Source organism: Pelecanus crispus, chromosome 1 (genome assembly GCF_030463565.1).
Source record: "Pelecanus crispus isolate bPelCri1 chromosome 1, bPelCri1.pri, whole genome shotgun sequence".
Taxonomy (NCBI): Eukaryota; Metazoa; Chordata; class Aves; order Pelecaniformes; family Pelecanidae; genus Pelecanus; species Pelecanus crispus.
This window is the reverse complement of record NC_134643.1, coordinates 223,248,335-223,307,791: the sequence shown is the minus strand read 5'-3', so window position 1 is coordinate 223,307,791 and position 59,457 is coordinate 223,248,335. Positions and strand designations below refer to the sequence as shown.

The 59,457-nt window shown below is 39.6% G+C and overlaps 1 protein-coding gene across 3 annotated transcripts; it reads right to left on the bottom strand.

The window, feature by feature from the left end:
* Positions 1-9,446: 9,446 nt before the first annotated feature.
* Positions 9,447-53,256, bottom strand: RSF1 (remodeling and spacing factor 1). 3 transcript variants are annotated; one of them, XM_009479761.2, is made up of 16 exons: positions 53,233-53,256; positions 45,876-45,967; positions 41,373-41,465; positions 40,482-40,687; positions 38,286-38,443; positions 33,074-34,812; positions 30,357-30,554; positions 28,659-28,763; positions 26,943-27,022; positions 22,013-22,067; positions 20,652-20,761; positions 17,557-17,624; positions 16,206-16,413; positions 14,342-14,565; positions 12,023-12,214; positions 9,447-10,388 (listed from the first exon to the last, which is right to left on the bottom strand). In XM_009479761.2, the coding sequence occupies exons 2-16, from the start codon at positions 45,930-45,932 to the stop codon at positions 9,814-9,816; spliced, it is 4,068 nt and encodes a 1,355-aa protein (XP_009478036.2). In that variant the 5' UTR covers positions 45,933-45,967; positions 53,233-53,256; the 3' UTR covers positions 9,447-9,813. The 3 variants fall into 3 exon arrangements, with proteins under 3 accessions (XP_009478036.2, XP_075583986.1, XP_075583985.1); XM_075727871.1 differs by lacking the exon at positions 45,876-45,967 and having other exon boundaries at positions 53,233-53,246; XM_075727870.1 differs by lacking the exons at positions 45,876-45,967; positions 53,233-53,256 and adding an exon at positions 43,433-43,494.
* Positions 53,257-59,457: the final 6,201 nt, after the last annotated feature.

The window sequence follows — 59,457 nt, the reverse complement described above, 5'->3', positions numbered from 1 at the left end:
ACTTCTTCCCCTGGATTTACACCGTTTCTGCAGGAAGTTTCTCTTACGACACATGCTACTGCAGTGAGAAATGGGGATTACACCAGTACAGCGTGAGTAAATAAATAGTAACATTCAGTCTGCACCAGCGACGTATGTCTCTGTCGGGGGTAGCTCCTGATAAATCCATCAGCAAGGCAGCACCACTGCAAACATTTCCCTGACTTTTCAGGTTGGCAAATGCTCCTGCCATAGCAAACAACTCACCACGAGCCCATGCAGCTGTTACCTTGTTGTTACGGTTTTCAATCTTCCCTTTCATCAATTTGAATTTACTTCTAAGGAGCCATTTGCTACCCAGGTTCTCACAAACACGAACCAATTATTAACAAAATTAGGTCTCCATCTTTCCCTTCTCTGGACTTTCCTAGTTACAGTCTTGGATAGCAAAGAGCCAAAGCAGCACATTCTGGAAGAAGAAAACGTGAAGAAACCAGGGGGAACAAGACCTTAACGTGGCCCTTCTAGGCTGAGCTTTCTAAAATGCTTTGGAAAGCTCCTCAGCTATGCCTACCCATTTTGGATTCTAATTATGCAAATAATTATTATTCATACAAATAACCACCTTGACCAAAATCAGAGCAGCTTCCACAATGAAGTGATATTTAAACATGGCTGGAATAGCTTGAAAAAAGTGACAGAGGCAATAGGAGATGAAGAAAAGGCAGTTTCTCGGCCATCTTCCAAGTCCACCATGCCAAGACAAGTGCTCATCTGGAAACAATAATCTACGATTCATCCGTGAATACCGATCAGACTGCAGCAGCTGGTGGGAAGAGATGCAAATATAAGTTCACCACACTTAGTGGTTATAAATCAATATTCCTGCTCATGTCCATCCCCTGTTGTCGAACGTGGCTGTCCATATCAGCCATGGAGACCCCTCACCGCCTCTGTAGTTAACTGGAAATCACACAACTCCTTTAGATTGTTTTGAATTAAAATTTCTGAATGATTGAAGTTGAATTAGGCCGATGCAGTAGAGCAATACAGCATTCATTTCTCCTCCTGCACACAACCACGAGTCTGTCTTGTGTCACATGCTGCTCTTCCAAAAGAAGACGGGGAAGAAGGCTGGTTTAAGCCCAGGCTGGGAGGTTGGTTTTGAGGCTTTAGGGAGGAGGAGAAATTTGCATCTTCCTCGTTTACAAGATCCAGATACTTCATACCCCAGTACTGAGTCTAGAATCTAACAGAACTTCAGAGTGGGTAGACACACATTTCCTGTAAGTTCACAAATGAAACAGAATGGCACGATTTGAAAGCTCTTTTCCTCAGCTGTAAGAGCTTTAAGAAGTGAGTTACAGTCCACCCCCGCACCGACGCCTGAACATTGGATGTCCAAGAGTGATTTAGTCAACTAGGGCTGTGCTTAGAGGCAACGGAGAGAAGTGGGTACCTTCACCAGGTGATTAAGTCACCTTAGGACAGTCACCTTAGGACTCGCCACCCCAGGGAGCCTGTTTCTCTGCACTGACTACAGGGCACTGCCTGCTGTAAGGTGACCCGTTCCGACTTAAAACACCGAGAGTCTATCAAAAATACAAATGTAAAAATTTGGCATTTCACACAGAGCAGCAGGATGGATTTCACAGCAATTTCTCATCACTATGGGAACATGCAGTAGCTTGACTATATAACCACAGATGCGTTCAAAGGAGAAAAAAAAAAGATTGACAGGCTTCAGTGATTCACATGGAGAGAAATCACCCTTTTCTTCGAGTCACTTCTCTCTCCCTGAGTTTTTCCTGTTAAAGTCCTAAAAGATCAATGATACCTGTTGCCACAGCCACATCTACATCTGCAGTGCTTCTCTGCAGATTTCCATCTAGCGGTTTTACGGGTCTCAGCCTAAATAAATGAACCTAGCTCCTCTCATTAGCACGATGTGGAAACCCCACAGATGTATGCTGGAACAGCCTAGCTGGGTATGGTGCCAGGTGCAGATACACCCCTTGCAAACAAATACTGGTAACAACCAGGCGGATTTTCTCCCTAGCTGTAAGAATTCACCACTAATTCAGCAATTATACAACTCCAACAGCAAACAAAATGGGCACTGTAGCATAAGGCAAGCACCAAACCCTGTTGAAGCTGCTGGGTTTTGTCATGTGACTGCAACATCACTATGAAATTAGTTATAAAAATTATGTAGAAGATGGAACACAGGCAGAAGATCATCACAACTGCAAAAATAAATCCACCAGGTCTTCCCCACTGTCAGCCAGAGCTGGTGAAAGAAAGAAAAACTCTGTCAATTGAGCTGCCGTAACAAAATCAACATAAAACACGAGTTCTCCATTCCTGTGGCAGGCAGTGTCACCGTCACAGGCTGGAACGATACGTAGCAGCCGTTATTCTCCTTATTTTAAAAGTAAAAAAGAAATCCCTCCTGTATGTGCACATGTGGTGACCATTAAAAAGCACTTGTTTCTTCCAATACACATTATACTTTGTACATTGTTATTTCAACTTTTTATTATGACAATTTACATGTCATATTTATATGAAAGAAATGACAGTAGATATTATAACAAAAACATTATGAAAGAAAAGTTACACAATTAGGCCTATAAGCTATAAAATGGCTTCAGGCCCAGCTTATACACAAAGAGTTCTGACCAGACTGTAGTGAGAGACAACGCTGAACAATTCATTAACAAAAATATTGGCACCAGCCTTAACATTATTTTTTTTTTTACTTCATTTACAAGGAATACAGTATTTAAACAGTTGTGTACTGCAAATCTAAAAACATTAGCTGTTAATAAACTGCAGTTAACCCTTTGAGCACTGAGGCCACCATGACTTCCATTTTGAAAAGTTCTAATGCATCATGTTTTGCACGCACATGATATTACTGGTGTGGGGGGGGAAAGACAGTGAAAGCACCACCCAATTTATGTGCAACAAGAATAACACTTCCAGTTTTTTTCAATGTATCTCCCCCCCTCCCACACACACACAGAGTGTGTGTCCCCTCAGCCCTTTCCCTTTGATACTGTAGCAAGTCATGATTGAAGAGAGATTGAAAAACCAAGGTTCAGGACTCAAGAAACGCAAGGGTTAAACTCTACTAAAGAGCTCAGCTTGTGGAACTTCACCATGTTAACTTTTTAGAGAAAGAAAACAACAACGAGGCCAACTGTGAATGAGACCATTTTTAAGGAACTCAAGGTTTCTTTGCAAACATATGAACAGCACACAGGAGTAAGACAAAACTATTTTGTGTAAGTGTATCTTAAATTTTGAGAGACCTATCTGGCAGGTTTTTGATCCAATTCTCACAGAATATTGGAGGATAACCATTCTGCTAGCAAGTAACCTGTTCTGTTACCTGGGAGAGAATGAATATACCCAATGTTTGTCGAATACACAGCATCTGTGCCTACGTGAGAACCGCCGTGCATACCGAGAACGGTGACGTTATGCTTTTGAATCGGTCACATACCATCTCCTGGCTGCTGTAGGAGGGCTGTGAAACACAGGTAGGAACTACCAACCGCATTGGCATTAACAACAAATCATTTTAATGCAGGTTAGGGGGAGGAGTACCATTTTAATGAACATAGTATAGGAAGAAGATACTGTACAAGATTTTAGAGTCCATATAATGAAAACTAAACAAGGCTTATAGCTTTATGATTTGATTTCCTTGTCTACCGTAACTTGAGTAGCAGATTAGTATCTATTAAGGACTTTTAACTGCTCTAACTAACAAATGGTGCACTGGTAACTAGGTCTATCGTATGTTTTAGTAGAAGGACTTTATCCCCATAGAATCATTTTAAGTCAAGTTCTGACAGACTAATCTAAGTTTAGTTGTGTGGGATACAGTAAAAGGAACAAACAACAAAGCAAACTGTGCGGGCTTCGACCGATGTCCCCAGAGGCAAACACTGTCATAATACTCTATGGACTGATCCTAATTTTCTCCACATCCACATTGCGCTGATGGAACATTACCGATTCCCTTAAGGAAGGAGACCTCAAGTAGATTTTCCTGTTACTTTGAAGGTCAGGATGAGAAAAGGGTATCGGGATGACTCTCCTAAACGGAGACCTTCCATTGGAAATACAGTCTTTAAAGGGCAAGTCAGAAGTAGTTTTTAGGCCTGTTCAAGACCTGTCTTGCAAATGGCATGGGTTTGCATACACATTTTTCCATTCCACTTCCCTCCATCTATTCCCCATCTCCTGCTGTTACTTGAAAGAGCATTCAAACAGCAGGAGAAAATGACTCTGTCTGCACCTGGGGAACCAGTGAGACTGACTATACACAAAGTGCTGCAAAGTGCACAAAGTAAACCAACTGAAGGAATAGAGCGACTCTATCGTTCAGTTCTTGTTAGTAACCTTTGGGGTTATTTGTAGCAATAGTAGATATATTCACAGACACGCATGCCTTCATTAAGCGCATGTCCCCTCTAACTGCTATATTGTCCCCTCTCCTGCTCCTCAGCTCAGGTGTGGGGTGCCAGCATTTACAAAATGATAGTCAAAAACCCAAGTTGTAGGACTTCCTTTTAATTGCAATTAAATCTGGAGTCTTTACACCACATACTCAATTATAAAAACTTCTTACCCACTTTAGAGCGTTCTATTCTGTCCCCCAGAAGCTGTACACAATCTTTTAAGTGTCATACTAAGCAATATACATCTTTTTGCAATATACAAAATAAGTTAAATTACTCTGAAGCCTTGGGACAATCAATTCCCAAGCACACATTTTTGCTGTTTGGAACTATCTCAGTTAGTTACACCTAATCTAAAATAAGAGCTTGGTAAGTGATGCGCGTTTTCAGAAGTGACTAGTAATCTTCAATACCCCAACTGCTGCACGTCCAGCTTCAGAAATAATTTTCAGTTGATAAATATTTCTGAAGCCAGAGCTCTCCGCTAGGTCTCAGATTGGATACTCAACTGTAAAGCACCAAAAATCAGTCATACAGAATCTTTCTTACATCAGTATATACTGGAAAAAAGTAAGGATAATTCCTGTTGGATTTTTTATTTCCTGCCTTCCAACATTTTAAGTGAGATACAGTCCCTACCCCAGCTGTTGGGGACGGGGAGGAAGAAAAGACTACCAGGAAATGTGGGCTTGATCCTGCAAATCCTATGTCAGACAATATCCTAAATGCTTCTATAGAAGTTTTAAACACTTAAGGAACTGCAGAATTGTGCTCCTTCAAGTGAATTGCTGGAGCTTCCCCCACCATGTTCAATGCAAATTCATTCAGAAAGTTACTGTTTTGGTTGAAGATAGTTGATCTTTTACATATACATTTATATATTTAAGGATTTTATATACCCAGTGAATTGGAAGCATACATCAAATGTAAATACATATCTAGGGTGCGCGCTGCACATTATATCCATATTACAAGCCTGTAAATAGTAGTCGCTGCACATGTACCAAAACCAGTTTTCAAGGCCTATATATTGCCATTTTGAACTAGATGATACAAATCTCTTCGTCAGACCAGTTCTTGGGGCTGGCATTACTGCCATAATTTATTTAAATTACTGTGTACAAAGTTAATTAAAAAAATGGGTGCCATAAAAATTCCTCATTTACTTTTCATAAAAGTAGTTTGTGAAAATACGTAATTTGAAACAATTATTTGAAAGTTTAGACCAGGCCTTCCAATTGAAGAGCACTGAAAACCAAGTTATAAGCACCTGAAAACAGAGGTATAAAATGGACACCCTGACAATGAACTATTAAAATTATTAAACAGTTGCAGCATCTGGATACCAATGTAGTTCAAATGATATGTGAAGATAAATCAGAACAAGTGTACCACTACCATACAGTTTTTCTTTTGTGAACATACAGTTTTTTTCCCCTTGAGGTTCTTTGAGTAAGGTCTCTCACCAAGAGTTCAGACACAGCAATCAGAAACCAGAAGTGAAGAGAAAACAAGTCCAACTAAGTCATTAGCTCCTGCTATAGGAAGAGTAACTAAGACACTTTAATGCACAGAGATCTTGAAGGTGACATACTTCATAAATGAGCAATTTAGAAAGAAGCGTCTCTCTTCCTCTCAAGTGCTGTTAGAGCAATCTTTTCATTAAAAAAATCAGGAAGATGCAGTAATTTTGTAACATAATTCAACATGTACGAAGTCAAACTGTCAAAAAGTTGATTGTTCAGCACTGATCTTCCTACGAGATTTCAACACTAAGGGGTTTTTTGGTAGTTTGGTGATGTCATTTTCCATTTTAAAATCAAGAACATGCTCAGGTTTAGAAGACTCAATAACAAGACGACAGCAACTGCGGTGAAACAGCGTTCTTAATTCTACCACCCTTCTGGTTAGATTAATGCACCACGCTCGTTAATTACAGCGGACCTACTGTGCACTTTGTGTTGCTGATAGTCACATGAGCTGCATGCAAGAAATCAAAGAGCCATCATTTATCTTGGTGACACAAAAAAAGTCCATTCCTCCACTGGATTTATAGGTTCTTCCCCTCACCAATGCTACTTCAACTGCACACAGAAATCGATTCACTTTCTTCCCAATCCGTTACACTCTGAAGAGTTCACAATTAAAAAAGACAAAGCTTTTAGTGACCACCTGTGTGGCATAAACAAAGAGTTTGTTGAATAAATGCTTTGTATGTTCAGCCAATAGCTGCTTGTTCTTGTACTTTTACATCCATTATGTTAAAAAAACTCCCTGGCCAGTTTTCACTCTGTTTCTCATCTGGTTTGAGCTTTCTGTTAGTCCAAAGCCACACCTGAAGATCACTATTCAAACACATTTAACTTCTGATCTCACGATCAGTACAGAAGATTGTAAGGACACCAGGAGGACATTTCCACTTGGGAATCACATGTACGTACTATAACAGCACGAAGCCTGTGCGGCAGTCAGCTGGCCTCACGTCAGGAAATGTCATCTTTCCAAACAGGAGACTGTACCTTTTCCACCAAGCAGGAAGCCTTAGAAATGAGAGGAGTTTGAAAATGTTTAAAGACTTTCTAGGGCATTTTTTGCAGTTTTTACTTGCACAACATTCCCACTGGTCTAAGGGAGAGGGAGAACTCTGGATCCTGAGGGCTGAAGCGCTCTCAGGTACAAAAGGTGACTTCTTAGAAGACAGAAAAGTTGTTTTTGAAAAGTGACCTATAGAAAGTAAAACTTGGTAACAACTTGTTGTTCCGCATTTTTAAAACACGATGCTCCTGATGTAAGCTTCAGTGCTCCAATTCAGCTTCCTGGTCTTTCCTGCTTTTACATCACTCCCTAACTCAGTGCTCAGTTTTTTTCCTGGTTGGTACATTCGGTATTGTAACTCTTTTGTATTTTCCTACATTCACAATTACTTGCCCACTAAGTAACATTTGGGGTTGACTCTACAAGCAAGAACGTTTGCTACAGCACTGATCAGATACTAAAAGGCTCCATCAGGCAGCAAAGAAGATTATGGCACTGCCAAAACAAATGAGAAACCATCGGTTGCACAGTGTTGCCGCACATGAATCAGACAGTTTGCACTGCAAGTATTAAAAACGCTCAGCAATTATTAACATTGAAAAGTGGAAGCCGTAGGTTCTTGCTTGTTTTAAAACACAAGTATATTAGAAATGTAGAAGCACTACATTTATGCATCACCTAAGCAAAGAGAAACACTAGAGTAGCTTAAAATGCTACATATGCTTTTAAGAACTCATTCTAAACTTCTGTGGCTTTTCACTACCCTGTTTTAATATCTGCTCAAGAAAACTAGTTAACATCAGTAAGGTGGAAAAATATTTAATCTTTAATGGAATTAAGTTCTCAGAGAGAGAGTGATCTCTCATTTTTTTAAATCACAAGTTTGCTTAGCACAGCAGATAATGAGCGAGTTCCATCTTTTTGTGTCTCTGCTAGAACCCAAATGAGTAAGAGTCATGGAGTGGTTCTGATAGAACTCGTGGAGAGAGAGGTGGGGAAACAAAAACAAGACTTTCAAGGCCAGAAGGTAGGTAATTTTTGGATCTAGGTTTTCTAGAGAGGTATTTAGTAAAGGCCAAATGCCGGTTTTATTACAAGAAAACCGAAGTGCTTAATGACTGACTAGTAAATACAATATAATGGAAAGGAATCAGGGTGGGGCAGGAAAGGAGAACTCACTCCTTGGTGGCAGCAGCAGTTTTGGTGCATCCATTGCCGGCAATGGACATAAACACCAGTCAAAAATCCAAATCTCAGAGCAAAAGGATTAATAGATGTGACCTTTTTGGATTTCAATGTTTGGCAGATCTTTTTGAGCTGTCTGTGTGCTACAACATGTACAAATGCTACAGCCTGCATCTTAATTCAGAGTGAAGAGAAAACTGAATGCTACCCAAAACAAATTTCAGCTCTGCTCTTTATGTGCCCCATGTTAGTTTTTTTTTTCTTTTTTTGTCTTTTTTTTTTCCCTTGAATAAAAGCACATATCGCTTCATGTTCACTCAAAAGTTGATGAGATGTCTTGGAGTCAAGCGTTTTCTCTCAGAAATACTGCCTTCTTGAAATCAGTTGGTCACATGACAATTATTAAAATGTATTTTAAGAAAATTCTAATGGCCAAAGGCCAACACTACATTCAAAACCTGCTAATACATCCAGGCAGATAAGTAAAATCAAAACAAAAACACACACAACCCCCAAACAGAAAACCTCCAAAAGGAAAACTGTTCCATTTGTTTACTTCAATTTGAAGTAGATATTAAGGACATGAATGGACCAGTCACGGTTTATTGGAAAATCCCTCAATCCTCTGATGCACTGTCATTCTGTGGTCAATGCCGTTTGTACAAACATACTTCATTCGGAATACTCCAACAGATGGTGAAACTCAAGTGGCCGGGCAGCTACGGCAGGGTTCTTTCGTCTGTAAAAGTTTGCAGCACGTCAAGATGCCATCCAACTTACAGACTAACGCCACATCAATACGTCCTCCTACTAGACACTGTGCATCGAAGACCAGCTGATGAACTATGCACGAGATAGCTTTATAAATTCATGGCTAGCGTGTTTCGACTGTCAAAAACTTCATTACAGTACACTTTACTGTACAAACACGTTAAAGGATGTTTATTAGGAAAGTCTGCAAGTCATAATGGATAGTAGAGTTCTTGTTTATGGTACCTTCTTGGCCTCTAGTAATTCTGTTTGCCTCCAGTATTAAAATCAAACTGCTTCCACGAAGGTGATTACTAAAATGAGCTATGGTATGTTAACCTACAACTCACAAAATGCGACAGTACAGACATTAATTTGTTTTTTTTTTTTAACTGTCTGTTAAGTTGTAATCTAAGTTGTGAACATTTAAATATAATATATATCTCATATGAAAAAGCTAAAGCACAAGTGCTTCTGCACCCCACCCCCCCCCCCCCACCTTGAGCCAAACCCACCCCAGTTCCGGTTTGGGCCCTGACCGATTTGGAATGCTTTCTTAGGCCACCCATTTCCACAAATTTGTATGCACTCAGGAAATATAAAGTCAAAAATATACAAATCTCTTGTTGTTATAAGGTTTTTGTGAGTGAAATTACCCAGGACCATGGACTTGGAAGGAGAAGGGGGGTGTAAGAGAGAGAATTTACAGCAATTCATCTTCAAAGTTCAAAACTGGTCACTTCACAGAAAGACTGCAGGACTGGTGAAATTCTTGCTTCTAAAAAGTGATACTGTAGTGGAGAATTTTCTAGGAAAAATAAAACAGCTTTTAATAACTGGCCCGCTGGTATGAGCTACCGTGGAATAAATTAGCACAAAAATGGAAGTCTTATAACTGTTCACTGTTACAGACGTAATCAACAAGGTCAGTCACTCTCAAAAGTTCATCTTCATCTTCCTCGGGCCCTACTGCTTCCTGCCCGCTCCCCGTCCCGTTGGGCGCCAGGCTGGCGCTGGCTGTGCTGTCCTTGGGGGCCTGGGTCTTCTCGCTTGGCTTGCCAATCAAGTTCTCAATGGTTTTACCTGGGCTCTGTCCGTTGGTGGAAGGCAAGTCCACCAGGCTGTAGTCCAAAGGGCTCTCTACTTTCCCTACGTTATCAAAGTCATCTTCGTCATCGCTTTCTATCCGGTAGCAGTGCTTCTTGGCGTTGTCTTGAGGAGCTTGTGGTGCTGGCAGCTTATTTGCAGGAGCGGGGTTTTCTGCGTCATCATTAGCATTTTCGCAGTTATCTTCGTCGTCTGTTTCGATTCGATTCAGCCGTTTGCGGACAGGCCTCCCTTCGTCTTCCTCATCCTCTCCTTCTTCCTCAGAGTAGTCGTCTGTGCTTCGCCGACGTTTTCGAATCAATCGCTTTGACTCCTTTGTGGATTCCTCATCTTCAGAGTTCTTAGATGTGTAGCTTTCTGGAATAAGCAGCAGACTTAAAGCCATTAGCAAATCTGAGTGCAACCAACACAATTACACTTTTTTATTTTTCATCTTTCACACTGATGAAGCCATCTCTCTCTCTCTCTCTCTCTCGCACACCACACACATTTCTGTCTCCTTCCCCAGGTTCCCCAACCATGTCAAAACACTTGCATTCTTTTTACTTTTTAAAAAAACTGCTCAAGTAGCAAAGATCAACACACACAACTGCACTATACCCCTGCCACCCCCAAATTATACACAACTTCTTCCAAAGCATATGAACACTGCCTCAGTGTCACCTGCAGTTTGGTGCCCTTTAATGGGAGGCCTTTTTTTGGCAAACTGGAATATTGCCTACACACTGACAGCCTTTACACTGACCCTTGATGGCTTTAGGTGAGAAAAGATGGGAGACTGAAAAATCAAATGGCAAACGCCATTTGATGTCTCCTTGTGATTTCCATTAGAAATGCATGTGAATTGTCATTGTAAAGGGTATTACTTAACGTAGGTTCAAGTTGCTAGAGACTCTGTCAGAGTTCCTGTATTTTCAACATAATTACATATCCAGTAATGCTCTTACATATTTTATAACACACTGTGGGAACTCTGGGAGAGTACTGGAATGGTGCTAAATGGTACTGATTTTAATATGCAAAAAGCCAGTACCAAAAATACCTGAAGAAACGGGATTTCATGGAGAAGACACCATCAGTCAGGAACTGTTTAAAGAAAGTCACAAGTGCAGGCAGCAAAATACTCAGCCACCATATAGCAGATTCTTAGCAGAGAGCCTATACATCGTACTTCTGAGAACAGACTGTATGACGTATAAGATCAAGTTTTTGAGATACTATACAGTTGCATTACATACTTGCTTCCCTTCATCTAAGAGGACCCTCTAACATTCTGTAACCTCAGGCCAGCACTTCCAGAACTTACCTACAAATCAGAGGCGCTCGGCCTGTCAAGCACAGCTGATTTTCTGAGGAAGCCCGGCATCCATTGCAACCCGCACTGCTCAGCGTCTCTGAAAGCTGGACCTAAGGTCTCATAAGCTGGGCGCCCAGAATGCAAAGCACCCAAAGTCAGCGGTTGCTTTTGTAAAAGCTAATTTTACATCAAAATGCACACCAGTCATTCATGGTGTGACTAACATTACTGAGAGTAGGCTTCCTCTGCACTTAGAAAAGCTCCTTCAAACAGGAGATTGAATGAGTCTTAACCACCAGCACAAATACAATCAGGGCACCAGAAGTAATATGCTTTCTCTTACAGAAGAGAATCTAATTTAAAGACTCGTAGGACAAAGCTTTGTGACCTCTTAACAGAAAAGTGGTGAAACGGTTACATTAGTACCAGTTTTGGAATCCCAGCACTCCGTGCCAGACGCAGTAAATTTGGACCTGGAAGTCAGGATTAGGGACAATGACAACTTTGAGAAGTGACTGTAACAGTGCGTCATGAAGTACCAGCAGACCATTTCAGAAGGAAACAGTTTCTGAGAAACATCATGGATCTCTAGACTAAAGAAGATTCTCCGAAATCTCTGAATTACACACAGTTTTCTCTTCATGCTAATACTGACATACACGAGCTCCCGCAAACTGTGGACTGTTTATTTTACCTTCACTATCTGAAGTGGAGAGCCTGCGTTTATGAACTCTTCTTAACTCCTTCCCATATCGGACACTTTTCTGTGAGCCATCACTTTCTGAATCTTCCTTATAATTAACTTGTCTCTTCTGATTCCGCCTTGATCTTCTCCTCCTAGTTTCCAGGTAATCGTCATCACTGTAATCTGTGTAATCACCGCTCTCTGTATATAAGAAAACAGTGGCATGCATTATTCCATTAAAGCAAAACTGTGCAATTTAGATAAGCTTTAGACCAGCACCAATAAAATCATGCGCTCTTCCAGCACAGGAGAGTCTCAACCATCATGCCTCGTTACCCTGACCCATTCCAAGCTCATGCATCAGTTCCCCCATTCATCACCAGCGCAGAATTGATTTAAAAATCTTCTCACAAACGTTGTTCCTGTCTCCCTCAAACTCCACCAGAACAGGTTTCCTTCCAGTGTTTTTCTTCCCTCATCTCTACTGGTGCCAAAGGTGCCTCCTCTACAATTCCTGACAGTTGAAACCACCTTACTGAATGAGTTGTTGATGCACATTTACCACTGACACTGGAAAGTCCTTTCTGTTTTTAAAATTTAAATAAACTGTATTCTACTCAAACACTTTTAAGACTAGGTGAATGAAAAACCACTGACAAGATGAAACTCCAGGTAAGATCTGAGTTATAGAATTTAAATTAACAACAAAAATCAGTCTCCCTCGATCGTAAGTTTGCTTAAAACAGAAACTGTATAGAAGAAACTTACCATCATTCACAGTTCTTCCTGCACCGGTCTACAGCAGCTAATGTCTTTAGTTATTAAATTTATTTACATCAGCTGAAAATAGCTTTGAATCAACTTTAGCTGCTTTTTCACTGAGCTGTGCCAGAACAATTATCCCAAGATACATTTCTATACATCACATACTATTCCTAAGTTAGTGATTGACAATGAGTCACAGATCAAAGGAGCATCCTCTTTACTTCCTCAAATATTAGAGAAAGAATCAGAGCAAGTCAACAAGAACATCCACCTTCAGAAAGAAACTCCATCTCTGGAGACTGAAAACAAGGCCACTTGCAGGGTACCTTATGTCCTTAGCTCAAAATAGGGTTAAGGCAGGATCCTGAGGGACAATAATGGGTAAAACAGAGAAACACAGAGTTAGGGCTATACTCTTAAGATACGTAAGGAATGAAACTGGAATCAGCTGATTTTAATCACAGACGTGTGTCTACCAGGAAACAAATAGTTGCTCCGGTGCATTATAGAATAGATGAGCAATCTCGTTAGACTTCTGCCAGTACCTTCACTGACAACAGCTTACGATTGGTGCAGTGATGCATTCAGGACAGGGAGACAGCAACAGTTTTAAGTGCATATAGCTATCTTCATCTGTCTGTGCATGAACCCTCCTTTTGGAAACCAGTACTTCAAAGCTACTTACTCAAACACGTTCATCATCTATATTCTAGAGAGACAGATAAAACACTGGAAAGGCAGCACATACTGCAATAAGTTAATGCTCCGGTGTACTTAGTACCTTAAATTCACAGTAAAAGTAAGTAAAAATAAGTGCTTATGTATCTGACACCTTCTAGGACTGGGTCTCAAATGAAGCAGAAGCAAGGAGGACAGTCTTCAGAGAAAGTTGCTAATCATGAAAAGGTGTGAGCATTGCATAGGGACTATTCTCATGCTTCAAACTGTGCAAACAGAAAACGAACTCGTTGAAGGACAAGTAGAATAAAGTGAATGATTAGGTTCTCCTGTGACGCAAGAGTCTTCAGTTACTAAAGATCAAAAAGGGTAATCGTAGAAGAGACAGATTCAAGGCGTTATTCGCTTTCAAGCCTACCAGAGAACACAGAATGCCATACAACTGAAGGAATTTTCTTCCATACAAAGTGAAGGAAAATGTCTCTTTCAGAAGCTTTTTCAAAGGCATTTGGAGGTCTTCAAGTAGCTATGAAGACATACATTTTTGCCTCCACCCTTTCCCTTCCCTGCAATCACGTTCCAAACAGGAAGATCCAGAATAGCTGAAACTGTCCACCAAGGTGCTCTTTTGAATCGTAACATGAGCATTTGTTTAAATACTTATTTACTTAAAATGCCAAGAACCTAGTACTCAATATTAGTTTCTTGCAGAATATTCAGAGCAGAAGAAGCAGCAAAGTGCTTTACAGACAGGGAGCGAAGATGACACCTGGACTGACCAAAGCAACCAAACAAGTTAGTGTCAGTCGTGACAGGAAACTGAGACTTCCACTCTTCCTCTCTCCTGTACAGACTACTTAGTATATTTAAGACTCTTACACTCACCAGATTCTCTGCTTGAATTGTCTTCAGAATCTTCATCTTCATCATCTTCAGAATATTTTTTCTTGACTGTTTTCCTTCGTAACCGCCTGCTTTGCCTCATGGGCCTGGAGAGGTGTCGCCTGGATATGCGGGCACAGAACTCTGAATCACTGTCTTCGTTTGATGGTGGGTCATCTTCACTTTCATCCAGATTTTCCTCTGATATAACAAACTCGTCCTGAGATCTGTTTAAGGAGAGACCGCAGTTAGGTATCAGAAGCAAAGGATTGAAATAGTACTTCTATTTTACAAGCAAGTGATATATGCAAAATAAGTATTGTCTCACACAAAAAAACGCACAAATTTTACAGTAATACTGCGGAGCAAAGATCCAGAGAGAGCAAACTGCCATCGCTGACATTAGGTTTCAGTTGTATACTTGGGATATAGCTTTACGGTGCATTACACAGCAGGTGAATATAAACACTCTGCTAAACTGAGACTGCAGGTGACATTTACACAGGACAGATTCTAGAGTGTTCATGTAGTACACTGCCATGTGACACCTGCATAGCAGGAACTATGGATGAGCATTACCTGCAGAGGGGACAAAAACCACCCGCCATGGCAGAGGTGACCTCCTCTTCGAGAATCAAGCACTGTCTTACGCAATTTCTGAGAATTAGAATATCGTGTCTTAACACAAAATTGTTGCTCTCATGCAAAACATGCATCTCACAAACTTATAGGCTTGTAACACATCGTTTCAAAAGTGAACAAATGCTTTTTTAAAAGCCGTTGAGCACTGAAAGTGCACAGTCACTGCATTTGGCCGCCAGCCGAACGTAAATTCCCGTATAACATCCAGAAGGCATTCAGCAGAGGATGGAGTTGAAGTGCTCGAGCACACTTTAACAGATCAATGCACTATTAATTCTGTGAGATTTCCACAAGCTACATTCATTGGCTGGAAACTTCCAGCACATTTAGCTCAACTATCTACACTGCCACTGAAATGTCCTCAGCATGGTCACAGATGAAAAACAAAGCTCAAAATTTGCACCTATGTTGTGTGGATTATTCGTACACTTAGTAAATTGGCTCAGTGACTGGTGTAAAGCTTTAAATGTTGATGGTGAGGAGCCTAGACCTCACGCTCCGTTATGTTTCTTCATTGAGGCCTAAAGGACATCTAAAATTATTATTAGATTTTTTAACATTAGGAACTCCCCAGACTGAACCATTAGAAATCCCACAGAAAAAGAGTTTCAGTTAGCCAGAGCAATACTCATTTGGCATTTAAAGCTTCACATGACACGTATTTGTTTTCTACAGTATAAACCACTTCTTTGGCTGTTTTCAAACTCTATCCCCTGGAAAGCAGAAATCAAGAATTGATTTCAGAACCTGCGTATGCTCTAAATGGGGAAATTTTACTCTTCCCATTTCTAAATGACATCAGGCCCAATAAAAATCCCACCAAATAGGATATATTTTCAAAAGAAAACAACCAGCCTCATTTTAGCTACATCTTCGCTAAGGGTTTCTGCTAGGCAGTCACATCAGTCAGAGAACTGAGCCCGTCTAGCTCCTTCACTAACATAACCGTGTACAGAACCCCACAGTGTGGCCTCAAACATACAGGTAACATTTCCAGAACACGTTTTGCTTAAAATACAGGTTGGATGATTTCAGCGCATGGATGTGGAATGCTGTTTTTCCAGTACAACGACGCTCCCGCAGGCCAGGAGGACTTTTGCTGGCACCGTGCAGTGCTGTTCCAGCACTGGGCACGTACTCATAATGATTGTTTCAGGGGCACCGCAGAGTCACAGAAGCCTGTAGCGGTCTGTGACTTGTGGTGGAAGTTAAACTGCAGACCTACCCATCACTGATCTTGAATTCATCCTCACTCTCTTCTTCATCCAGATTACTGTCACTGTCCAAGTCATTTAGTCGCCGTCGTTTCTTGCGTCGTGCTGCAGCAGCCCTTTGTGGTCGTTTGTTTTCCTTCCTTTCTTCTTCTAGGATTGTGGAAATGTCTTTTCCACGGTGACCTGTGATATTAGACATGTCTTTGCCTCTGCCAATGCCTGGATTCAGTGACAGAAAGGGGAAAGAAAAGCAAGTTTATTTTTTGTTTAACTTTATACATCTCTTTTTTCCATGCCTCTAGCTTCAGTTTATTTTCTGTAAAGCAGAATGGTTTTTTGTCATGCAAGACTCTGTCTGGAGTCTCGTTCCTGACACACACAGCCCCAGCGGTGGTCACTTGGAAATACCAAAGTCCATGTGGAAGACAGCAGCTACGTGCCAGCATTCTGACACTCAAGCCCTACCCACACGATTACCAATGCTAGTGCCTTTTGAGTAGGGCAGGTATCAGAAAATACATTTTCTTCATAATGCTGAGTACCCTTCTTGGGAGATGAAATGTTTAAGTTGCTGTTTGGCCAGGAAGTGGGAGTTTCTGAAAAGCTGGTTTTACTGTTGAGACTTCGTTATGTTTATTATATGGGTCTTGTGTTACACACCCACAGACACCCAATTTTCAGGTTGTCTGTACGTCCACCAAGCTCCTGAAAACTGCTGTCTTTATGGAGGTGCCACAAGCCACACTGAGGGATAACATTTCATGGCGGATTTTCTCCAGGCAAGTTAAGGTGATGCAGAAGGACAAATCCATCTACACCTCTCAGATACTGTTGAAGATCTCTCTTTTCGTCCCCTATGTTGCCTTAACAGGCAACAAAGAATGTAACTGCACTTTATTCAAGGACAACTGAGAAGTTCTTATAGATCTGGATGAATCTTTTTAAGAGGAATCTGTACACCCAGCCTTTAGGGGGTCCAACTGCAGACCAATTTATAAGCCCAATTTTTACAGGGGAAAAATGTCAATAGCACTAGCTGCCATTCCAATCTGAAATCCAAAACTTAGCAAATTAATTTTAAGAGTTTTCTTGTCATGCTTATTCATTGCAAACATATATCAAAATATGTACAAGCTGAATTTAACTATCAAAACCAAGTAATTTTTGGCATCTTTTGGCAGCCTGGGATGGCCACTCCCAAGGGAAATTATTCAGTTTGATTCCAAAAACACAGCAGTAAAAACTGTAAACAACAAAGTTTAAGGGGAAGGATTATACTTGTTGCTTCTTATATCAAAATAAATTTGGTCTCAATCTTCTTATCACCATTGCAATGAAAAGTAAGTAACATCAGAAACATACCTCCTCCATCAGCCTCCTTGATATCATCTTCAATTGCCTCATCAATTGCCTCATCAAATTCATCAAACCTAAAAGTAACAGCTTTCATTTACCACTTTGAAGCAAACCCTAATTAAATTATATTATGAAAACATACCTCAGTATCTAAAACTCCTCTAAAAAACCACACTGCACAGACAATGGGCTGGATATGTACTAAAATAACAAAGATAATGGGCCAGACTTATGATAAAATAGCCATTTTTTAGAAGGTGTGTTTCTTATTTCTACTTACGAGCAGATTATTTATCATTGCCTGGTTGTCTTACTGTTGATTTATGTGAACAGAAAACCACTTTCATTTTACATGACATACCACTGAATTTAACAATATATAATTTGAAAGTTCCTTAAGATGGTATCAGTGGCATTTTTCACACAAAGCATTAGTCATTTTTTCCACACCTTTCTATTACATGACATACGCACTACCAATCTGCAAAACAGACTTTCTGAAAAACACCTATTAGAGTCAAAGTAAAATTATTCATCCTGTCTAAATTTTCCTTGAAAACTTCTTTCAGATTGCTTCTTTCTCGTCTTAAAGTGCACGGTAATTATACTTTATGGATCTGCAACATCCTAAGCTGAACAGATAAAACAATCTGTACACAGTTTTTTGTAATTATATACAAATAAGCAATAATGTAATGTTACATAACTAGGACAAACAAGAGCAAAATATTTGAGTACGTTTGTCCTGCAGCAGCTTTTATAAAACTGCATAAAGCTCTGCATGCTGAGTAACTCATTTAAAGGGAATAGCAAGTGGAAGAAAAAGGACCCAGTCCTTTTACACAGGTGACTTCAGTTTGTTTCTTCAGTTATGAATTCAAATCCCGTAAAAAAGGATCGTTACCTGTATCACCAAATAGATGCCTTGAGATATAACACGCAAAAGTACAAAATGTATTAACTATATAGGAAATACATTTTATTTAGATGCAAGCTTTTCTTCTTATTATTTTTAAAAATTAACTTTTGGGGTGGGGTGTTTTTTTTTTTTTTTAGATACAACCAACTAACAATTGGACAATACTTTCACTGAAGATTCAGTTTCTCACTCATGAAACAAAGATTTACAGTTATATTTATCCTGGTCCTCCACAGTAACCTCCAGCAGAACAAGAAAAGAATAGATCTAATATTACTCTGTATTCCAATAGTAAGCATAAAACACTTTCTCCTTTAAAAATAAGGTGATGGATTTCTGGTCTCTTTATATTCCTTAAGAATAACCGCATGTCACGTTCACAGCAAGGAAGTAACTCTGAAATTATTGCATCAATAAGATTAGTTCCACATCACTCAAATAGTATTTTCCCTCCACACTGCTGAAAAAAAAACCCCACCAAACCTCTTTAAAATGTGAGAAATCACTTAACGCTTTCAAATCACTGCTAACAAATAACCTGAGCTCAAACATGAGCTGACAGCTCCTTGTCCATTAGGTGTAATGGAACGTAATTTCTGCTGCTGCTGCTGTATTCATCATGCAGATTTCGGCTAACCCCCTCACAAGAGGACTGAACAGATGACTGGGGTGATACAAAGGGATTGCATGTCTCTAGAGAACCAGAATGCTACACAATACAGATTTGCCTGTAAGTGGAATAAGACGTTTCGCATTTATTTTGCCCCGCTGAAGGAAAGCATACACAATTCTCACTGACACTAGTACGACTTCACCGCAGACATATAAATTTGAAGTGACACACTGACACAGGTAATATTTTCACCAGCACAACACCAGTTGTATGCACGATGCAGTCTGTGAGAAAGGCTGTGTCATTTTGTATCGGAAGACTGATTTTTCCAGAGCAACATTATATGAAACATTCTTTCCAATAAAAATTATTGTCTTTGCACAACATGTGTCCTGCTGAAGTCATGCCAGATAACCTACAGGCAAGGTTTTTTTTTTTTTCTCCTGGTCAGATGCTGCCTGACCTGTCATGAACATAATAGCAAATCTATGTAACCTTGCCTGTGGCATAACGTTCCTTACAGAAATACTTAATTTCCGAAAGCAGCAATGGCATTTTTGTTACTGTGGCTTCTGCTGTTAATTTAAAAAGTTGCCGAAACTCAACAGCTAAGCAAGGTCAGACTGAGTTTCCTGAACAGGCTGGAAAACTCAGTGTATACAAACGCCATGCCTCTCCTCAACAGCAAAACCAGATTGGCTGTGAGTTTAATCATGGTTATTGTTGGAAGGCTTTGAAAGTTGTAATGTTCTAATTTTTGATGATAAAGGTCTACATAAAGCAAGCACAGGAAAGGTAGTTTGTTTTGGTTTTTTTTTTTTAATATTCCTAATAAAGGTGGAACAAAAAACCACAAGCTCTCGGGCAACCACATTCTTTTCTAATCCCAAAAGGCAGCCTATTTGCCTGGTGGACTGAAAAGGATACGGAGCACCTCAAGGTTAGAAAATAGTTTATAAAACACCTTGGTAATATACTGAGAACAAAAGATAATACTAAGATCATGCCAAATTTTGGAAACTTTAGTGACTTGTCCTACTTTCAGAATGCACAGAGTCTAAATATCTTGGAATTCTAATTTAACTCCGTTTTTATCACAATTTCTCTGAAGAGTTACAGACCATTTTTAGACGTACTGTCTCATACTTGCATTTTAAGTTTCATGCTGCTTTCAGGTAAAGAAGCCGTAAAGGGTGGGGGGGAAAGAGAAACAGGAATTTGAAGCCTTTAGACACAAGCTTAAGTCTCCCTTTCAACAGAAAGGAGAGGTATGATTACCTGCTTTAACTTACTCCAGAAACTGCAGTAACACCAAAACCACCTCCAGCATTCCTGAACGAAGTGCCATACACATTTTATTTTTTTTATGCATCATCCCTTCACTATACCACCTCATATGCTTTTACAACTATCAAGCATAACCAGTGTTCAGAGGAGAGAACAAAGACACTTTAGCTGGGCCTCTCTTTTAAAAGTAAAAGCGTGCATGAGAAGTGGTGGGTTGCTTGAGAAAGAAAACGACAGTACGGCTTTTCTTTGTTTTACAAGCTATTTAAACAAGCTGCTGACCTGTAGCTTATGCACTTTCGGGTTCTGGTAGACCTCCTTTCAAGCAGCTTTGATTTTGGCTTTTTGGAATCTTTCTTCTTTTCTTCCTGACCTTCAGGTATTTCTGGCTCCTGTTCACATAAGACAGAAGTGTCAAAAAGCTTTATCTCCCCCCTCCCTCCGCACATTATGACTGAACTCATAGGATACAGATATTCATACCATCTAGAAAGCCCAACACAACACGTTTTGGCTTCTAATATAGTGACTTGTCACAGCAGAGTTCAGGTGAACACTCACGCATATTGCCCTTACTGGCTACATAGTTTCACAAATACAGAGTTTAAGGGTTCAGGCTATCGCATCACGGTGTTTACGCTGCACCACTGAGATCACACCTCAGGACTAGTAAATGCAGCAGCTGAACAGACTGTTGCTAGCATCTCTACATACTGAGCCCAGGGACACCTTTAGATGGTGCAGTTTCAATGAAGTTCCACGCAGGTTAATTTTATGACATTGTTACCAAGTTATTAATTTTAAAAAGGAAAAAAAAAAAAATCTGCCCTCAGGCTGAATTTTTCAAATATTTGCTCCCAGCCATGACTCTTTTGCAAGTTTGTAAAATCTGTTATCATTTTTCTGTTATCCAGAGACAAGGGGAGAAAGTTGGCTTTATTACAGTCAGAATGGAAAGTCTATGTTTAAAACAAACAAAAGTTTCATTTTACACTCTCAAGCAAGGAACAGATTATATAATTTTGGACAAAAGCATTTGGCTGAGACTTCAAGAGAATCACTTTAAAATTATTTAAGAAGTGAGAAGAGGCTGTTCTCCACATGAATAAAAACATTGTTCTTCTTCTGTAAAGGGAAACCATATAAAAGCATCTATTAGTAAAACACTAAATGTTTGCAGTTTTTAACCACATGTGACTTCAATATACATTTGTCAGAGGCAAATGTCATGCTTCTAATAGATCCTACATATTCCCTCTGAATCCTAAGCCAGAAACATTTGTTTCCATCAGTTCCAAAGGAAAGCTATGACAATTAGCTCAGACCTAGATAACTACACAGCAGACACCAGAGTTAAACAAACTGAATCTCACCTTTATAAACTACAGAACGGTGGAGCACTCTAGTCAAAACGCAACTGCAATGGTTAGTTGGCTCTAATAAACATGATAAAGCTCCCTTGCTTTCTCTGCTAAAATTCAATCTCAGTCTAAAATGAAGGGTCTAGAATTATTTCTGAGCTGCACATAGACTGATTTTTCTATCCAAGATGCTACTAGCACTTCTAACACACCACTGAGAAACTTCTTCCCTGAGAAGTTTGGAAAATAAAACAGTAATACAGCACAGACACAGTATCTTACCTGAGGTGGAATGATGTTCTCAATACTGATACCGACATACACCAATCGCTCTTTTCTTTAGGAGAGAAAAAATGAAAATAAGCTTACAGAAAGACTGCAGATATCTAAAATAACGCTGTAATTATCACCGTTTTAAGCTTTTACTATCGCTAGGCAGAAGCATCCCAAGAGGATGTTCCAACTGAAAACAGTTATTTTATTTGGAATTATGTGCTAAATCTCATATGATTATATTTTCCTGCATGCATAATGTAAGAGATTTCCAAAGATTTCTGGCAAACAACCGTACTTGAAGATTGCGGGTGCCACAGGAATGATTGAATTGGGGTGTAAAAAGCAATTAAAAAACAACTGAAAAATAATAATGTTGTGATCAAGATTATGCTGTCAGATCCATAACTACCACTAACCTTGGAGGTGCTGAAAGATAAAATGGGAATTCAAAATCACACTGAACTGGAAAAATTACGTAAAGACGGGATGCAATCCAAAATGAACAAGTGCCAGATTTTAGACCCGGGCAGGAAAAATCAACTCTAGAAACACCAGGGAACAAATAACTGCCTACGTAGCAATTCTTTGCCAGAGGAGAACAGCCTGAACGAAGATCAGCAGAGTCAAGCTGCTGCGGAAACGGCTGTGATGACAGATGGACGCGTGAACAGGAGAACAGCCTACAGGACAACCGAGGGAAGCCTGCCACCGGCGTCAGCCCTGTTCACATCCAGCTGGAGTGCTTGGTGCCATCTGGGCACCACACATACTTCGAGAAAGATGTGATCCAGCTGAAGAGTTCAGAGCTAGCCAGCAGGAGTTATTGGAGGGCAGCAGACATGCCATGTTGAGAAAGGCTGAAAAAAATAGGATAGATTGGTCCAGAGGACACTAGACTGAAGACAGGAGAGAGAATAGTACTCAAATACAGGAAAGACTCTTGTAAGGAGAAGTAGGCTGTCCTCCTTGTCCACAGTACGTTACAGGATTAAATCAAAGGAAATAAAATTCAGTTTCGACTTAGCTTGCCTCAACACTAGCATCCTGTATCATCTGAATTGCCCTGGACACAACTCTGGCTCTGGCCTCTACTTGCAGCTCCTGAGGGACACAGGTCTCCCATAGGTCTTGTCGTATCTGTCAGTCCCAACTAGAGATGTCTTGGATATCCAAGCACCTTGCAAACAGCACTGGGTGCTGATCTTCGGGGTACTGAATTGAGCTTTGAAAAAAGCCGCCTGTCTACAAGAATAGCCAGGTACTGCCACAGAGCGAGGTGGGTAACCAAACTGCCATCGCCATAGGATCCCTACTAGCCTTTTTCTAGGAAAACAAGGGATAATTTAAACAAATGAAGATATCAAAGAAAGCTGGTGGCATTTATTGGGCTCTGCAATGACTCTAAAAGCAAGCCACATCTCTACAGATTTTAAAATTATTTTGAACAATAGTATTTTAGACCATACAAGCCAAAGAACAATCCTGCATGGGGACAAGGTACAAACTAGACATTTGCCAGCAGACCTCCAACTTTCATGATCTAGTGAAGCATCGCTAGAGTTGAAATGAAATCATGTAATAACCAATGCTAACCTCTTCTGGGTTTCTGAGCTAAGGAGTCTCAATCAACCAGAACCAGACTTCTGCAGTTACACTGAGCACACATCACGTTACACTTGAGTCGCAACAGGATGCATCATGTACACAAGTCACATACGCAAGTGAAGTCACCTGTACACAAACGCCTGAGATGCATATTAATTTTAAATACACTTCATACGTGCATTATTTTTTGCAAATAGAGGCACCTACGTGTAGAAATTTGATTTGCAATACTTTCATTAGCTTATAAAGAATCTAAGTAAATTTTAAAAGTCTTCTGACTAGCCTTCTGCACTATACATTTTAATCCAAACAGCCCCCTGGAGAACTCTTCACTGAAAGAATCTAGCACAGCATTTTTTCTTAAATAATATGAATAAGCGCGGTTCCCTAAAGTAATACTGACAAAGAGTAAGAATGGATTTTAGGTTGTTTTACAGCCAAAAAGACCATGAACTTTGATAACTCTGTATCATTATATCTAAATTGAAATTTCTGGCTGCGTATAAAAGTAATTAGTTTTGTCTCCTAATGTCAGTTCTCTAAACTGGTAGATCAAAAGAAATCTTTGTCCATCTGAGCACCACGAGATTGGTCGGATGAGGAAAAATTTTGTCATACACCATGCAAAATCACCATGCTCTTGAAAATTATTTAAAATAGCATCTTAAGGCAAGGAATACAACTTCTCAAATGAGAAAGGATATTTTAGTATTCAGCAAGTGTCTTCGATAGTTTCCTCCACTTCTCATTTCTTGTGATGCAAAACGTCAAGAGACAGGAGAGATGAGAAAATTCAGGTGTTTTTAAACATCACCAGTGAGGCTGTCGACCTGCTTTTCTTCTGCCTGGCTGAATGAGTACACACTGCTTAAGAAATGAGCAAATGAAACAAGCCAATCCTGCTGAGGTAAAGGTCTTAAAAAGAAATGCAAAATGAAGTATCTAATGCATTCCTTATTAGTGTGTAGTACACAGAAGCTCAACACTTTAACCAATAGATATTTGAACCAACAGATCTCCAAGGGTAGGCGCAGATAAGTACTGTCTAGTTATAAACTCTTCCTAGATGAATCCAGAAAACATCTTCTCTCATAAGCAGCTGCAAAAGTTGCTACAGGGAGTCATGAAAGTGTGCGTCAAAGGAAGTACTCCACCTGATTTGGCCTGGGAGAAGTAGAGAAGTAGTCCCCTGAGCGATTTGCTATCAAGGATGTCTGAGAGTCTCTAACGTGAACGAAAAGGGGCATCCATAAAAGCTTTAATGTCCACTCCCTCTAGCTGGTGGTAGGACATGATTACAGAAGTTAGCGTGTACATGAGAAACCTGAAATTCAGCCAGGTTGCTGCAGTAGCATCTTCAATTCGTGAACAGAAAAAAAAAAAGGTATGACTTTGATCTATGTATTTGTAAGTCAATGTGAAACCTAAAATTTTCATTAAAAGAAATCTGTGATGTAACACTTTGGGGATGCCTAACAATATAGCTGAGCACCTGAATCAATTTCAGTCAGAATCCTGAAAGCTAGAATAGTTGAAAGAGCACGACGGTATCGCTAGTTCGAAAAAGCACAGTAATTACACTGGTTCAAAGAATCTATTAAGTGTATGTGCCCATGATGAGAGAGCTGGTTTTCTTCTCCTTGCCAAAAAGACAGACATCACGTACTGCGATTTTACAGAAACATTACATTAAAGTATTTCTGTGCCCCAAACAACCAACCTGCTTTAACTTTTACACCGAGCTGTAATAAGGACTGTAATTTCTTCTAGCACGATAATTCTTCAGCCTTTTTACCTTACAATTTGCTAAAATATACCACCATTAAGTTGAAAGACTTCAATATTCAACTATTGCATCATGAAATCTTTTATAACCCAAGCTCATTTCTCTTTTAAGAGACTTTAAATTAAAAAAAAAATCAGTCTTACAATATACAATAGAAAACATTAGGTTCATTTGGTATAAGGATCATATTGCAAAATGGTTGTTAAACATCTGTTTCAGACACTGGAAAATGCTATAATATCAACTGTATGCTCTCCTGTCACCGTTAAAAGATCGTATTTTTATGCAACACCAGTGGTTTCAAGAAAGCAAGACAGACTGGAAAAAGCTTGCGTTCCACATAACGTTTGCCAGCAGAATATTTACCAAAGTAGGTCCAAAAATATTGTTCACTAGTAATGAGTCTTCCCACCATAAAGCAGAGCAGCAGACACAGTTCCTTTGTGTCCCATACTCCTGCACAGATGGAGGCTGCGTGTAAGCTGAGCTCACTCATAAAAACAGCTAATAGTTTCCTTCCAAAAGCTACAAATTCACTAGAATTGGCAAGCCGTGGATAATTTTACCACAGTGTGATCTAGATCTGCTCTGAGCAGAAGCAGCGATGTTAGGAACAGTTCGTACCTGATCTGTCACTATCATTGCCGCTGCTGCAACAGCAATAACGAACAGGAGATTTGAAGGAAGCTGGAAACATGGCTTAAGCTCCGCTCTTCCCAGCACTGAATCACTACATCCCATGTGATATCACAATACCTGCTACAACTATAAGCCTGCTCAATTACTTTCTTTAAAAGGATCTCACCTTCTGGTGAAATTTGCCTTTTAAGATACAATTAATGCAAAGTTTTGTTTAATAATGCATACAGATGTTATTAAATTTTGCAAAGTACTCAATTTATGTCCTAAAAGGTATAAATTATGCAGACTGTGTTTCATGTCCCTCATTTTCAGGTCTGAAAACTGCAGACAGGATGTTCCAAATATTAAGGATGTTGTTCATAAATGCAGTAGACCAGTCTGCATTTAGCCTTCGGTAGTGGCAGGGGTGGACACAAAATGTCATTCAAAGCTGTAATTCAGCTGACCCACTGCACTACAGCAATTGCATAATCTTGTAAATTTGGCAAAGTTTAACAGAATCTAAAGCAACAAGACTGAAAAACCACATTACTCTGGACGACCTTTGTAACAAAGTCAGGACTTTCTACACACGGCTGGCAGTATTACTAACACACGCAGCTGAACCAGTGCTGAAAACCATTTAACTACTGGTATAGGAAAGCCAAATTTGTGTTGAGGCACCTTGACCAAAGTTTAATACACGTGTATTTACTTATCTTTTCCAATTATTTTTTTTTCCCCCTTTTTGCAAGCTCTCCCAGCACTGCGCCACCAATAGTCAGCGGGAAGTCAAAACTGGTCTTACCAATTCCCAGTCTCATTGCTACTTTCCTCCCCAGTCCCCAGTTACTTTAATGCTTGCTCACTTATTACTACCCCTCTGCATAGCAGCTTGCTGTGAACGCAACCAAACAATAGTACCTGCGTTCTGCACGCTCCTTCTTTTTTAAGACAACATCCAGATCTTGTAATTGTTCTTCTAATTTCTCACAGAGTAATTTCTAAAGGAATGAAACACAGTATTAGTTTCTTTCATAACCAACTATTTTCATGTTGAGCTAACGTTCAGACACTTCATTCGCTGTTTCTGTCTTTGTCTGGAAGAAGGGCGAGTGCCTTGCTACACTGGAGACTCCTCTTTGATGAGCAAGGCTTTACAACAAAGACTGTCTTCCTAAAACGCGCGCTTCACCATGAACTGCTATGGATGTACAGCCTCCCAGGAACTGGCATTTACCGTAGGAAGCAATGTGCCTAAAGCAAATATTAAAGATGTTTACAATAAACGTACTTCTAAATTAGTACCCCATTTTTGTTGGTATTTACAACTTCGCCTCAGAGAAACCTGAGGATTTCATAGACATAAATACTATACGTACAGAAAGCTGAGTGCGTGATACCTGTTGTCCCTTATCTTAATCTTTGGAGAACACGTGAGTCTGTGGACACCACAGTAAAAAGTAGAGATACACTTCAGGATCATTTTCTTACCAGATGTTCCACCTCTTAGAACACCACTTAATACTCAAGGAGCCGTATGTAAAAATTGACTTTTTATGAACAAATTGTGTCTTACTCCATGTTAATGCCCTCATCGTACTATTTCCAAGGATGATCTTCACGCTTTCACATTTTTCATATTAAAAATTTCTAAACAGCAACAGAGCAAGGAGATGCTCTAACTGCAAGCTGCAATCCCAAATTGTGTACAGAAAGCATTCTTACATATTCAAGATCATCACTACTTAAAAATACTCCTCAGAAGACAAGTAAAAACCAGTGCTCAATACAGCCATATCACGTCATGTCCAGTGTGGCTAGCTTTTTGTGGGGCAACAGCCCTTTTGGCAAAGAATTTTTCTAAAAGCAAGGAAGGGGTTTGGGATCAGGCAGATTATTCTGAAAATGTGCATAAATGGTTCCCCATTAATTTAACAAGAAAGCACTACACAGTCTCTGGCTAATCCGCCCAAGCACCATCCCCGCAAATCTTACTATTTTAGATGTAAATTAAATGAAACCAGACACATGCGCTATGGCTTTGGGTTTTTTTTTTTTTCTGGCAGAAGCAGCTTCTAACCTTCAAAAAAGTGTTCATACTTGTCTATTACTTGACAAAGACAGCGCTGGCTTTCCCAGCAGAGGCAAACTATGCCATGAGACTCATTAGAAACAGCAGCTTTCTCTAACCCACTTCTGAGCAAATGTCTCTGAAGAAGGAACAGCACTTCAGAAACAGCTGCTTGCTTTGGCCACTGATCCATCCCTTGCTGCCTGCTGCTTCCCCCTCCAGGACGATAATGTGATGTTTCTTTTGGGAAAAATTAAGACGACATATTTTCAATACTATGTCAGTCTGGAGGTAATGTAACCAAAGATGGAGAAGACCAGTGCGGTTGGAGATCCCCATATACATGTCAGTCTTTCATCACTAGCAGAAAAAAGAAAGTGAAAAGAAACCACCTCACAAAACTCAGTTTTACTAACAGGCAAGAGGGAAGATCAGCATCCCTACAATCCATCACAGTCTATTTTTTAAGAGAAAAACCATAAAAGAACTTGTTAAAGTCTCAACAAATCTCCACAGCTGCAAGCCAAGCTGAAAAGGAGACCAGTGAAGTCAAAGAGGAACCATACATGCTGGCAAGGTGGGCAGAACCACTCCCCGTCTGGGATGATCATCAAAGGAGGGCGAAGGCAGGCTGTGTGGTATCCGCTGTCACAAGAGTCACACAACAAAATCTGTGGAAACAAAACAAATCATGAGTATTTTTTTGGCATTCACAACATGTAACAAGCTCCAGAATTATTTCACCAGCCAACACAGAAGCGCTTTATAAATACTTTGGATTGTGCCAAAACAAAAAAAAAAATCCAGTATCACTTGTCACTAGATGTTTCCAGGGCCAGGAGTGGTGTTTATGGGGAAGCTTATGTATCACTGTTTTCTATTTTAACACCAAATTTCCTATGTGTTCTCAGGCACTTAGTACTACTGGACTACGTAGATCGTGTGCCCACAGCGTGGAATCTGGTAATGCTTTCCAGATCCCGGCTTAAGTGGAAAACTGCATCTGGACAAGATGTGGTGTGAACTCTTTTCCCTGTACACTCACATCCACATGAAGGAAACCTGGCCATTTCCTCAATCAGGATGATTTTATGTCCAGGACAGTAGAGACAAAGCCTTGCACACTCTTAGAGGTGTACAGAACTAGGCAACTGTTAGAGTTCATACTTAGCTGGGTAAAGCTCGATATCCCCTTCCATTAAAACTGAGGAAAAAAGCTGGCATAAGCTGTGTGAGTATCTATTGGAATATTTATCTCCAATATCCTTAATTTTGAACTTTGTCTCAACTACGCTAGGTATCTGTCACACATGTGAAGTACACTTATTCTGTGGATTCATAGCAGGACTGCACGTTATGATTTCCCAGATAAACACAAGAATTCATGATGATATCTACTGCTGATGAACCAGAACCATAAACATTTGAAATAGTGAAAGCTCGCTGTGCTCTTCCTGTACAGGATTTTGCTACATCCAGTCCTCAGGGTGATGCACAGCTATATCCAACAGGGATGACTACATAGCTGTTACCGTGTCACAAGACACCGGAGTGCACACATTGTGCTGCTCCATTTTTTTCTCTAATGTTGCGTCCTCTGTATTCATTGATATTGCAGGCACAAGGTCAAAGCCTCACCCAAATTCTCAATGGGCTAAATTGTGTTATATGACACAACAGGACAAGAGGAAATGGCCTCAAGTTGCATCACGGCAGGCTTAGATTGGATATTAGGAAAAATTTCTTCACGGAAAGGGTAGTCAAGCATTGGAACAGGCTGCCCAGAGAGGTGGTGGAGTCACCATCCCTGGAAGTGTTCAAAGAACGGGTAGACGTGGTACTTGGGGCATGGTTTAGTAGGCATGGTGGTGTTGGGTTGATGGTTGGACTGATGATCTTAGAGATCCCTTCCAACCTTAATGATTCCTAGTTTTTACTTTCATTAAAAAATAATCCAGCCATCAAGGCAGCAAACATGAAATTATGACCTTAACTGGTTTAGTGGTGGACTTGGTAGTGTTAGGTTGGTTGGACTGGATGATCTTAAAGGTCTTTTCCAACCTAAATGATTCTATGATTCTATACCTCATAAAAGAAGACATTTCAGAGGTGGTAAACAGAAGTCGTAACTTCCTTCCCTCCTTATTAAAGGTAAACTACTCTTACACACAGCCAACTCAAAGGATGATGTGCCTTCAGATACCACCAAAGCCAGTCCACCAAACCTGACACAAAGCCAACGGAAGCTTTCCCCAACAGCCTACCAGCTCAGGGTGATTGGGAAGGCCACACTTCTTGCACGGCTCATCGTCATCAGCAGGTGCAGCTTCTTCTTCCTCCTCTTCTTCCTCTTCCTCCTCCTCATCAGAGTTTTTTTCACTCTCCGAGTCCTCACTTTCTTCATTACTTGAGTATTTCCACCTGCCACGTGTTCGCGTACCCGTCCACCGAACTTTGCTTCTCTATGTGACATACCATTTCAAAGAGAGAACACAAAGGAAGCTTACAGAGTTTCTTCCCAGATCTTAAAAAATACTTGTCTCTACAGTGAAGTGATTAATTTCAATCGGAACAGTTGCAGTACATTTACCACAGAGCATTTCAATGAATAGATTGTCTTTCAAAGAGCTTTAAAATGCAACAGGATAATAAAGGGAGAAAAATTCATATCTACCTGCAGAAAGAAATTTTCAAATAAGATTTAAAAGTAGGAAGACAAATTTGTCACTCACCCCCTTTTTCTATTTTGACAAGGTCAACTTGCTTGTCAACATGGTAAATTCCACATTTAAACTTTCTGACTTTTTGATGATAGCTTTCCTCAATCCAAATAGAATCTTTTCTTCCCCCTGCCCCCCCCCCATGTACAGTTTGTGTCTTTTATTTCACTTTAGGAAACATGTTTGCACTCTAACAAGTGTATTAACTGAAGTGTTTCTGGTGTTTTCCTCTAAGATGGGCATATATTTCTGAAATAAAATCACTGCACCTTTTACATACCATAACTTATATCAAGGTCTTTCACATTTACACTTTTCCATTATTTTTTGTAACTGAAAACTGGTTCAGTTCATGCTTCTTTTTTGCTAATCAAAGGGGCATCTACCCCTTTCTACCATATCTACCTTAGTAAAGCAACCACACGTCTTGCCATGCATTTACTTGGACGTCCCACCTTTTTATTTTAAACAGTGGAAAATGACATATCTTATTCTCTAGATGTGTTAAGCTTTGCTACTAGTTATTTGTTTAAAACATATTTTGGATGAAAACCAGAATTCAATTAAAATTCCCAGTATCATTTTGTATTAGTTAAAACTACTTTCTGCAACTCAGATATTTTATATTGAAAGCAACATACCAAACAGAAAAAAACTTTTCTTTCCGTTAAATGACTAGTTTCTCATAGACGTCATTCTCTCACAACTGTTTCCCCCCACCAGACATTGAAAAAAGAAAGTAACTTTTCTGCCTTTTCCAACTCAAAACATTTTTCAGTTTTGGCTAAACTACTCATTGACCTGAATGAGCTGAATAAATTAAAATGTACAAAATATTCTATTCCTCCTGCAGGACAGACTTGTACCAAAGCAGTATTTGTCATATTAGTAAAATTTTGTTTCAGGTTCTTAACATTAATTTCCAGCTCTCTACTGATTTTACTGTTCACTAAACTTCAGTAGCAAATGTACCTTAAATCCATGATAGTATTAGCTTAAGTTTAGGCTCCATCATATGTCATCACCATTTCAAGCCTATTTTTTAAAGACCCTTCTTTAAAACAAATATAAAATATCCTGTTAATGATTTGGGTATTTTTCATCTTCATAAAATGACAGAAGCTTACTAGTTTCAAACTTCTTCGTCTACCATATTTACTTTAAAATCCCTCTAGAAAAGTATTTTTAGATCTATCTTTCAAAAAAGGAGATCAAGTTAAAACTCCTATAGCAACAGTACTTCAAAATGAGAACTACCTGTAGGACTTACAATCAGTATGATTTTATTTTTTAAATTAAAATTTTTAAATTAATTTTTCAAGTGAAAATTGTTTTTGTTATGTTTATATGACAGAATTTTTTCAGTATAAGTGTTAACCATTCATTGTAAAATCAACTGTTCATTTTATGAAGGTTATTCAATATAGCAGTATATGAAAGAAAACTTCCTAAATAAGTGAACGTCTTCGTAGAACTACGAAAATCAGTAAGGAAATGTGCAGCAGTGGAAAATTTGATGGGATTTCAAGTTGATATAAAAAGAGTACACTTAAAAATACAGACTCTTTATTCCTTGTTTCTCTTTTGTACTCCATACCCAGAAAAAATGGAAGATAAATTAAAGGCGTTTATAACTACACAGACTTAGAAGCACACTATACGTACGTACGCTTAACTTTTTGTGTTACATTTGCCTGACGTACTTTTAATATCTCTGCTGCATAAGCAAAAGTTTATCATGAAAAAAGATACCTCCACCCAAAGTAAAAAGTATATCCCATGTATGAGAAAAGCTAAATTATATCATGAACTCACCACAACAATAACTTTAGCTTCACCTAGAAACAGAAGTCATAATATTTTTATTCTTCACCATTTGTTGGTTCCTTTTTGGCTTACGATCATCCTGACCAACCAGACACCAAGTATCCATCTAGTAAATCCACAGGAGCTAGAAGTCTCCATTCAGCCACTCAGCCAGACTGACTCAGGTCTGATCATTTCATTTCTTAGAAGAATTCACTCTGGTTGACTTGGTCTACTTAGTTTAGGTTAAATGACAGATTCTATAAACCGGTAAGTCAACACTCTCTTAGGGGGTGTTTTTAGATTTGTTGAGTCCACTAACTGGATTGCAAAGCCAGTTCCTTGCAAAAGCTGACCAAAGGAACAAAATCCTCAATATTCCTATGTAAGCGTATATTCTCCTTATAGATAAGACTGTGGGTATTCTTTATTCCCGGGTAATAAAACTGTATTACCTTGTTAACCTTAGAATTTGACTCCTTCTCTTGTTTTTTTGCATCATCTTTTCGTTCCGGTTTTTGTGCTGCTGCAGGTTTCTCCTCTTCCTCTTCAGGTCGTTTTTTGTCAGGTTTCTGATCCCGCGTCTCCACGACTTTTGGAGTAGGCTTGGATATTCTTGGAGATCGCCTTAAAGTGCGGCCAATGCTGACCTCTTCTGGCGGCGTTTCCGTCTTTCTCTTCCGACTGGAGATCCTGATTGTTAATTTAATTCCTTCTTTCTGTCTTTCAGAAGTTATTTCTTTATTATCTGTTGCACAGCTTTCTTCTTCAGAAACTAGCTTATACTTAAATTTGCTTTTAGGTAGTGGAGACTCCTTTTTACTCTCTGAGGAGTCATCTAGATTGGAAGCATGGGCATCATCTAATCTATCTGGGTCTGTCTTGGCAACTTCCATCTCTTCCTCTTGTTTTTCAGGGCTGGATTTTTCTTCTACTTTGCTCTCCTCAGGTAGAGCCGTTTTACTACCAGAGCCCTCCTTTTCCAAATTAGGCTTCTCTAAAGTACTGGGAGAAGTAGATGTGGGGGGTATCTCAGCAGCTTTTGGAGAGTCAGGTTTCTCCTCAGACTCACCTTTACTTTTCAAAGTCTCGTCATCAGACAGTGCAAGCTTGGGCAGTTCTGCAGGAGCAGATACATTTGTGGACTTCTCCACCTTCTCTAAACATTCTTTGGGTTGCGGCAGTCTGTCCTTTTTGATTTTCATGGCTAGTTTCTCTTCAGTTGTTTTGGCACAGTCTTCAGAGTTTGAGGACTCTTCCACTACCATTTCAGTAGTTGTGCTGTCAAGGGACTCTTTTTCCACAGGACTAGATTCCTCCTTTAAAGGCACTTTCTGATTAGAAACCTCAGAGACCACAGCCCCTACCTCTTTCACCACAGTTACTGCATTTTTCTCAACCTCGCACGCTTTTGTAATTTTACTAACAGAGTCTGATACCTTTAGGGAATCTGATCCCTTTTCCCCACTTTTTCCATTTCTCTCTTTTAATGAGCCGCTGTCTTCCTTTGTGGTAGCAGAGTGTTCCGACTTATTATTTTGTATGACACTTGGGGTTATTTTTTCACAGCTAACCTCTCCATTTACTAGCACTTTCCCATCAGGACATAAAGCAGTAATTGTAGGGACTCTCTTAAAAGCTTCTTCTTCTGGTTTCCCTTCTTCCTTCAAGACATCCTTTGTTGGAGTAACACATTTACATAGGGGCCCCTTTATCGGACTGTCATAGTCATCCGTCAGCTTGATCTCTCGCTTTTTCAACGGTATTTTTGCCTGCTGGTCATTTTTAAGTTTCTCACTTTCTTCCACAGATTTCTCCACAATTTCTTGGGGAGTTTTGACATTAACACAAAATTCTAACCTCTCCGGCTCATGAACTGCTATTTTGTCCGTACAACTTTTTACTTCTTTTAAGTCTTTTGGTTCTATTTTATTTTCCTTCACCTCTACTTTAACAGGCTTGACATTTTCTTTAAAGGAGTCACTTTCTTCTTTGACAGTTTGCTTTTCGTCATTGTATTCTGAAGGTTTCTCCAATTTTACTATTACTGGCAATTTTATAATTTCTTTTTCTTCCACCTTCTCCATTTTCAGCGTATTTTCGTCGTCTTTGACCACAGGAAGAGGAAGGCTTTCCAATTCTGTTGACTGTTCCTCCACCTCCTCTTTTTCTTCTTTGATTTTTAATTGATTTTCTGTTGACAGAGAAAAAGAACTATGAAGCAACCAGGGGACCTACAGGATTACAAAGAGCATCCATCAAAACAAAGGCATATCTGAAAATCCCAACAACCCCAAGTCCCCCACAAATGGGTCTTCTCTCATGGAATTATTAGGCATCTGCCTTGTCTAACACTGTCATTAAACAAGCAGGTTGCCAATTTTTAGCTAAAGAATCACAGTTCAGTTTAATGGTATACCAAGATAAACCTAAATTTCAGAAGCTATCAGCAGAATTCTAGACTTATCCTTCTTTTTAACAGACATGTCGGCCCCTTCTTCAGTAGCATTGCAATACTTTCAGAACATACATTAAAACCCAAGTAGCGAGCGCACAAAGCATCAACTTGAAGTCTCACTTGAGTTTCTGAATTATTTCACAAATGAGAACATGGTGTAAGATCCCATGGTCTTCAAGTGAAATTCCACATAGAAATCACTCCCCTGTTTGTACACGTTTTTATTCCAAGAAATACTTAACTTCTGTATTTCAGCAGTTCAGAGAAAAGAGAAGACATTCAACGTTATAGCTTATGGCAAAATTCACCTAAATTCTCTGGACAATGACTACATCTCCTACGTACTAGCAAAACACAAGTAACAGACAATATTCTACATTCACTTCATCTGCCGTTGCTAAACAAGCACAGCAAGTAGTGGCATATGCCAGAAAAACCTGCAGAGCTTAAAGAATTAGGTTATGCCTACTTTGCTACATCATTTTTAGATCGTTAGGGCTTAAAGTACAGTTCCAGCATTCTGAAGAAACCATACATCTATTTTGTTACTATGTACTTAAGCCTACTTATGATTACCACAGCCTCTTAATACCTCAGGGTTTTTTATTTTACCATACTTTTTGAGTCAGCTAGGGATAGAGCTAATTAGAAAAAAGCAAATCTAATAGCACTACATATACCATAACAGCATCTTCTACCATCTGGAAGATGTTATTGCAAGCGTGCCATAATTCCAAACAAAAAGATGATTTTTTTTCTTCTACCTCACCCCTCTCCTTCCACACTAACGTGTAATTCTTTTCCAAGATGAGACCTTCCCAAAGTGGTTAGAAATACACAGGGGAAAGTAAGTGACAGCTAACTTAGTTACATTAAAAAAAATAAGCATTTTAGAAAGGAGTGGTGAGGAAGAATTCATAGATTTTATAGTATTTTCAAATACAAAGCATGTATCCAAATAAGCCTCAGCAATTAGTACAGCAGTGAGAGGTGCATCTCTATGGCACCGGAAGCGGTAACATTTTGAAGGCCCAAGGCTGGTTTTTCCCCCTTCATAGAAGCGGTCCCCACTCTGAGCCCTTGTGAGGTAAAAGCTGCCTCTTTGAGGATATTTGTCTGTACCAGTGAGATGAGATGGTTTTTCTGTGTCCAAATTCTTCCATCCTCCCTTCACTTTTTCCTGTCTAAACTTTTGCTCAGCCACTTTTTCCCGTCACCTGCTGCTTTCTCCCAAACTTCTAACATCAAGGATCACCACAATCCCCAAAATCCCTCTATAGTTTAACTCCCTGAACTGCTCATAAAGCAGTTCATATATACATATATGACTCAGTATATACATACATTTGTCATCTATACAAAATGACTCAGTTGATGCACAAGTTGTCTTAACACGACTGGAGTCAATCAATCAGGCTCGTAAAAAAAACATGTAAGCATTGGTTCAGTTTACCTTATTTTTGTATGAACTAATTTAATGCTATTTGCGAAGTGGCCAAAGCAAACGGGCATCAGGTCTTCCAATATGTTTTCACTGTACCTTAGAAGGGCTTTGAGTACAGTCCTTGGACTAACAGAAGAATTACTAAAGCTTCTCAACTGAAAGGCTCCAAGTAGTGCTCTGTGAATACGCTGACTGCACTTAAACCACTGCGCAGGCAAATAATTTCATTATTCCTTACATACATGGGACTAGTGCCTAGGGGTGATTTTGCACCAGTACACAGCCTAATGCAAGTACTGACCCAGGTGAGCGTGCCATAGGATTTGGGGACTTATCTACAGCGGGGATATTTATTAAAATGTTTTCAAATGGCTCCTCATGAATTCAAGGTGAAGTAAAATCGTATCTGAAGTAGAGATCTCGATTAGATGGTTTAAGCTGGCTTGACCAACTTTTAGTGAGTCAAAGGCAAGATCAGTCCTTGGAATTAATTCTGCAGCGTCGGTAGCCACGCAGGTTATGTTGTCACCTACATACACAGTTAGATACTGGAAATGCCTTAGACTGAAAGACAATTCTGCTGGTGTTCATCACAATTTACTGCAGTTTCTACAGTAGGCTTTTAATGCTTCCACAACAAGTCAAATTTTCTCTAAATGTTTTATTTCCTCTGTTCTACAGTTTGTTGCAAAGAATGAGCATAAAGTAGCAAGACTTTCTCTTTGATACTCAGAACCAAGACAGGCCTTGGCTAATTCCGTATCTCAAATTAACTTAACCAGATTAGAAGAAACACATACTAACACAGTGGAATCCTTAAATCTTGTTTCTGATTGTGAAAATCTTTTCCTGTATTTTAACAAAATGATAGCACCAGGTAGTAACTGGGGTAAAATTACTTGGGATAACAAGCTTTTTACCTTTTTGTAACCTAAAAAAGATCAGATTCTTACAAGGCAAAATACTTCAGAGGCTAACTGATGCTGAGGAAAACCAATGCACAAACCAACAAGTGGGCTAAGTTGTTAAATATGTGCAATGACATGATCATAGAATCATAGAATGCTTTGGGTTGGAAGGGACCTTGAGAGATCATCTAGCCCAACCCCCCTGCAGTGAGCAGGGATTGAACCCGTGATAATAAGGAAGGAAAAAAGGTTCTTTGTTAATAAGAACAGTGGAGGCAGCTAAGGACCACTTCACGTCTAAAGTATTGTAGTATTTTAAATTATGTTAACTTAAGTTCACATCATCTTGAAAAATCATGCAGATTATGACACATTTGAGGAAGCAACCTATATTTTCTGATTCAAACTCAAAAGCAAAAATAAACAACACACCCAATACTGTATTGATTTCAATCATGGCATTGCACAAACAGATTTTTTTTTTCTTTTTAAAATTTTAATGTTGCTAGAACAGGGAAAGTTTGGCAACAGTTCAATGCTCCACAAAAACATACAATGACGAGTATTTACAATATTATACAAAACGTACAGCAAAAATAAAATTACTTAGAAAACAATTTATACACAGCTCTCTTCTCATAAACTCTTGAGCCTAAGTATGCACTAAAAAACTCCAATAATATTTATAATTTCTAAGTATTCAATATTTACTTGATTTACTTTGAACAGAAAGATTTTTTTGTCCTTTTTTTTTTTTTTTTAAAGTCCTAATCTAACACAGTAACTTTTCATGAAGTTGAAAATTCTAACATTGCCAAAGCACAACATTTAGAATTTGAGAAAAGAAGGCAGAAAACCTTGTGTAGATGCTTCTTCACCCTTTTTGGTGTCTTCATCTTCTATGCTTGGGCTTTCACGCGATGAATTCTCCTGCTGAGAATTGTTGTTTTTCAACAGGGCAGGATCGATTTGTGCTTTCAAGAGCTCAAGGGTCTCGGCAAGCTCATTGCGGTTTCTAGATGACAGAAGAAAAAACATAGTGTCTGATAAGCCACTTACTCACCCCAAAGGGATTCATAAAAAATAAACAAAGACCATCTGCTTAAATGAATGCTGCCCTGAAAACCTTCTATACAAGCATAGTGAAATGCCTGTCCCACCAGAGTGGCTGCAACTTTGCACTCAGAAACCTTCCAATTTATCCATACCAAAATAAAATCACTCTTTTGGCAGGCCCTTATCTGTCTTGACTCAAGTCCTGGTGGGTCTGGATCCAAGCTGCTACTATTATTCTTTTATTTATTATCCTCTTACCAATCCTCATTGATTTTTCTTTGCAATTTTTCTCTCAGCAGAGAGGAAGTTGCAGTTTTCTGCTCATGCACCAAAGGAGCACCCACATCATTCAAGTGAAATTTTCAAAAGCAATTACATAATTTAGATACTTTTTGCAAGTATCCATCCTAAGCACATGTAGCAAACAATACAAAGTTGTCTAGAAAACTCCAGCTATTTGAGTTACAATAGCGAGAAAACGTTTGTGCATCTCTACGCACACAAATCTCGGTGCACTGTAACGTCTCATTTAAACTGGACATCGAACTATAAAAAAACACCACCTTAATGTGTAATGAAATTGAGCAATGATTAAACAGAGTCATTGTTTTTATAATAGACTAGAATGATAAAGCTCTTGCATTTCTTTTTTTCAAAGTCGATGTTCAGCAATTTGTTTTGCACAGATTTACAGGAGAAAAGGAAGCCTGGAAATGCAACAAGCCTGAGATGTGGAATCTCACAGGTTTAAAACCATTTCAGATTTCACAATGCATTACTGTGTTTTTCTGCTATGAGTGTGGAGTGTCAGAACCTCCCCAGCAGAACCCCGATTTCTTCCGCTTTTGGCACTGATCCCTGCAGCCTATAATGCATGAAGAGAGATAAGCACCGCTCAGCTCGATTGGTTTGTTTAGACACCTTCACTTTATTCACCCACAACAGCCGTCTAAATTTCACTGATAGTAATGCTTATCATTTTATGGCCCGTTGATAGTAGTTTGAACAGTTTTATTTGACTCCCTTGGTTACTAAAGGGAGTTTAGTTATGGACATGTAAATAAGCTGCAGATATAAAAATTAAAATTTACAAAGAGAAAAAAAACCCCATCATTTGACTTTTTTTAGATCTATTTTTACATCTCTATGTACTTTATAAGTCAGAATTGATTCTGCTGAGTCCAGTTTAAAATCCACTTGGAACTAATCAAATTAGAAAAAAAGTAGTTTACATGGAGATAAACTAAAAATGGATAACTGGTAGATATGAAACAAATTTCAAACTAATTCTTTTTCCATTAAGAAAGATCCTGCATACTTTGCACAGAGTAGGAAAGTAAAAAACAAAGTATGTAACAAGAATCACAAAACCCCATAAATCTGAAGGTAAAATATCATTAAAATATTAACAGACCAATCTGCAGCAACTGAGACCCAGAGGCACCGAGTCACGTACACACGTTGGTCTACATCAACGTCACGCACCTCATCGTTAGCGATCTATGAGCTGAATTCTACTCCAGAAGATTTTTCGTGCCTATCTGTACTGTCAGTAGTTCTGAGGTTCCATGAAGTTAAAATTGCAATGTAATTCCCCCAAAACCAAAACTCTCCACTTGTAATTGTCTTAATAGCGCAGAAGTTAAAGAAGCAAGAGTCCTCCTCCATTTCCTAAGGCATTTAGGAATGGCCAGTGAGCAATATGGAGCCATTGTCCTCAAGAGAGTCTTCTCTTGGTACCCTTTCCATATATCCATTGTAGCTTGATTAAGCAAAAAACAAATTACACGTTGGCTATTACCAACAAATCAGTGAGTTATTTCTGTACACGGTTTTTCGCTAAAACATACATGCGAAGGCAGAAAATCCCACTGTCACGGATCCTACTCTGTGAGAAACGGAGATTTGTTGAAATAAATTTCTGAACCCCAATCACAAATAGCTAAAAACCCCTCCAAAATAAGAAAAAAAGGAGGGGGGGGGGGGGGAAGGAATACCTAACAATGCACTTCCACGTGGATCCATCCTGGTCATCCTGTTCTTCTATGTACATCCTGACGTTATGCTCTTGATCCAGCTGATACCAATACATCAGGCCATCCTTGTCTCGACCAATGGGCTGAAGACGCATGGCATCGGCGTCCTCCTCGTTAATTATATTCTTAAACTTTAGATTGTCATCAAACTGACATTCACAGAGATACTGAAATAGTGAGAAAGTAGAAAGACTGCTAAAATACCAAAATAGAAACAGAAATAAGAAAATCAGCTCATTTCCTTTCAGTGTAATTTGGAACTTCTTTTTAGGCCTCTCTCTATTGGATCTGCAAGTTAGCTACCGTTTTTTTCCCCCAGACCGTGTTGGTTTTAAATGAGAGACAATTTTTATTTGGTCGTCATCCCCCCCCCCCAGCCAGCTTAGAAAGTTTTTTTCTTTTTTTTTTTTTTTTCACATAGCACAAATTATCTCATTGTACAGTAGAACACATAAGTAACTTGGAACCAACCCTGATAGCTTTCTCAAGACTTGAAAAGATGAAGTCCCACCTTTGCCTTTGGAACTGAGATAAGCTTATCTAATTGCAAGCTAATAAACATTTTTTTAAACCGTACTGCACAGGCAAATAGCTACTGACAAAACAGTAAGTACAAAACAATTTTCACACACTTTCATACAAAGTGTGAAGAATATGCAAAGCGTTACATTGTTTGGGCCCAACACACTACCATGAGCATCACGCCTGTTGGAAGATCAGCTCCACATTCAATACATCTACTTATAGTTCAGTCAAGCTAAATTTGCAAGATGTTTGCGTGAGAAAGCAAAATCTCCAAATTTAAGCAAGTACGGAAAAAGTAATTTAGAAACTTAGTTGATGAATGTGTACCTTCAGAATCCCCAGTTTGCACTCAACACTCATTTCTAGGTATCCTTTTTTTTCCATCTCCCAAGCCCAAGTGCTGTTGAATTCTTGGCATATCTGTCACAAGCAAAATAGAAAGATTGCTAGGGTTAGTGGATAAAATGAACTTTTCTATTAATAATACCTTACTGCAGTAACAATTATATGTGATCTCCTTAGGACTGCAAGTCAGAAAGCCTTACACAAAAATAAAAAATAAAACTGGAGTAGGTTGGGAAGCACTGGCAAATCTCCATGGAAGAGTCTGTCACTGAGGTCCTGATCACCACCAACTTCTCTAAACCTCTTAAATTAGGCAGCACGACTCTGAACTGGGAAGTTGTTCTTCTCTTTGGTGTGCAAAATCTCCCATTTTTCTATTTCTGACTTGTCTATTTAGAATATAAATTCTCTCGAGTAGACGTGGTTTCTTATTACATGTCTTTACAGCATGTAAGCTGCCAAGCTCTCTTGGGGCCCCTAAGTCCTACAACTGTATCACAGATAACAAATGCAACTGATATTCACTCCACACCGTGGAATTATTATTCTTTAGAAAATGCTAAATATCTTGGGTCTCAAGCCATTTGAGAAATATTTTAAAATATTGTAAGTATAGCCAATTTCAAATTACTTAAAGCAAATAAATTCAATGACACCAATATGGGGAAAAAATAGAACATGAAAAAAGCGGCAGTAGAGGAGAAATAGATTGAGTCAGCGGGAGCTCCAATAATAACGGTGGAGAAGGAATTCCCTCTCCTCCTAAACGACTCAGACATGCTTAAGACAACTCTCATAAACAGAGAAGAGCTGCGTATCAATTGAGGACACATAGTGGGATCTCCAATCAGTGAGGCTATTCTAGTGGAAACACCCATTAGGAGGAGGCGAAAGCTAATCACAGCTACATCTCCACCCGAGATTATTTTGAAATGCCGCTGTTGAATCACGACTGTCCAAATTAGCACAAAAGGTACCCCGGCCCTTCAATCTGCAAGGAAGCAAAGCTCTGATGAATGGACTCAATCAAAACAGTGCAGTCTCCCAGTCACCAAATTATTATTAAACATGAGATATAGTCACTAAGCTACTTAAAAACTTGTATATCACATCTGAAAGCGGCTTTCTCTGGAAACGGCAGCAAAAATAACTCTAAATTTCACCCACCAGAAGTACAGATTGGCTGATTTGTGTTGTAATACTCTGCAGGGGCTACAACCAAGAAAGGTGCTGCTACCCCTCCTCTGTTCCCATGGCCGTGATCCCTACTCTCCGCTATCCCCAGAACTGACACCGGTTCTTAAGTGACCCAAGCGTAAGCCTGCAATTAGATCGGCTCAGCCACGCTGCAAATCATACTCTGACTTTAAACTACAACCTACAGAGAATGGTGAAGAGGGTGCTCTCAGGTCACAACAAATCCTGCTGGAGAGCAATTTTTCCTGCTCCAAGGTTAAGGAACATTACACGGGTACTTCTCTGACACAAAGCCAAAGCTCACGGCGAGAGACAATCACCGTTCGCTCACAAAACAAGGTTACTCTGCTTCCTCTCTCATTTTCAACCATGTAACATGAAGAACGCTGGGAATCTGTATATCAAAACCCTTGCTAAGGGCATGTGCCAGTTCGCTGTTCATTACTTACTCATTAAGTATGAAAGCAATAATGAGAAGTTTCATGTGCTGCGGAAGCATATGACTGTCAAAGCAAAAGCTCAGAGACATCAGAGCTGATGAAGCATCTGTTCGAACTGAAATGACTATGTTTTGACAATTAAAAACCAGATGATCGTGCTTTCTCCTGACAAGCACTGTCACAACCCCAAACTACAGATCTCATTGAGTCAGGCTCCGCTGAAATGTTAGTCCCTGCCTTCATAGAGAAGGACGTTTCACACCAATCAAAAGCCTGCAGCTCGTGGGAGCAGCTGGCTTCTGCATGCTAAAGAGTGGTCAGCACCTTCCCACCCTGCAAGAGAGACGCTGAAACATCTCTCGCTCAAGTATTTCCAAAGCAGCTACGATGGCATCTGACACTTACTATTACCATGCTCCAAATGTTCGCTTTAAACAACGAAAACAGGAAGGTGAAAGACACAGCAGAGGAGTCTGCTTGGGTGGGACTATGGACACCTGAATTCTAATAATCGGGGCAGAAAAGACAGTGTGTTCAGAACGTGCCGGTTTCGGGGTTGAAGGTTCCAGACGGACCAGTCCAGAGAAATCTTATCTGTATAAAAACGCAAAATATGTTTGACAATAGTCAAGTAAAGCATTTTGCCAGGAGACAGTGCAGTCTGAATTAACTCAACTACGCGTTTCTCAAAAAACAGCTAAGCTGGATGGTTCCTCTTAGCTATTAAAATGTTTAGGACACGCCAGTTCTTTACCTCGGTCGTACATGACCGTGTACGCTCCTTGCGCAGAGGAGAAAAGTCAGATTCCTGGAGCCCTACAGCCGTTTTCTTCCAAAAAAGACTAGCGTGTATGCTGGTGAGCCAACTTGGGTGGTTCACCATCAGAAGAGGGAAGGGAGAGAACTCTCAACTGCCATGTTTGCCCCCTATCCCAAAATATGTTCATCTGTCAAAATACCAACCACAGCTTAGAGACAATTTTTTATGGTTTTTTATAAGCGTGACAGTCAAATAAAGCATATCTTGTAACCAGTTGGTATATAAACAAAACATATTAATAACATATTAAATATTAAGATATTAAATATAAACAGATTAAATATAAAGAGCATGTAAGTTTGCATGTTCCCCACTTAAAGTTTCCTCCTAAATAAGAGAACGGTCACATCTAGAACTTATCAACCCCTGTTTTGTCAAAGCAACACAGCAGTAGTGTCTAACAAAGGCAAACCAGGCCAACACTGCCTCAGAGTATGTCAATAACATGTCAAACAATGCTGCTGGCATCTAGGAAGAATGCTCTCAATGGTTCCACGCCTTTTCGTTTTTTTCCTGGCTTTTGTGGCATTTCCCAATACTCTTTGTTTTTCTAAATTAATTCTACCCCTTTGAAACGGGGACAGTATTAGCATACCTCTCTAATTAGTTATATTCAATTTCCTTTGTTCTTCAAGTTCCTTTGAACCACTGGCTAGAATAAGCTTCAGGTTAGCTCTGGAGACTGTTAAATGAAGTAGAATTTATTACCGCTTACTTGGTCTTAACAGGGGTGTGTGGGAGGGTTTCCTTACCACTTTCCCATCCTTTCAATGCCTGCTGAAGGAAGATTTTCCAAACTACTCCCTCATGAACTTGTTCTATCCCTCTGCTTTCTGCTTACCACGAGTGGTGAGTGGCTTCAGTGGGGTACATAAGTTCACTAGTCAGACTTGGGTTTTCTCAGCTTGCTGCAATGGCTTTTCGGTATTTTAAGGAATTTCAACACAATTCAGTAACCACAGCAATTGGTAATATACGAAGTACACAAAAGTTACATAAATTATTACATTATTATTTTAAACCATCATCATAAATACTTTGCAACCGATTAAGAGGTCAGATTTACCCTAAGGCCCTGCAGCAGGTTATTTCCTGACATACTCCCAGCCCTGAAAACATCATCATCTTGAGACTACACAAACCTCAAGACAAATCCCTGCCTCTGTAAAGCTTATAGACAGCACTTCAGGGGGCAACCTGCAACTGGATTTGCCAAGTGCCATTACTTGTATTGTTGCTATCACCATAATGCTGTATTTCTAAGCAAAATGTGAGCATGGCTGTACAGACAGTACTAATACACATGGAAGGCACATGGAAGATATCCAGAGGAGAAATGGTAACTTATTCATTTTGAATATCTGTACATTTTTCTTTTCTGAAGCAGTGTAAATTCTTTAAGCTGAAAACTATTTGGATGTAAGGTGCCAACAATGGCATAGCCACAATTAAAATACCAATACAGAATTATGGACAACAATGGGATGCTCTGGTTTTTCGGATGCATAATGACATTTTCATCTTAGCTGTGCCATGCTGAGCATGCAGATGTAAATCACTGCAATACGTTCATTTATTATTAATACATGCTACAAGAACTCTGTATGGTTAGTCCCTCTATGAACACCAACCAAATCACAATAATTAACTCGCATCCAGACAACTGATACACAAATGAATTATTACTGCGTAAATCTCTCTGCTCAATTTAGCCTGTGTGCAGGCTACTAAATCTCCTTCTTTATTTAGGGTCTTAATGGTCGAAAAAGTATTTTACTACCAGGTGTGAAGGTATATACTCTTTTACATGCAGCAGATATGGTCTATTTTCAGAGATTTTCTTTACACAAGCCTAGGCAGACTGAAAGTTAAGCTGGGATCTTATGCAACTGAAGTCTCGGCACGCATGTCGGTGTTGGCCACAACACAGCCCAAGGCTCGCTATAATTCATACCAGGGACTGCTGACACAACAGCTCATCATAACCATATTCCAGCATTGCAGAATAATACAACGCGCATATTGTACCTTGATCAAATATTTTTCCCATCTGTCTGCCGTGACAGACTTCCCAATCTTTCTCATCAGTTTCAAGTGAAGCTCCACCAATTCTTTTGGAACTGCAGTATTGAGAGAGAGAGAGAGAGAGAGAGAGAAAAAAAAAAGTTATGAAGTCTGGTGCAAATATACTTCAATGCTCAACACTGGTAACACTGAAACACTGTGACAAATTGAGCAATTTTAATACAACATAGTAACTTAAACTCTGCCAAAGAGCAGCCCCACAACTGAGAGATGGAGGCACGTTAATTTAACCACATGGGGTCTTTTTCTTTAGATTTACATTTAAGATCATTGCCCTTCCTGTGCCCTTCCTCAAACTCCAGGAAACCAACCTCAGTGATAAATATGTAAAAATTTTGGCAGCATTAAAACAATTGGACAGGAACTACGCCAGCCAAGCACCTACAAAAACACTACTGCGAGCAGCACACCTGCACCTGCCTCCGAAACCCCAAAGCCGTCTTCTGCACCATGCCTGGACTATCACTGAATCCAAACTATTTTTGGCTGGGTGCATGGTATGGGAGAAATGTTCCAGAAACTTTGTCCTCACAGATGGAGCTTTGCTATATACTCACTCTCTTTAGTCCTGGAGGGACAGAGAGGGACTCGAGACCTAGGGCTTGAGGGATGGAGGCCAGAACTGCTGCTGAGTATGGCTGTGCCAGTGCCGTCAGAGAATTAAAGTTTTCCAACCAAATTTTACTTATCTCTTAGTGTACACTCCTCAGATACACCTCCGACATCTCGTCTTAGCTCGCATCTGTGATTTATAAATCAGTCTGGCACCACCAAGTGGCAAATTTGCAGAACACCAACTTCATAAGCTAGAGAGTAGTATAACTTTTAAAAAATACATAACTGATAATTATTAATACAACTACACATGCCCGGTGACTTGAGCTTTCTTATTTGTAATTTGTTGAGGAAAAACTTAACGAAATGAACTTTTCAAGTATTTTTATTTCTACACTCTTTGCATACAATTTTATTTTCTGAAAGCATTTGCATTACTCTATGCACACACGCTTTAAAAGTCTAAAACCCAAGAACATTTATGACCATCATTTATGATTACGGTTTTTCTGCTGGTCCAGTAGCACTACTTGACACAGGATGAACAGCTGGGACACCAAATGTGTTTGTTCTAAACTAGACACTACTGAGATGCTCTCTCTTTATATAACATTTTAGTATCTGCATGAATCTTTTCAGTATTTAACTTGATTTCACCTAACTGATACTTGCCTTTCAATCAAATGCCTCTATTTTCAGGTGAACATATCGAGTTGGTAAAATATCAGGTTGATGAAAATGCTTGTGTTATTTCAGAAGTAAATAATTGCTGCTGGTTTGCAACCAGAAATTGAATACACAAACTCCTTCAATAAATACATAAAGTAGCAGCCTGGTACCCAAAAGGAGACATCCTTTAAATGCAAATAATTCGTAAGCAACTCTAAACTAGCCCTGACTTTTTCTCTTTTATTCCATTTATATTATTTCCATTACCTTTACATACTGAAGAAACCTAGCACATTTCCTCCTTGGTTTTTCTGAAAATTGATGCATTTCATAATTTTAAACTACCACATATTTTAAAAAGAACAAGATCAAAGGTCTTAACCCTGATAGGTGCCGAGCACTTGGCACTAACAAAATTAAGCAAAAAGCACTTTATACACGTGAGCAATTCTATCGAAATCAACTCATACAATTAAACCTCAGCTTGTGTTTGTGTGACACGGAACTGCGCCAGAGTATTCAAAACCTTGCTGGATCAAAGCTTTTCTTCTGCATCTTTTTTTGGTTGTTTTTAATCAGATCTCTTTTTAATGGGTACATACTGATTGGAATCCTAGTTTAAAGAAGCACGGGTGATTTGTTTCAAATAACCAAATCCCCAGTCACCACAAAAATCTTTGCTAGAGTGTTACTCTTCGAAGAAATGGAGAATGATAACAATTCAAAAACTGGGAAGTAATTTTGCACACCCTTGGTCAGCACTTACTGTGATTTGTGTTAGTACCTACAGAAACCTCATTTCTTTTCTGAGATTCCAGCATTTCAGCTCTTGCATTTCTAGGATCTTGATGATGTATCGATGCAGTTATTTTCACAAATAAACTTCACAAAACACTTCAAATTAATTCTCCATTTATTTATTACCCTTTCGAGATGCTTTTCGTGTATCATAACAATGTTAATGACTAGATTGTGAGGCTGGCTTTTTGCCAGCTCCCCAGTAAGCACTTAGAGGAATCGCACACTGTCCTCCTTGTTCTAAGGAACGAGGTGGGAGTTTCGGAGGAGAAAACTGATGTCCACTTTGCAGGCAGAAACCAGGGAGTGAGCAAAGCGCAGCCTGAGCAGCCAGGGTGCCTGAACTACAACAGGAGCAGAAGCCGATGGGACCAAGAAACAAACTCCATATTGAAAGCAAAGTAACTGTAAATAACGTACGGATCCCATGCAGCAGTGTACACCTGACCTGCCCAGAAATACCAGCTCAGGGAGGGGTGGCAGGAAAGCTAAAGAGTGGTAGAAAATCCATCCTTTCCCAGAACACTTATTTGGCAAGGAGAAGCGCACTAGTGAATAAGACTCACGTTTCAGTCGTCTCAGAAATGCATTGAACCTCCATAGCTTGAACTTACTTTTCTTCAGAATATAGAGAGAATTCTTGACAAGAGCTCGTTGAAGTGGGACATCAGTAAGGATCATTTTTACAACACTCTTCTAATCCTAGTTGTAACATACCAAAGATAATGAACGTGAGATGTAATCACTTTTGGGTTGTGATGGTGGTTGGGTTTTTTTAAGTAACAGCAGTAGACTGGCATCTCCTTTGTAAAGTATCATCTCCGTTCAAGTGGGACCTGCATCATTCATTTCAGGAACTCACAGGATAACCTAATAATGTTTTGCATTTTTTCAAGTTTTGCGTAAGGGAAGGAACAATACATACCATCTTTCTTGCATAATAGCCACTCTGCATAAGGTTTTGCCCAAAAACTTGTGATGGAACATATACAAAAAAACCGCTAAACCTGAATGAATTCTCAAACTTTTATGAAACTTTGATCCCTCTGGAAAGCAATACAGTAGCTCTCCAAAACCTTCACAGAATACACTTAAGTGGTGGAGAAAACGCCAGGACTCTGTGCACAGGGCTAATAAAAATTGTACAGCACTGTTTTAGAAGAAAAACTGTTTCAAAGGATCAAGTATAATTAAGCCATAGTGCCATCTGCTAGATATTCTAAAATATAGACTTTTTCATAGGAAGAAGCCATGAGTCAGAAAGAATGAGTCACTGTATATATGATTATAGGACTTCTGGTGGAGTTTTAGCCAATTTGTGAAGTCCTGCGCTTTCCTGGAGGGCAGGCTCTTGTCTAGGCCTCACACAATATCCTTTGAAAGCTACTCTATCTGCTCCAGCGTTTCAAGGAACGTCCCATACATCAGTCACACATTTCTAATAAATTTGGGAAACACAGAAAACTGAAAGGGAAGAGGAAAAGTACAAACATGTGGAAACCCCATCATCTGGTTAGAAAAGCTGTAACTTTCAAATGCCTGCACAACCGCAGATTAAAGACCTGGTTGTGGGTACCCATTAACACATTCCCGTACAACCATAACCCCATTTCACCTCTACTTATTTTCCCTGCCAAAATTAAGACGCTCGCAGCTGAACACTCACCTAAACAAAACTGGAATGAGGAAGAAAAACAGAAAATGTAGATGACAGACAAAGCCCTAGGTCTGGAGGGAGGACAGGGGGAACGTGTTATCTGGAAAATGATTAAAAATAAAAACGCTTTGTATCAGATCCAGGGTGCTGGACACAGAGGGGAAGATCAGAACCACGGTGTACGCAGAGCCCCTGGTATTGAAGTAGATTGCAAAGCCTACGCCTCCGCTCTTCCTCCAGAGATAAGGGAAAAGCACGCTGAAGCCCTCATACTGTGGGGACTTAGGGGGAAGGGAACAAGAAGTAACTTTTTGGGATGCAAAGGCTGCTGGCAGTTTTCATGCTTCACGAACACAAACAGGTCCTCCCAGTTATACTAGTAAAACCTTTTTCTATGCTAACTTGTTTTGGCAAGTGGAAGAAAAAAAAAAAAAGTGACTCTTAAGATATACAGGGCAAATATTTCCGTTAGCAGTTTGCTCTTTTTCATCTTTCTGCCTTGATGAAAATTACCTCTGCACGCTATGACTTCACTGTCAAACAAAACCATGCTAAGCAGGCGGACAGCTGAGATCGGCGGGATCATTAATAACCTCCCACCTCCCCTTCTCTTCTACTAAGGGAAGCTAGCTCACAGCAACCTGTACAAAATCGATGCGTATTAGCTACTGGCGCCCTGCGCAAAGAGTTTAAGGGCAAGCAAATACACGATAGCTGCCACCACGCTCAGCTCCCTCCACTGCCAAAGCTGGAGGGAGCCGTACTAGAGGCACAGGCAAGAGCATCCACTCAGACACTGGTAAAGAGTTAACTACGTGGTCAGTTTACCACTTAGCCCACCACACACTAACCATGCACTTAATTGCCTTTACAGACAAGCCCTTACTCATAAATTTGCTTAAAACCAGTCGGCTATATCTCTTACGAAAGGCACAAGAGTGCCCAACAGATGAGTGATCACATTTCTAACATCTTTAATATTCTCCTCTATTTTTGTGTGCAAGCCTGAAGTCCCACGAGCAGTCTGAGGCAGCAAACGCTTTCTCTCCTAGATTAGTTTCAACCAAAGGTAAGTGCCTCATTTGGTTCATTAAACAGCTAGCTAAACACTTAGGAAAAGAAAAGGGGACAGGATCTCTTTCAGCAGCAGCGCTGGTTTATGCCAACATAAATATTCTTCTCTAGCAACTATCTAGCTTGTTTCTTACCTCAACTCTTAGTATAAGGCAAATGGGAGAGCCCTATACTTGGGATGTGTTATTAAGAAGTTTATAGACCGTAGAGAAAAATGATGGCCTTGGTATGAACTTGGCATGATAAATAAATGGAAGGACAAAACCTCTAGTATGAACCAGGCAAGAAGTTACAGTGAACCTCTGACAAATAACTGTGATAATAAGGAGCCCCATATTCATGCAGAAAGCTTGGCAGAAAAAAATGTGAAGCATTTGACCCCTACAGCATTTCCCAACCTGAAAAAGCAGTAGTTCCCGTTCCAAAGGACAATCTAAAGATTTTATTTGCCAGCTGAGTCACTTGATGAGTATTATCATCCTACTTCCAAGTTGTGCGCAACTAAAAAAAAAACACAGGCGGGAAAGGGGAAAAAAATGTAACCACGCTGCCTCCCAAGTGAATGAAAAGAGCAATCAAACATGCTGCAATTAAACTGAAGATCAAAACAGAAAGAACAAGTCACCAAGTAGCAGTTTTATATCCTCTTCCTAGAAAGATTTTGGCAGGCATTAAAAACAAACAAACCACGCTCACATTTAAATGACATTGTTATCCTAGGAAAGTACTTTGAAATCTGGATGCTCAGCAGCTAGATCATTTTCATACAAATATCCGAGTACCTTTATATCTCTTACCTGTACAAATACTTATTAGAAGACTCTCCGCTTGCCTGGACTATTCAGAGCACCTGCCATTCTAGCATTATTCAGCAAAATTCAGATCGTCTTGCTGATAAACCCCCTCCCACCCATCCCCACGCAAGGATGCCCACACACCACCTCTTTCACTGCCGCCTGCGGACGAATTGTGACCAACCTGGATAGCCCTTGGAACTGGGACCGAAAGGCCTTTTCCACCCCCAGTTCTTTTAGGAAGTTGTGTCACCAACCTACCAGACCTGGCTATCAGGGTTGCATACTGTCTTCACTGTATTAGTCCTCGCTGCAACTGGGATGTGACCTTAAAATTCAGCTCTAATTTTAGCTATGAAATTATTTTCAGATATTTAGAATTTATCACCTATTTGTCAAAATTGTTATTGAGCACCCTTTCCTCCCATTTTTTTTTGTTCTACTCTCTTCCACTGCCCACAAATCAATCTGATTATGCGTGTGCTCTCTAATGCCCACACTACCATCAGTCACCTTCTCACTGTACCTGAAACCAAGATTAAAAGAAAATCAGACACATCGGCATAACCCTTGAAGCTGGAGTTAAAGACCATACTGACCTAAACAAAATCCTTACGCAGCTGTTTTTCAGCAGCCCTTTAGCAGTTAGAAGATGGTTTAATCTTTCACAAGTCCCCTCTGTTTCATTCTCTAGATATTAAGTTCCTAGCAGTGTTGGGGCTTTTTAAGCTAATATATTAAGCAACAGCAAAAAGGTTAACAAAAGCAAGACTGATGTTAGAATAAAGCATAAGATGTTAGAATAAAGCATAAGATTTAGGAAGAAAAGCATGCTGTATTGTGCAATGAAAAGGAAATGGAGGTAGGAAAAGAAAAAAGGAAAACTACTTTGAAAACAATGCAGGAAAAAATAGCATATGATCTATTTTAGAAACTGGAAATAGCCCAGGAAAGGAAAGACAGAAAATGAAAGCCCAGTTTACTGCCTCAAAAAATGTACTGAATAAAAAATGGGCTCAAGTCCACAAACTCTGGATACATGAACAGCAAGTGAGAAAAATCAGGCTGTGGCAGCAATGGGCAAACAAGCAGACTGCACTGAAAAACAGGTACTGAAAACACTTGAAATTGTAACAGATTGCCATTGTTCACCATTAAATCGCTTGCAGTGACCACACCGTGCATTTCAACTATCTAAAATCAAGAGCACTTGAGTTGCTGATCCTTAATTCATGCATATGCAAGCACTTGACTCTCTGAAACTGCTGGGACCACAGCCTAGAAAAGCCAAGACACAGCAGCCCAAGTATCTTTCATTCTGGCTAGTAAAAATCAGGAAATAAGATCTTCTGAAGTGACTCTGGGATTCTCTTGCCTGCTGAGGCATCTCAGTCTCCAATACGACCAAGACTTTTAGACTATGAGCAGAAAATCCTCCTCATTTCCTTCCTTAGCACTGAACTGTGTCATTACAATTCTCAAACAAAGAGTAGGTGTGACAAAGTGAAAGGTAGTCACAAAGACCACACTTTAGTAGTGGACTCTGGAGTGCTCCACACCTCCTTAGTGCCAAGTATGCACCCCCATGGCTTCCCGATATGCTGGGGTAAGTCCACTTCAGAGAGATTTTAGTCGCTTGGTTTTTTTCCACTGGAAGACGACCCAGCAGGGAAGAGCTGCAGCGGATAGCATCAGCGTGCTCAGTTTGGGCACTGGGAGCCAGCCTTTGGAGCATGTTGCAGAAAACACTTACCCACGCCGCAGAGGTGTAAGAAGATGCAAGGTGCCCTGTTTTGCCATTGTTAGGCCATTGTTTTTGCCCTAGTAAAAAAAAAAGCGGGTTGATCAGATGGGATTCTTAACTCTAAAACAGGAAATGCTGAAGAGGCACGTATCCAGAAACGCAACCCCTCTCCAGAAAGGTCAGTAGCAAAATGAAGATTTACACCCAGATCTCAGTTTGGACTGAGGCACCTGCTGGCCATTACAGCAATGGGAGACCCATTCACACTTACCAAAAGGATGTAAGCCAAAGAAGTTGAGATGGCAACGTTTACCTTTTGATCTAACACCAAGTAGTTACATAGCTGTTCAAGAAATTGCAAAATTGAATTCAACATCTTCATTCACTCTCAGAAGTTTCAAAACTACAACTCCCGCTCCTAGAAGGGTGGCTCAGCCACAAGGCAAGCAGCTAGAAAAGAAATGCAAGATTCAAGGGCCCAAAAAAAGAGAAGAAAAGGAAGTGTGAGTCTAATTCCTGTTGAAAAGGAGCTTGAGCTTTAGTCCCTACTCCTAGCTCCCAGAATTTTGTAGGTATTTTGCCATTAAAATCTTGGCAAGGGGAGCAGCATATCAGTAGGATTCATCTAAGCAAATGTAGGTATTTACACCTGAGCTAGTTCCATATAATCCATCTACAGCCCACGGAGAGAAAACCACTTTCAGGAAGAATCAGCTCATCCTAGAGCAAACATCTGAGCTCTGCTAAATACATTTGGTGAAATTAGTTCTGTTGTAGAGCATCTGGCAAGTTTTTCCAGTGAAAACCAATGTGTCTAAGGTCTTGGGAGAAGGTCTTGGGGATACAGGAGCGTTACCAGGTACTGGGGGGTACATCTCGTTCTTAAACAGTTACCTAAGCTCTTATGCTCCCCTTTAGACATAGAATTACCATTGCAGATCTGACCTTAGTTCATAAGGTTTATCCACGCACAGACAATTCTGGCAGACAAAATCCATTCTCTAAGCATGGCAGCATTTAACTTCAAGAGAAAGAACATATATGCTGTTATATTAAACTAAATTAGAGTGTCCTCAGCACACTGAAATAAGTGAAAATCACGATTTAACACAGGAACATAGCGCTGCATACATCAATAGTTAAGGAGGCTTCAGCTTCCTTTAGCTTTATTCACATAATAAATGTAACAAGCTTCTTTTAATGTGTTCTGTTAGAAGGTAAATTGAATGCAAGTCCTTTTTTAGTTCATTATGTGAAAACAAGGACAAATTTAAATGGTTTTTAATTCCTTACTTTTTTTAGTTACTAGAAACCCCACTCTGGTGTCAATTTTGCTGTTTCTCCCCACTTCTGAGAGTTTTCTTTGGCATTAACAGAGTAAGGATGTCGATTATACTATAAAATCACTTTCTCCCACATCTCTCCACTTGAATAAAAAGGCAGTATTAAAAAAATCAGAGCAGGCTGAATAAAAAAAATCACTTTTCTAAAAAAAGTTTCATTGCCAAGATTAGAGGTTTCCTCAGTCTTCAGTCGGAAAAAAACCCCACAAAACAGAAACATTTATCCTTTTTCATGTATCAGATGAGATCTACTACAAAGATATTACTGCCCTCTTCCGAGTTCAACTTTAAAAATCGCATGTTTTTTCTCCAGTCACTGGTGATCCAACCTGCACTTTCAAATAAGTCTCATTTATACTCTGGGATTCACCACTTCATCTTTCATTTACATGACTACTGAATGATATCAACAGGTGAATGTTTCTTGGCAGTTTCTCTGTAACTGTCAAATACCGCAGACACCTTTTCTTGAAAACTTAAGTCTTGCAAACTCAGGTTTCCCTAAAATAAATACTAAAAAAAAATTTTTTTAGTTTACTGGACCCTAAAGAAGTACAAGAATGTAACCATGCTACAAATACACGCATTTTATATTTTGCAAAACATTCAGCAGTGACTAATTTCTGTAGCAAAATTGAGTACTACTCAGTAAGCATTCGGTATTTTACAAACAGCAGCACTATGAGAGCATGAGTTTTCTCTAAGGATCAGCACAAGCAAACTTTGAAAGTGAAGCCAACTCGAGTCATTCTGCAACGCAGAACACACTTTCCCGTCAGTTGGAAGTAACTAATTGCACATTTGTTCTGCTCTAAGGTAATGTCAGTTCATTAATTTATCAGCAGTGCATATGAAAATTTAAAATATTTTAAAGAAATACCAGACATCCAGAAAAAGATGCACCACATTTCAGAGACTTGGGCTAAACAGTTGTAAGAGAGCAATGTTTCTAGCAGCTGATGAAGAGTCCTGTAAAAGGCGGTAGTCACACAGCTGGATGCAAGTAATTCTACAGATGAATTCATGATCACAAGCCTAAAATTTTACAAGTCTAATCCAATTAGCACAGAATTTGAGGCTTCTTTTAAATGGTTTCACAGCTAGTAGCAACTTTTTCTCCATTATTTCTTAAGAAACCCAGGAAACAAGTGAGAACAGAAATTTAAGAAGCAAAACTGTCCAAGACAATTGCCTGACAAAAGTGCTAGTAGTACATAAAAACAGAGTGTGGTTTTTGAGCAAGTTTCTTAAGCTTAGGTCTAAAATGAAGACTTATTTAAAGAAATGTAGTTAGCAATAGGACAAGAGGAAATGGGCTCAAGCTGCGCCAGGGGAGGTTTAGGTTGGAAATTAGGAAAAATTTCTTTATGGAAAGGGTGGTCAAGCACTGGAACAGGCTGCCCAGAGAGGCGGTGGAGTCCCCATCCCTGGAAATGTTCAAAAAACGGGTAGATGTGGCACTTCGGGACATGGTTTAGTCTAGTCTACCCTTGATTGGTTTAGTGTGGACTTGGTAATGTTAGGTTAATGGTTGGACTGGATGATCTTAAAGGTCTTTTCCAACCTAAACGATTCTATGATTCTATGAAAAAGCAAACCGCTGGTGTCCTTATGCGAGTTGATATTTGAATCTCATACAAAGCAAGGAGTCACTGAAGCTTCATTCCTTGAAACACCCAACTCTTAAGTATAAAATTCTATGAGCAAACTCATGTTTTGACCTGCTAACACTATTAAAATATCTACCCCCGTTAACGTAATTCTTTTAATTGCAAGAAACGGTTATAACTCTGGGGCTGTTGCAGCTTCACAGGGGTAGCCAAGATGGTTAGCTTTGGGGTCGACATTATCTACTGTCTGTCGAGGCAGACTCAACGCCACAGACCAGTTTGCCAGACTGGCAGTGCTGTTACCTCTCCGTAACTCAGGCTCAGTTGCCGCCAGCCACCTTTTACACAACTTTTAATCCGAACTAGAAAGATGAGGGTAAACAGCCTGAAGGGACGATGAGTTTCTACCTACCATTTGCATATTGCCACCAGTCTAAACTCATGTTTGAGACACAAACCCCCCAACCTTAACAACCACACGTAGATGCTATCAGGAACGGGGAAGAGCCCAGCAGCTCACGTTGCAGGCAGAAGAAAGTGCCACAATACAACGCGCACCTGAATCTTCCCACCAAACCGGCCTCCAAAAAACACAACAGTACATGAAAAACATAAAACTTGTGACACCAGAAGATCCTTCCCTTCCTGTATAGCACAAAACAGGTAGAAAGCAAGCAGAACAAATCTTGGCAGTAGAAAATGTGTTTATGCATAGGATTTGGAAAAGAAAACGATGAGCCATGCTGCGTATAATCCAGCACCCGGTTTGACAGTGACCACCATCTGCTGCTTCAGAACACGGGTAACAAAACCCCACAGCACACGTATGAAATTACCTGCCCCTAGGTTATCTTTAAATCCTCTTTTTAGTTAGAGCCTGGCTTCACTTAGAAGCAAGAAACTTCATTCTTAGTCTTATTTTTAAATATTTTCACTACAACTCAATAGTCATTAGTATCTAAGCCTTTTTGAGCTCTGGCCTCAGTAATAATTTGCAGCAATCAATTGTAATTACAGAACATGTGAAAGGCATTTAAATCTGAATTACTTTTAAATTTCATTAAATACACCATTTTTCTGGTTTTACAATATAAAAAGAACGCAAATCTCTAGGAGCCTTGCTTTGCATACTTTCAAAAATCTCCTCTGAAGTTAATAGTACCCTTTTTTAATTTTTTTTTTTTTTTGCGGAAACTTTATCATACAGTCCTCCTTAGTCTAGTGATCGTCTGCGTTATCTTTCAAGATGGAGCAGCCACAGCTGAGCACTAAAATCACGATGAAGGCAAACAAACAATCGACAAAATGGGAGGTACACACTCATACCCAAAATAAAATATCCTCCAAGTTTTACATATGATTCTCAGCCCATCCTTCATGCTATCTGGTATTTTGTAGGTTTTTAAACTCCAGCTCCATGTTAACAGAGGTGCTTTCCTCTGACCTATCACACCACCACATAGACTATTTTGTTGAGCTAACAGCTCATTTTAAATATTCTGGGAGGTATTCATCATAAACAGTTTCCCTTCTAATGCATACTTATAGCTGTTTCATCTGCAGTTTTGTGGTCAATTCACAATACTATTTTATCCGCAGTAGTGCTTCCCCTTAGTCTGGATTAGCCAGCTTTTACCTCAATCTTTTTTTTAAATGACTCATCTCCTTCTGTTTTCTTGGCAAATAAGATTAATTACCCATGCCATAAAGAAAAATTGAGGAATTCCACTTTACTTATACCACAGTGACCAAAAAAAATCTCTTTTTCTAACCAACTTCCTTTTGGTTAATCAGTTTAAGGTTTATGATGATGCTTTCCCTCTCAACTGATGACCACTTTGGATGCTGACTCACGTTCAGTGGTTGACTTAGCTGGAACGGTTGGGTGAGACATTCCTCGATGTTCCTCTAATCCTCTGCCAGGGAAGGCTATCAGGGATGAACACAAAGCAAATCCACTCCTCAGCTAGTCCTAACTTAAAATCGACAGCATGAACACAGACCACTGGCAGCATCAGTTTGCATTAGCATTTTGGGCTGTAGACTGCAATGGCTAAAAGCACACTCCATGGCTCACTCCTGCCACAAAGAATAATGTCAAAGAAAGGGCTGGGCACGAGTGTTACTATTTTGGTCATATCAGGTAAGGTTGCTGTGGAGCACAAGTCAACCACTTTAATCAGTGACCTCCTTGAAAGACTTTGCATCTACGTGTAAGTAGCTGTCAAGCATGATCCATCTATCCATGCTTCAAAAGAACTATCCATGCTTTCAAAAGAAAATAGCAGAGTATTTTCCTTTGGACAATAACTAATACAACTATCAGAACTATGAAATTACAATTTCACAAAGTTTATCAAAACCAGATGTAAAAGGTCCTTGCTTTTGATTCCCTAAATCTTTGTTAGACTCTTTAAAATGTGCTAGTCACTATTTTCCACTTTTGTACTCTAATACACGTTTGTATATTTTTACCACCTGTATTTCTAAACTTTTTCAGAAAGCCAAATGAGTATCCAAGCCTGGCAACTCAGTATGCTTTCATGTTAGTGTGTTCCAGTACATAATTTCCTAACACGTCAGTTTTATCATATTTCATCTTTATTGCCAGAAAGGCAGCATAACTAGAATGTAAGATATCACAAATTAGCCTAATAATGACACCTTATGTGAAGTTATTTAAGTTCTCAGCAATGTACTTATTTTAATTCTTGTATTGTAGTTGATGATTTTAGACACCCACATTTCCTAGATTTTTTTTCTTTTTACGTAAGACACTTCTCCATCCACACACTCTCCAAATCCACCTTGGAGTTTTTAGCTTCCTTCTTTCTACTGCCAGCTGTGAGTATGTTCTCCTCCTGGACTTCACCAGGGCTAGATTTCCACCTTTCAAACAGCTTCTGCGTGGCACAAAAACACAGCCCTTAGGCTGATCTTCACCATCCTACTCCCCTTTGTCAGACAAACACGCATTTGGAGACCTCTACTAGCTTTGCCAGCACGCTGCATCTAGGACACAGTCAGTGTTTTTATTCCTTGACTTATGACTAGTCCTGCTGGTCTCCCTTCTTATAAAGCTTAGGTCCTCCAAAAGCTCCCTTCTTATCATATCAATTTTTCTTACCTGCTGCTAACCTTTCTTAACCTTCATACAGATTGCTGTGTTATTTAGGAGGTCAGCTGATACTGTCTGCTACAGAATCTGTCTTAAGCTTAAATATACATTTCAAGTGATAGTTTTGCTACTTACTGGAAGCATCTTTTGCAAAGCACGGCAT

Coding starts and splice junctions, on each gene's coding strand:
- RSF1 (XM_009479761.2), bottom strand. CDS start 45,932: ATGAGAAAGATTGGGAAGTCTGTCACGGCAGACAGATGGGAAAAATAT. Junction 28,764..30,356: donor TTCCCAATCACCCTGAGCTG/GTAGGCTGTTGG, acceptor TTGTTTCCACAG/ATTTTGTTGTGTGACTCTTG. Junction 27,023..28,658: donor TCTGCCCACCTTGCCAGCAT/GTATGGTTCCTC, acceptor TCATTCCTTTAG/AAATTACTCTGTGAGAAATT.